Source organism: Chanos chanos, chromosome 3 (assembly GCF_902362185.1).
Source record: "Chanos chanos chromosome 3, fChaCha1.1, whole genome shotgun sequence".
NCBI lineage: Eukaryota > Metazoa > Chordata > Actinopteri > Gonorynchiformes > Chanidae > Chanos > Chanos chanos.
The window spans coordinates 44,223,224-44,294,881 of record NC_044497.1 but is presented as its reverse complement, the minus strand read 5'-3'; the positions used below and the strand labels follow the sequence as shown (position 1 = coordinate 44,294,881).

General features: G+C 40.6%; 5 protein-coding genes across 6 annotated transcripts; 3 read left to right on the top strand and 2 right to left on the bottom strand.

Annotated features, from left to right (window-relative positions):
- Positions 1-6,382: 6,382 nt before the first annotated feature.
- On the top strand, positions 6,383-16,024 carry ppp1r26 (protein phosphatase 1, regulatory subunit 26). Its single transcript, XM_030767925.1, has 4 exons — positions 6,383-6,414; positions 8,131-11,839; positions 15,797-15,929; positions 16,016-16,024. Exons 2-4 carry the CDS (start codon positions 8,199-8,201, stop codon positions 16,022-16,024), a joined length of 3,783 nt encoding a protein of 1,260 aa, XP_030623785.1. The 5' UTR covers positions 6,383-6,414; positions 8,131-8,198.
- Positions 16,025-17,143: 1,119 nt separating this feature from the next.
- Positions 17,144-19,388, top strand: mrps2 (mitochondrial ribosomal protein S2). The gene is made up of 4 exons (XM_030769419.1): positions 17,144-17,188; positions 17,461-17,574; positions 17,973-18,102; positions 18,318-19,388. The coding sequence occupies exons 1-4, from the start codon at positions 17,164-17,166 to the stop codon at positions 18,859-18,861; spliced, it is 813 nt and encodes a 270-aa protein (XP_030625279.1). The 5' UTR covers positions 17,144-17,163; the 3' UTR covers positions 18,862-19,388.
- A 5,957-nt stretch (positions 19,389-25,345) lies between these two features.
- Positions 25,346-34,052, bottom strand: dipk1b (divergent protein kinase domain 1B). The gene is made up of 5 exons (XM_030769545.1): positions 33,921-34,052; positions 32,513-32,647; positions 28,234-28,341; positions 27,859-28,035; positions 25,346-26,310 (listed from the first exon to the last, which is right to left on the bottom strand). Exons 1-5 carry the CDS (start codon positions 33,984-33,986, stop codon positions 25,498-25,500), a joined length of 1,299 nt encoding a protein of 432 aa, XP_030625405.1. The 5' UTR covers positions 33,987-34,052; the 3' UTR covers positions 25,346-25,497.
- Positions 34,053-40,205: 6,153 nt separating this feature from the next.
- Positions 40,206-57,208, top strand: agpat2 (1-acylglycerol-3-phosphate O-acyltransferase 2 (lysophosphatidic acid acyltransferase, beta)). The gene is made up of 6 exons (XM_030770140.1): positions 40,206-40,673; positions 49,015-49,148; positions 51,381-51,556; positions 51,771-51,866; positions 53,643-53,715; positions 54,023-57,208. Exons 1-6 carry the CDS (start codon positions 40,498-40,500, stop codon positions 54,181-54,183), a joined length of 816 nt encoding a protein of 271 aa, XP_030626000.1. The 5' UTR covers positions 40,206-40,497; the 3' UTR covers positions 54,184-57,208.
- Positions 57,209-57,761: 553 nt separating this feature from the next.
- On the bottom strand, positions 57,762-70,200 carry egfl7 (EGF-like-domain, multiple 7). 2 transcript variants are annotated; one of them, XM_030769824.1, is made up of 9 exons: positions 70,126-70,200; positions 66,401-66,561; positions 64,952-65,080; positions 64,111-64,223; positions 63,876-63,971; positions 63,437-63,661; positions 59,655-59,725; positions 58,883-59,057; positions 57,762-58,222 (listed from the first exon to the last, which is right to left on the bottom strand). In XM_030769824.1, the coding sequence occupies exons 2-9, from the start codon at positions 66,478-66,480 to the stop codon at positions 58,203-58,205; spliced, it is 909 nt and encodes a 302-aa protein (XP_030625684.1). In that variant the 5' UTR covers positions 66,481-66,561; positions 70,126-70,200; the 3' UTR covers positions 57,762-58,202. The 2 variants fall into 2 exon arrangements, with proteins under 2 accessions (XP_030625684.1, XP_030625685.1); XM_030769825.1 differs by having other exon boundaries at positions 63,876-63,968.
- Between the last annotated feature and the right edge of the window lie 1,458 nt (positions 70,201-71,658).

The window sequence follows — 71,658 nt, the reverse complement described above, 5'->3', positions numbered from 1 at the left end:
TCCCACCCCAGCCCCCCCTGCTCACCTCCCACACCAACAAACAGATGTTATTGAGGTGCACCATCCCAGAGGGACACACACACACACACAGTTTCTCTCTCAAACACAGCAACCCTAAGCACAAACATTCCCTCACTTTCTCTCGCTCTCTCTCTCTCTCTCTCTCTCTCTCTCACACACACACACACACAGATACACACACACACACACACACACAACCAATTACCAAGGGAAGCTGACATTTGCTTTGGGAGTTAGCATTTTTACACTTGAGATACCCTCAGGTTGGAAAAACACTGTAATACGTAACTAAGGGTTATGACCTACAGCTTATTAATAGCACTTTATCACATGCATACACATCAAACAATATTAAGAAGTCATAGAACTAAATCACCTCATATCCACAGGCTTTATGGAAAGGCTGCCTCAGAGAGCCTGATGTTTCTGTTACTCTGCTACAAAATACTGACAAATTCAACATTTCATGGTCTCACACAAAAACACATACATATACACAGGTATGCACACACGCAGGTATAAGGCAACCTCTTAATTTACAACAAAAAATCCAAACCCATGTTCATAATGTTGTATCCCAGTCTTAAAATTCAAGCCACTGTACTGGCCTTTGGATGTAATGCCAGTCACTAAATGACTTTCAGTGGTGAGTGAGGTCTGATTGGCTTTGGGCTTTAGTTTCCCATCTAAGCCACAGTTGAGTGATATCACTGGAGAATAATTTCTATAAGCTTTGTAAACAATGTCTCCAGCAGGTCTGTGGTACTGGGTGGGTGAAATACAAAGAGCAAAATTCCTCTGTAATGTTTGCAGACAATCAAGAGTGTAATAAGAGCCTACATGAGATCCAGTGCGCACATTGTCTGGTTTTACTAGTTTTTCAGATTTCCAATACTGTGTTCTTACCTTAAAATGGTTACAGATGCAGGTTTGATGGATTCCGTTGGCTGTGATATTTGAGTTTCAGCTTGATAATGTTATCTTCCTTATAGTTCAGAACAATGGGAGTATATTACATTTGAAAACACCCTCCACACCAAAACTAATCCCCCGCCCTTACAGTACTTTAATGTAAGAACAGAGCGACAGAAACTTGGTGAAGTTTTCCTGAGACCATATAAGTTTCCAACCAAGCACAGGTGCAGTTAGATTCTACTGAACTCAGCAGAACCGTGCATCTCATTGACCATGCACTAGGATGGCTGTATTAAAGTCTCTGTAATAACTTGATTATGAAGGAATAGAAACTGTACACTTATGCTCTATTAAATGATCTATTGTAATAATTATAAAGCTTATGGTAATGTTTTGCCTCTGACTTAACATCTGGCAATACTCTTTAACAGCATGAATATTTCTGCTGTCCCAATATCCTGAATAACCCTCTGAGTATAAATAGTCATTCTTCTCTTATTTGCCCTTTGAGGCCTGAAATACTAAATCAACAGGGGAGACTGCATCAACATAAGAGGACACAGGACTTACAGAGCAGTTTCTCTGACATGGCAAAGTCCTATGGTTGTTCAACTTTGGGGACAAACCATAAGTAGCATGGTCAGCTTAGATACCCAGCTGTGTGTGTGTGTGAGTCTATGGATGTGTGTAATGACCTACCAGAGGGTCAGAACACACTCACTGTACACATTTTAATTTATTCATCAAAAACATTCATTCATTAATATACCGCTGAGCTAAAGGACATTTGCCTGCGTCCTCATTAAGGGCCAAATGAGGTCTTATGGGACGGTCAGTTATTTATTTCTTTATTTAAATTAAATAACCAACACTTTCTCAGTAAGTCATATTTCAGCTACATCTGACAAATGAGGTACAGGTAATAGCATCTGCAACATCCAGTCAGTTAAACGGGCTCTGATTTTTTGCCCAGTATGTATGCTGGTATGCTGGCCTGAAGTATCAGGATGAATGGTGCAGTCAAAGTATGTAGAATTCTCAAGCAACTGTCAAAGTCAGATCTTCAATACGAACTTAAGTATTAACGATGGTTTAAATAAGTCCCTGAGATGTGATGTATCTTGATTTACGTGTGATTATATATATATATATATATATATATATATATATATATATATATATATACACACACACACACACACACATACACATATACATATATATACATATATATACATACATACATATATATATATATATCAATCGCCTCTTTAGAATTTTACAAATAAAGTGAGTTTTTCTCTCTCTCTCTCTCTCTCTCTCTCTCTCTCTCTCTCCCTCCCTCTCTCCCTCTCCCTTCGTCCCTCTCGGCTCCTTCATGAGACTCAGCTATAGATTTCAGCCTATATAAATAGATTAGTATGTGCTATAAATCTACCCTTCCAATCCATCTCTCTCTCCTGCCCCTCCTTTCTCTCACACTCTTCTTTATACTTCCATCAATATATCTCTCCATCCATCCATCCATCCATCCATCCATCTCGCTCCCATCCCCCTCTCTGTCTGCTGTAGATTTCTCTGTCTGTATAAAGAGATCAGTATGTGCTGGCAGCTGCCCCTATATCTCATTTCCTGCCCCAAAGCACCCGCAGAGCTAATGGATCCAGCTATCCCCTTATTACCATTCCATCTGTTTTTTTTTTTCTCTTTTTCTCCTAAATTCCTCTCTCTCTTTCTCTCTCTCTCTCTCTGTCCCTCCCCCTCCATTCACTAATTCTGTGACAAGCATAATCAAAACTTATGTTTCCTCTGACAAGTATGCCTCTCATCATTTAAAAAAGGGTGCCAGATCCAATTGTTGGCCAACAGATACAAAGACACAAAGACCCTGTGATGTGGGAAATAAGACACAGTTTGCTAAATAACTGAGTAAAAAACACAGCAGAAAGACTGCCCTTGACAAATATGAGGAAGAGAAAAAGTTATAATGACTACAGGCTGTGAACCCATTTCATAGCACATCTCTGAGCGCATTCAGACCTTCTCATCAAGACTAAACACAGACCATAGCAATCATCACACATGCCTCAATCTCTCTGGATTCTCCTAGATCACTGGTTTTCACACTCAGTCTTTATGACAACATTTCTAACCAACCCACCACTGTCAGACTCACAAACACACACACAGAGAGAGAGAGAGAGAGAGAGACAGAGACAGAGACAGAGAGACAAAGACAGAGAGAGAGAGATAGAGACAGAGACAGAGACAGAGACAGAGAGAGAAGTGGAATGGTGGCAGAAAGAAATGCAAAGATGTAAACATTAGTGCAAAAATGGGAGACATGCCATAAAGGAAGGTTCAAACAATGAAAAATATCACAAAATTTAGTTTAAAAAAGCAAGCTAAAAAGATAGACAATGCTCTCTGTCTAATGTAATTCAATTCCCAAATAAAGCTCCTGGATAGAGTCACATTGTAATTATGGGAGTACTGTGTCCACACTGATAGAATAACATTGTAATTATGGAAGTATTGTGTCCACACTGATAATCATCTTAAATACTCCTTCATACCAATTACGTTCCCTCTGGTTACTCTTTACAGTATTTTGCAACTCTGCCCTGAGGATCCTTAGGGCAGGTATTTTTCACGCCAGTCAATCAAATCTGATATTTTAGGTCTTCTAAAAAATACCACATTAACTTCTTAAAAGAAGACCTCTTGGACAGAGCTACATTAAATATGTAGCGTTCATTAGATTGGACAAACACTGCTCCTGAAATATAACACATATGGCCATTAAATCTCTGTCAAGATTGGTCCATGAAAGCTTTGTCAGAATCCTTTCATAATTGCATTTTATGGAACTTCAAGTGAACGTCAGATAGTGACATCACTGACTAACAATACAGAATCAGAAAATAATGTTTAAAGTGATGTTTTCCACTGGATGTCATAGCTGAGTTTCAAAAGAATTCTTTACGGTTAAAAAAAAATGGGGGTCTCATCTATAGAGTGATGAAAATGTGAAATATTCAGAATATGATACTATGCTCATTACTCTGACTATAGAGAGAAAATCGTAGTTAATATCTTGCTTCTGGTAATACTTGGTGATATTGCACTGTAATATTTGACTGGAAGCTTGCAGCATATTCAGGAACTCTGGGTACATGTTGCCATCTGGTGGTACCAAAATGGAGGGAGACACTGAAATTACCCCTCATAAACCATCAGCGTCTCTTCATTATCTGTAACTAATGTTTCATCAAATAAATTGGCCTTACATTATCAAACTTTGCCACTTTTTATACCCATTTTCTTATGTTTGTTATATTTTAGGTGCTTGGTTTATATGTTTAATTACCTGTAAATTGCTTTGTGGTGCACAATGTGCATGAAAGATCTATACATACATTCTATGCACTACAGTTATCATTATGTTTTGAGCCTGATTTTCTACTGTTTTCCACCCTTCTTTTAACCTCTGTCAGTCAACCCCCTTCTTAAGGAGACAACTGCACAACTGCATTTACAGAGTGGTTCTACACTACTGAATCACACAGCGATATTGCCTTCAACTCTCTTTAAAATACTGAACACAGAACATAACAATCTGAATCATCTGAAAAGGATGGTGCAATCAGGAACTTTTAAGACCTGTATGCATCTGTTAATGAGTGGATTACCTGTGTGTCTGGGGGAGAGGGTTACTCTGACAATGAATGTGCAAGAACTAAATAAATAAATAAAATTATTGCAGCTCACAATATAGTCATGTGCTGCAAGGAGTGTTTTAATCCAATGCCTGTACTCAAATCTGTTTTTTGTTTGTTTCTTTGTTTCTTTTTAAAATAGATGCACTCCAAAAAATAAAAATGAAAGTATAAAAGTTTTTTTTTTCAAGTTTATTCTTCCTCAGTGAGGAAGCACCGAAACACAAATACAGAAAGCAATCTGGCAGTTTTGTTCTCGGCCAGAAAATAAATTGATACAAGAGCTGAAGATCTCAGCTGAAGGGGGAGCAATCAGTTAAAGTAGATCATTCATTACTAAGCCAGAAGAGTTTGAAACAAACCAGGAAATACCAGAAAAATAATATTAGGCAAAGCAGCAATATGTCTGTGTCTGGACTTTGGTCCAAATTTACACTTGAATGGACCTCTCTTTCTCTCTGTTTTTCTCTCTGACAGTGAGATATTCCACGTAGATAACTCAGGCTAGTTAATTAGCCATTGGCTGTATGCTATGCATATTTGTGCGTAAGTGTCTGTACAAAATTTGTGCTATGTCTCTGACAATCCTGTGACATATCAGGGAATTTTAATGCCCATGAATGAGTCAGCAAACATTAAAGATTCTCCAACATGTTATATCATATTCATATCATATTCGACCCTGTGCAGGACAAAAGCAGAGCTCCAATAGCCTCAGCGCATTCAGGTCAGAAAACAAGTTAAAATTAATATCCACAATGCTTCTCTAAAAATTATAAAATGGAATTTTAGTTCATTCTCTAAACTGGCACTGGAGCCTTGCCACAGGAAAGGTTTGCCATTCTTTCATATTTTCACCGTCTTCTTGTTACGTTAAGATGACTGAGGATGGATGCATTCCATCAGCTAGAGGAGCTGAGTTTCAAGGTTAACATTTAACATTCCTACAAGTGGAAAAAATGGAATATAAGACGCAGTGATCTGCCTTGTTCAAATATCTGGTTTCTCATCCCGATTGTATACAGCTACATTCCTTGCAAAACAGAAATGAATACATACATAAGCGCACCCACACACACACACACACACACACACACAGAGCCTAGAAATCTTTGGCTATCACACACCACCACAGGTGCACTTAATAACTATTAAAATAATTACGAGATATAAGTTCATGGTTTTGACACTGGAAGCTGTTGAAAATATGAAAGTCCTATTAATAATGTATGCATTGTTTAAACTATGATAGAAATCCATTTGCACTCGCTGAAAGAGTTTCAGAAGTGTAGTTGATAAAGAAACAGTTATATTAACACCCATACTGAAAATTTCATAAAAGGAAGAACATGCTATTTCATTCTTGCGGTAATATTTTGTGTCAGTTATATGTTTGTGGACTTGCGTTACGTTATTTAATACATTTAAGTCATTGTGTACTACTTGCCCATCGCGAAAATAAATCATTAATGGAATTTTTAGTCATAAGTATGCACTTAACACCCAATCACACATGTTTGCCTTTTTGTGCGCGAATATTGTGTCTGTCAATTCACAGGTACTCAATGTTCAATTAAAATAGCGCTGTGTCTTTAAATGTGCTTTTCAAGGTAAGTAAGGCAGCAAGGGTGAACGAAACCGTGCACTCACTGCGCGCACCCGTACCCTGTGTGTGGACACTAAAATTTGTAACAATTACAAAGGAATCCGCCGAATTCGGGAGACAGCGTATCCCCACCGTCAATACCACGGCGTCCAGGTAATATTGCTTATTGCCTCGTGGAACATCTTTAGTAAGCACTGCCAGATTGTTTTGGGACGTTTCTGAGAAATGACAGTACAAAGGGTTTTTCTCTCTAGAAAAATTGCCGGTTCGAAGTAGCTTAGAGAGGCCCGTAAGTACACGGTAGCCTTATCGGAAGAGACTCATTAGGGTACGTTAAGAACTTTACATCCCGGCTTCGTTTATTTTACACATCTATCTCGTACACTTCATTAATTTTTCAGCTGCCAGTTTTCCATCATAACTTTCGCTCGTCCAATTCTTTCCTGTAGCCAGTGTAAGAACGTGGCTCGAAATGCAATGGCCGGCTCACGACGGAAGCTGGTTCCTCTGCGGTGTGTCTTAGAGCTACTCACCGCGTATCAGTGCAGCTAGAGCCGCCAGAAGGATCCAGGGACAGGCCGGTGCGGCGGAGCGACAGCTGGGGCATTGAGGTCCGGGAGTTAGCAGGCTGCAATGCGCGAAACATCTGAAAAACAGCAATTGCGTTAATCCGAAAACTAAGCGTTATCAGTTTAGTAGGAATCACATTTGAACATTTACAATATATCCTACGTAAAACTAATTTGTAACCATTTCGAACGAGTGTGTTTTTTTCACGGATGAGAGCAGCGTCAGGGACTTTGGTGTTCGGAGCCGGGGAGAGCCACGGTTACTCAGTCAGTTGTTTAGCAATCAGAGTACACTTCGAAGTAGCAGCTACTTCACGCCGTCTTATCATCTGCAACCCAAATTTAAGTGCATGTTCAAAGTCTGTCATTAAAAGTTTGCTTTTTCGGTCTACTGTAAAGTGAGTTTTTGTATCTTCTCACCCCTGGCTCCTCATTCTTTGTAGTGAGCACAGCTTGGCCATAGTAATTTGTCTAAATTGAAAACAAGCATTATGGCGCGTCTATCACGCTACATGTGACCGGTACCTTCACCTGCTATTTTAGTCAACGTTTAAAGTTGGTTTTAATTGTATGTGCCGCTCTTACTTGAAATGAATAAACGAATCATGTCTTTATCTCAAAAAGAAATGTTGGATTTCTAAAGCAGTGGCACTATGTTAACGTCACGTAATATTAATGTATATCTGAGCTTTTGAGAAGCAACTCAAGATCACACTGTATTTATTGATCAACGATGATGGTGTCAGTTTACCACCATAATGAACTCACAGCTTCAAATAATATGCAGAAAGGGTGCAGAGAAGGATGCACTTAAAAAAATACCATGTTTGCTGAACTACACTCTCAATTTGTTTTCACATAATATTCATTTTGCCAACAATTCTTCTTTTTGCTGTTGTTTGAAAGCACGATTAGTTGCTGTCCATTGACTCACCATCAGTTCAATGTTATGTGTTAACCTCAGCATCCTCATGAGACTCAACATAGTGAGGCGGATTTTTTTTTCTTTTTCTGCTGCATTTTTTGTGATCAAATTTCAGGTCTTCTGTCATGAAAATGTGGAACATGTTCAAAAATTATGTGAAATTGCCTCATTGTTTTAAAATAGTTAATGGATAAAATCTTAACTGTTTTACTTAATAATTGGACTCTTTCTTGTTTTCATGTGACATTACTTTTTCTACATTACTTGGCATTTAACTGACATTGCAACACGTTTCTCAACCCTTTGTGGTTGTAATGTACTGTCTTTGTGTTTGCCTCAGCGAAGAACTGACCAAGTGCTTTTTGCCTGTTTCAGGATGTGAACAAAGCTGGAGGTCAGTTCTCTCCCATGTCTCTTGCCTCCTCATTCTGGGATACTTTAGAATGTTCCTGAAGAATGTTCCTCCGGTCGTGGCAGTTCACACAGAATGGAGGTCCTGTACCCCCAATAAAAGCTACAGTCTGCCGCTCTACTTCAATGACAGCGCATCTGACACCGATCTTGCTTCCACCACCACTGGCACGCCCATCCGACAAAAGGTCCAGATGATCATCGAGAGCCTCAGGAGCACGCAGTCCTCCATTGAAATGAGTGACGAGGCACAGACAGACAGAACTGGGCAGTCTAGTCATGAGTTGTCCAGACAGCCAACCCACAAGGGTAAGGTACAACACCTAGACCTTGTAGGAAGGTCAAATACAGGGACTACTGACAAGAACGCTCAAGTGAAGGGTTCAGACCTTGATCTGGACAGCCAAGATTCAGATAGTGATGATTCGGTTGACAGAGGGATTGAAGAGGCAATACAGGAATATTTGAGGGAGAAGGTAGATCACAAACGCAAAGCAGAGCCATCAGCATCAAGTCCTTCACGAGCGCCCAAAATTCTGCGGAATGATCCAGGGGTTTCAGAAAATCTCAAACAGCAACAACAGTCTGATAGCAATAAGTTACTCACTGCCAGCAACCATGTCCAGAAGAGTGTAAAAGCAGGGGCACAGCCCTCTGCAACGCTGAAAAAACATGTCAAGAAAAAGAAGCTGAGCAAAGAGAACCCCTTAAAGAAGACAGACATCAGCAAACCTTTAGCTGCAAGTGCTCTTCCATCCTCTGGACTCAAAAAAGCTTCTTCTGGTTTTTCTCCTCCTAAAGACAGACCTCAGCCTCTCAGCATGTTGAAAGTGGAGGAGGAGCCTTTGGACTCAAGTAGTGATGATGGCATTGAAGAGGCAATCCAGAAGTACCAACAGGAGAAAAAAGAGAGGCATGAAAGTGAAAAGGAGGTTCCCAAACTCCCTCAACTCAAAGAGGAATCAGACTCCAGCAGTGATGATGGCATTGAAGAGGCCATTCGTCGCTTCCAACAAGAAAAGCAAAAACAAAAAAAGAAAAGTCCTCTTAAGCCCTCTCAGCACACAGCAACACAGCAGAGCAAAGCGGTTGTTCTCTCCTCAGGTCGAGCAAGCACACAACCTGTGAAAAAACTCAAATTGTCCACTAGGAAGAACAACATTAAGAAGAAGACCACAGAAAAAGATACGAAATCATGCACACCCAAACCGCATTTTCTCAGTCATACTTTTAATAGGTCCCCATTAGAGGACCTTAGAGGCACAGGAAATTCTTTGTCCACCTCAAAACCTAAAGAAACCCGCACAGAACATCAAACCTTCTCCACATTGAAGGTGAACACTACAGCAGAGTTGATGTGTGCAGAGGCCATTCTGGATATTTCCAAAACAGTCATGCCTGTTGCTTTTTCCCACAACTCTTGTCAGAGTGGTACCACTTCAGTGGAGTCCTCAACATTGAATCCAGGAGGGCACCTGACACGGCCTGATGACAAAAGTGATGAGAGCTCCATTGACAGTGAGGACGGGATTGAGCAGGAGATCCGTAAATTTCTGGAGCACAAAGCAAAAATGCACAAACAGCCACCTGTCACAGCCATACCAGAGGCAAACCCAGCAGAACTTGCTGGTGCTGCAAAGGAACCAGAGAAGACGAAAGTCTGCACACCTCAGAACAAAGCACTTAGACTGTCTCTCTCACGCAAAAGAAAACTTAAAGAGAAGGATGGCAAGGGCAAGGTTGTTAAAACAGAAATTACAGATCACAAAACTGAAGAGGAGCTTCAGATGAGACCTCTCGCCCAGTGTGGTGTTCCCAAGCCTCAGATTACAGAGGCCTCAGCTAGTCCACCTGTTAGTTCCAGCGGTAACCCCATCTCTGCAAAAAGCAGCAAGTCACAACAGATCTCTGCCTCTCAACGTGACCCAGAACTTTCTCGAGCCAACAACAGAGGTTCCAGTTCCTCCATGTCCAACTTCCAAAATGCTTCAAGAACACAGATTTTTTCAAAGGGAAAGGAACAGACTAGTGAAAAAAGTAGTTCATTGGATAGTGATGAGGATTTGGATGCAGCAATAAAAGATTTGCTGAAAACGAAGAAAAAAGTAAAAAAGAAAGTGAGAGACATGAAGCTGAAGGACAGGAAGCCTTCATATTTATCAGCTGTCGACGCTTCAAAGAAACACAAACCTTCCATAGAGCAGAAGAGTGTATCCACTTCCAAGGCTCCCAAATCTAGTCTCATTAAAAGCAGCAAAGAACCGTCGAACTTTACAAAAACTGACAGAGGGGTGAAATCCAAAGCCATGAAAGGCAGCTCAGAACATCCGCGGAGCAATAATAAGAAGGAAAAAGTCTCTGGACAGGCTGGAGAGCCAGAGAAAGCAAAAGGGAATACAGGAAAGTTTGTTTCGGACAGCCAGTCTGAAGTCTTGCAGAGGTCACCCCAAGACAGTGAAGATAGCAGTTCAGTGGACAGTGATGATAGCATTGAACAGGAAATCCGGAGATTCTTGGCAGAGAAAGCAAAATTTTCAATGACTGCAAAGAAACTTGAGCAAGAGGAGGGCGGCCTAAATAGCACTGTCAAAACTATTGCCCACATTACTGAGAAGGACATTGAATCTGAAGATCCAGGGCCAGAAATGCCCACAATGTCATGCATGGAAGTACTGCAAAACAGCACTGTACAACAGAAGTGCTTTGGCAGGAAGGAGTCATCTGAGACACCCGCAAACCTACAAAAGACTACAGACATCCCCGTGTCTACCAACAAGGGCCCATCTCTGGACAGCTCATGTCCTAGGGAAACCAGGACCATGGCAGGAGACAAGAGAACAGAGATCAAATTAGAAAGGACCCTGGAAGGAAGTGACCCTTTGATTGGCAGCTCAGAGACAGGAAAGGATCAGCCTTCCTCTCAAAGCAGCACTATATCTCCCAGCAACACCAAGGGATCCAGTCCTAACATGATACCCCCGACAGGCACAGAAGTTGCCCAATCCTCTGGTCAGCACCAAAACCTGTTTCTCATGCTATGTCCAAGTCCACCCAGTAAACCCAGTGTCTGTGAGGGCAGGGAAACCACCTCACGAGATAAGGGTGAAGTATCTACTACCCAACAAAACAAGGGTAGGATCTCTCTTACTGAGGTTCTCAGTGCTGTATGTCCCTCACCACCTCCTGTGGTGAAAGTTGCCCATAGTTTCCAAGAGACCCCAGTGGTTGACAAAGACAGCCGACTCCCTGCCATAGCCTCCACAATCAGGACAGAGGGGTTCTACACTCTTAGCAGAGGGAAACAGTGGAGATGGGACCAGCCCCCCTTACTCTCTACCCCAAACCAAAACCACCTGCCCTCCACCAACCCTCCATGTCCCTCAGGTGTTCCCCCACACCAGACAGTCCACATGCACAGGGACCAGGCTGCATATGTAGAGCTCTCCACTAACCAGGCCAACTACTTTCAGGTTAGGAGTGTTAAAGATGGAAAGGGGCAGAGAGAGCATTCTGCAGAGAAGGGGAGAGACGGAAAGGGTAATAGGAGAGAGAGGGAGGAAGATCAGAGAAAAGCAGAAAGAGAGGAGGAATGTATAGATGAGACAGATTTGGAGTCAGAGGAAGAGAGAAGTGTACAGCAGAGACCAGATAAGAGGCAGCAGCTCCCTAATCTGTAAGTAGAGACAAAGAAAAAGGTTCACTAATTTTTTTCACCTTTTTCACCATCATGTCCTTGCCTTGAAAGAGCTCGGTAGATTGGGGTTTAATGCATTCCATCGGGTTACTACACCTGAGTTTCAAGGTTGTAATGTCAGAATCCTTTTAGCTGGAAACAGTGGTTGTATATGAGATATTTAAATAAGCCATTCACACCGAAATCAAGTCACCATCCATAGACTTGCTTTAAGGTAAGAACGTAATAATGAAAAGAAGAAAAGCTGAACCTTTCCTTTAATAATTGTCTTTGATTTTTTTTTTTTATTTGTAGCCTTAGCCTCCATACATCATATCAATTTTTCTCAGTGGCTCAATCCACCAATATGTCCATTTAGGTGTTTTTGTACGTCAGGGTTCAAGGGATTTTAGTTTTAGTATTCATCTTGAGTAAATTTTTTTATATGTTTGTACATTTATAAATATATTTAAATGCACACATGGTGTCTTTACAATGATGAGATTGGACATTTATTTGGGTTTATTGTTCTTTTTTTGTTTATATTTTCTCAACTGTAATTTTTCTGAATGAGAGTGTAAAATGGTAGAAAGTGACTTTTCCTAGATACGTGGCTTTTTCATTTAGTGTAATTTGTAAATCAGTAAAATGCACTGGAACAAATAAATGTATGCAAATGGTGGATGAAAAAAAAAGGCCTACCATTCTACCATACCTGAGTTCATGAGTGACATGTCTATGATCAGATCTGCTCATTTTTTATTTTAAGAGTCTGAAGGTAAAATGGCAACAGCGGCATCCTCTTTTACTTGGTTGCCCCTTTTATGTAAAAATCCATCTGGCTGACAACACCTGAGTATCTTTTCTACCCATCATACACATGAGAAAGAAAACTGTGGCTGAGACATTGTCACTGTCTACAAGTTAGCAGAGTGACAGCTGTGTCACTGTGTGTGTTTTGTGAATGAATTCCAAGTTACTCCAGTTTGTCACAGTTCAGCACAAAAGTCTCTCTGAAAAATCCGATCATATAGACCGTTACTCATTATGAATAAATATTTGCCGGTCTCTTTTGCTCACAGTACAGTATTTCTCCAGTGTCCAGTGGTGGTAAAAGGTTTGTGAGTGTGTGTGGGTAGAAAAGGCTTCTGAACAGGGAAATACACAAAGCATTGTGAGCATTGTGTAGTTAATGAAGTTTGAAACTGAAAAATCATGTCACTTTGAGTGCAGAACAGATTTAATTTCTCTGTCACTCAAGTTTAATTGCTGGAATAAGATTATGTATGTAAATTTTGTGGGGCTTAAATAGCTACGGGGCTTATAAAATGTGTTCTTTTCTCTGTACAGACAGATCTGTGTTTACGTTTTCTGTTTTTACATTTTTTTTTTTATTTTATGTCTCCATAACATGTTGGGTACGGATTCTTCCAATGATGTTTTACAGGGTCAAAGCCATGAATCTCACAAGAGTGAATCTGTAAAACTGTGGCAAGCCGTTAGAACATTTAATCCATTTTTCATAATGCAAAATATATAAATTTGATAGCAGATTTTTGTACCTTGGTATCAGGTTTTTGAATTTTGATATCAAGCTTTCCATTTCTGATAACAGTTATGTTCATGCCTCCTGTGTATTAGCACACCCGTTAGAAGGTACTTAACTGTGTGGGGAGAGACTGAGAGGGGTGTGTAAAGGAACAATGCAACAACAACACTCTAATCAAGTCTTGTTTAAAGCCATGTTGGTTGTATTACTCTTTGAAAATGAACTCATCAACAGTAACCATCATCTTTCTGCTCTCCAAAGGAATGTAAGCTGAACTGAAATTGTTGAGTAAAACAATGGAGGTGGTTAGTAATGCTCTTTTTCAAATAGAAAAGAAGGGGGGGGGGCAATTCAGAGCGTTTGTTATCATGTGCTTGCAGGGGAATGTAAAATGGATTAATTGTTACAACAGTTTGCCAGAAAGCCTCATCCTCTGAAGAGGCAAATTCCTTTTCGACATATTCAGCCACTCTAAAACCATCATTACAACAGGTGCCATGTGCTCATCTTGAGAGGAATGACAATCTGCTTGTGTATCCATCTTTTTGCAGTAAGATAGTTAAGCCAATTATTCCTGAGATGCATTACAAATTTTACGACTTACATTACAACTTACAAACAAAAAGATGAGAGGCTCAGATATTCAGATCAAGGTTTTTGGATACCAGGTTTTTGTTCGTTTGATTGTTTTTTTTGGTGTGTTCTTTGTTTTGGTCATCACATTTTTGAAAACTGATATTATGCTTTTAAATTTTGATAAGGTTTTTTGAAATTGAATATCAGGCATTTGAAATTTAACGTTATGTTTCTTTTGCGTTAATATTGACACACATGTTGATATCTGTTTAAAACTTTATATCAAAATAAAATTGGTATTGAGTTGAAATTGATAGATTTCATAAACACATCAAATTTAAATGAAACTGAAATAATAGGACATTACATATAGCAAAACCACATCAGATCTCAGAAGCTTGATATCAGTTTTCAAAAATCTGATATCATATTTTGTATATTTTGACATCACAAATGGCTAAGATATGGCAACAAACAATGAATTGAGTGAATGAGAAACAAGGGTTGTAGAAGCTCCTTGGGTACCATATGGCTGGTACTAAAGACTTAGGACTCACTATCAGTGCTGCACTGTCATTTAGCCATTTTCATACCATAAATATCAGGAACAAGGTTCCAGTTTTCCACAGACATTTTCAAAATGAAATTGTGCACTTATACATCCAGTACTTGTGTTGAAGAACTATTTTTGTTTCTTTTCACTCATCAATTTCAGTAGTTCCTGTGTTGACATGGAAATTATATGTGTAGTCTTTTGTAACTGTGTTGTGTATAGTTTTTTTCTGTCACTCAACTCAGTTGCTATGATAGTAAGGTTTATGTTGGACTTCTGACTTAAATGTGTGAAAGACAAACACTTCTTTTTTTTTTTTTTTTGGCCTCACTGCAGTGGACATATTAGAGGGACAGTTTAGACTTGCTCATGAATTTGGCACAAAATACAACACAGGATCTTTTTCAGTCACATTTCAGTCCAAATTTTCTTTAAGTGGCTTGTGTGTGTCTCTCTCTCTCTCTCTCTCTCTCTCTCTCTTTCTTGCTCTCTCCCTCTCTCTCTTTCGCTGTCTCTCTCACATACTCAGACACATGCACACACACACACACAGACGCACATATTCTTTCTTTGTTTCTCACTGTGTCTTCAAACAGGTTCTTTATCACTATTCTCTGTGCTTCTACAGTTTTCTTTTTTTGCTTGTTGTATGTATGCATTTTCCTATGTGAAAAGAATGTTTATTTATTTTTGTTTATAGAAGAAATGAAGAAAAAACTCACTGACTATGCTGTGCATCGCCAGTTTTCATAAATATTTTGCAGAAAAAAAGTTTTTCCCCCATTTTACCTCTCAAAGGAGGAAAAAAAAAACTTTGGACTGAACCTGCCGCTGTGTAATAAAGAGTGAATTTCAAAGAATGTCTTGTCGTTACTTTGTGTGTCAGTGAGACAGAAAAGGGTGGAGCTGTATTTGAAGGGAACTAATACTTTGGTACTTTGGAAAAATAACTAATCCCTACAGCAGATTTTCATCAGAAGAGGACCTGGGTCATTGCTCTTTTCCTTTAGGCTGTAGATAGACTGGGTGGTAGACAGAATTGTTGCACAGAGATATTGTATTCATTTTTACTTCTCTGTTACGTTTCCTGATCATCATTCAGGTGCTAGAGAAATTAGGCTGTGCCACATCTCATCTCAACATGACTTTTGCATCAATGTTATTTTGTCAGAATTTGAGGTGCGGCTTCTTTCTCAGTGAAAGGCATTGTAAGGCAACACTGCCTGTCAATCAGTCGAGTAACACTTGGAGTGTGTGTGTGTGTGTGGTTCCTTCTCAGGTCTCTGTCCACTTCTATAGACCCAGGCCAATTGCCAAGCCCCTATGTTGCCATGGATACAGAACAGAGGAGCCACAAGTACCACCGGAGAATGGCCCTCATTCAACAGCAGCAGAGGCATGAACACTCTTCTGTAAAGGTGATACAAATACATCACATTGGATTCCATGCTTTGACAAATGTTGGTGATAATGCTACCTTTATATTCTGGGCTTTCAGTACACCTGAGGCGTTGACTATTTTAATCATGTAGGGCTTTATCCAAGACATTGTACAGGTTGTGCGCCGTACAGATGGTGCTCATTCATTTATTTGTATTCTGTAAAGTTCTCTTTCATTTTTGATCTCATTTCAAGGCGCAGTGCCATTTGTCTTTAGTAGGTGATACGATAAGACAGCGTGGTTTTTATCAAGTTTCAGTCGCATCTTAAATTACTGTCATCCATGATGAGGTTTGTTGAGTAAAAACAGATAAAGCCATCTAAAATAGATCATCTTGGTATGGGGCTATTAGCATAAAAATGAACACTGGACAGATACATGTTTCATGAATGTCTGTATGATATGTAAGATTTTATAGTCTTGATCATTTCCAGGGCTCACAGAGGAGCGTAAAGAGAAGGTTAACCTTTGTGGTTAGGGTGCCCACAAAGTAAACCGCTTTACTTTCATTAAGGTAGGTATGAAATAGGGTAACTTAATAAACATTATGATAGCCATAAATGTTGATCTTGTTTGATGTATTTCACATTTAATTTCAGGGAGAAAATCATTTCACCTTGTTGTCTTTTCATGGAACATGATACCACTGGGACCACACGGTTTCCATTTAATGAATAATAATAAGAAAACTTATTATTCTTTGTGATGAGTAACTTTTATAATGTTAAATGAAATATTTCCAAAATAATTTGTTTAGGGGCGTGAGGTAGTAGTTTGAATTGATATTTTTACCCAGCTTCTGCTTGTGTTTCATAAGATAAATTAGGTAACTGTTCTGCCTCAGAAGAAAAATTAAGAGCCATGTTTAATACAAAATGTAAAACTTTTATTTATGTTTTATTGGTTTAGTCGAATTTATGTGCTTATTTTTCTATTAAAGGAAGATGTTGCTTATCTGTTGAACGGTCTCTAATTGTTAAACGCACTTTGAGTATTGTCAGCTGCGATGTACATTGTATATGTTTTGGTTGACAATAAAGTTTATTGCATTTCGAAGCGTATTTGCGATTATATGGTAGTTGTAGTTCGAGTTGTGTCACATGACATCAGGGACTGCGATTATCCGAAGTTCTGCAGAAATACGTTTCCCATAAGTCTTACGACATGACCTTAGGTTTCATGGGCAGGGCTTGGAAGTCGCAAGCATGGCAGCGGGGATGCTAAGCAAAGGTGAAACCCTACATCAACATTTCTTTGCTATGGTTGTACAAACATTAACTTCTCTAAATACTGCTTTGTTCTGTTAGAAAATGGCAAGAAATTGTAATACGCCACTAGATCTATGATGCATAGTAACTGCGGTGAGTTGCTGTGGTGCTCCGTGTTCTTGAGATAATCAAGAAACATGAGCTGTCCCTCCTTCAAAGCCAGTGAGTTACCTAATTAATCTAAGATGTTACTGACTGTTTTAACGCATTCAAAACATTGTGTTCCAATTGTAGCTTTCTACGGTCTCCGTAGTTCTCGGCTCGTTGCAGCTCCTCTTTGTCACGTTCAGACTTTTGCTACGGCAGCAGCGTCAGCGACATTAGAGACAACTCAAAACGTGGAGACAGGTAAATCACACCCTGTTAGCCTTGATTTCCATTTCATCTGTGTTCACTTCCCCCTTTCTCCCCTCTGGATCCAGACCTGTCTTGACACACTTTTTCTCAGCAACCTTCTCCTAGTGCGATCTCACATTGTTCGTCATGCACATTACTTTCCGAGACGGTATTATGAGCAACATCTATTCTGACGTGTTGTTGATTCAAGCTGCTACCTTGAGAAACCTCTGACGCAATTCTAAGCGTATATTTCCTTAATCACTGAATACTTATAAAATGAATATATTTCTCTGCTATATGAATAGCATGAACAATTACGAAGACTATAGATGTTTATGTTATTACTGAATAAGTAATCTGCAGCATCACTTTTTGATATCTGATGAATTGCTCTGCTCTGTCTGCAGCCATTAATGATAAGATTCTGAACCTGCCACTGACTCAGCCAGACTTCTTCCGTCTGTCTGAACTCTTCACCATCAAAGACTTGTTTGATGCCCGAGTTCACCTCGGACACAAGAAGGGCTGCAGGCACAGGTATGTCAGCAGTGTGCAGCAGTTCACAATGTGCTCTACAGAAATGGTCTGTTTATGAAGATGAAATCCATGAAAGCCTGTTCTGTGTGGACATTATCTTTTTGTCTTTTTTTTTTTTTTTTTTAATATATTTTAATAGCAAAGTCTGCTGCCATCACTACATTGTATCACTTCTGTGTTGTTCATTAGTCTCTCTCTCTCTCTCTCTTTCCCAGGCTGATGGAGCCATATCTCTTTGGCAGTCGTCTGGGTGTCGACATTATTGATCTGGACCAGACAGCAGAGCACTTGCAGCAGGCTTTGAATTTCACGGCCCATGTGGCTTACCGAGGTGGAGTGATCCTTTTCGTCTCCCGCCGCCGGCAGTACAGCTACCTGGTGGAGACCACAGCTCAGGAGTGTGGCGAATACGCACACACGCGTTACTGGCAGGGTGGCCTGCTCACCAATGCACCCATCCAGTACGGCACTGGAGTTCGTCTGCCAGACCTCATCATCTTCCTCTGCACGCTCAACAATGTTTTCCAGCAGCATGTTGCTGTTCGGGATGCAGCCAAAATGAACATCCCCACTGTGGGTATCGTTGACACCAACTGCAATCCCAGTTTAGTAACATACCCGGTTCCTGGCAACGACGACACACCTGTTGCCGTGGAGATGTACTGCCGCCTGTTTAAAATGACCATCAACCGCGCCAAAGACAAGCGAAGACAGATGGAGCTGCTTAAAGGACTCTCACCCCCAACACCCAATGCCTGAAGTCAGACAGACAGAGTGGAATAATGGGACCTCTAATAAACTCCAGACTACCACCCTGTGACCTTTTTCACTCATCTCTCGGCCTTTTTTTCAAATGTAATGATGTAATGTTGAGGGGCTTAAACAGATTATATCTGTCATAGGTGTGTTGAAAATGAATACACAAAAAGAGAGAGTGTGAGAAAAGTTATTTATGGTAATCACCACTTTTTTTTGGAGAATGCACAATGCATTTTGTGTATGTGTATGAGGTATGCTAATAATAAAAGCTTCTCGTTGATGCTGGGTAAATCAGTCACCATTTTGTTTCATTATGACAACGTCTACTGGAGGTTTTGTTCAGGACTTTGTAGTAGGGTACACAGAAACAGACTCAGCTGTTTGTTTCATTTGTAGTCTCTTCTGCATGTTGTAGCTTTGGAGGAATGTTTGAAAGTTATTTTAAAATCTTGTGTGAGAACTTCTTCTGTCTAAAAACAGTCTTTTGCATTCATTCAAAATGTCCTTCCTTGGGTCAACATGTAATTTTTTTTTTTTTTTTATGTGTAAACCAGAGACATCAGTCCATTCACTACCATTTGTTGCTCTCAGTCGGTCATGTTTGACTGATGATGCCCGAAAATAAATCAAAATTATCTTATTTTTTTTTCTGCGCTGTGTGATTTTGTGTTATTGAATAATGTGTGTGTGTGTGTGTGAGAGAGAGGGGGAGATAAAAGTGTGCATGCTATGTTCAACTTAAATTTGACTAAGTGTCTTAGCTAGTCATTACTCAAATAGTGCACCAAATTTAAGTCTCAATATTCTTGCAGAGAATCTTGTTTAGAGAACAAATTAGGTTTTAAACTAAAATCCTAAATAAAGTGCCGTATCTTTAATTACCTTAGTTACTTTACAGATTTTTTTTACTTTTGAAAGTTATACGTGTACTTTTAAATCATATAAAATAAAAAAAAGTGTAAAGTATCACTGGAAGAACAACGTTGCTTCCGTTTGGCGAATGCACCTCCTCCTATTTTGACTTGAGAGGTTTCCGTAGATAACCTATAAGTAAACGAGCTGTTATTTTAGGCGGTACTGTACATGCAACAGGCGACAATGGTGGAGGAAACTGAAGTAATCTACACAACAGAAATTGCTGGAATATCGCTGTACGTTTGCACTTTCTTTTAAAATATTAAGTGCAGATGCCTAAACCTAAAGACTATTCTGTGTATTGTGTGTTCCTTTAAAATCGTGCTCGAGTTAGCATTACAAATCACTTCTCAAAACCTCAAATTAACAGCGAGATATTTGCATATGTTAATTTCAGTTTAATTAAAAACATTGGACGGGGAATAGACAACTGTATATCTATTAATTTATTATTAATACATGGTAATTCCGGTGACCTGTTACACATATTGTCAATAACTCACCTGTAGTTTCATTTTGTTCTGAATATTTGTTTCGCGGTAATGAATGAGGTGACATAGGTAGCACCATAATTACAGCAAGAAAGTTTAGCTCCTGAGTTTATTTGCCCAGATCTTCCATGGTGGCATAGCTCCGTTTTGCACCTTAAGGTCCAAATTAGGATCGGATCACGCGCACAGTCACGCAGCACTAAAAAGTATGTTGTGCTATTTATACGTATTTATTTATTTTTCTTCACAAATTGTCACTTGTAGTAATTATAATACTATTTTAACACTACGATTTTATACATGACATATAAATAATGTTATGTCTGATGAACCGTCGTGCCACCATATCGTCCTGTTTGTACGCGCAATGACACGCGGACCTTGGGCGCAGAGTGACCGTTATGGTACCAGCACGATAATCTGAGTAATCGGCACTGGGTTAATCTCTTGAAATAGCGTGGTTTCACGGTGAGGACTAGATAATTTTCTTATATCCGTATTGTTACGGAGTAATAATGCTGTAAAAAACAATTAGGGTTTTTTTTTAGTTGTTGTTTTGTTTTGGTTTTTGTTTTGCTTTGTTTTTTAAATTACTTTTTTAATTACCTTAGTATTTTTACGTGTCTGTACTTCGGAAGGTTTAATTACTAATTTCTTTGTCATGGATGGACAAGTCGGTAATTTATGAGACACACAAGAGTTTTTATTCTTCCTATAAAATACACCATCATTCCACCTTTTCTTCACACGTATCATAAATCTACATGCTTCATCCAGTCTGTGAAATTTTCAGTAGATATGTGAATTGAATTACCAGGTAAAAGTGTTTAAAAAGTTTTTTCAATCTCTCTGTTTAAGTCCACATTTTCAGCGTTAAGCATTAGGTGATAATGAACAGACATGCATGCGATAGGTCAAATGATATTCTTGTGCTCTGAAATTTTTGCCCTTTGAGACGCAACCCTGGTGCTGATGCCACTGTTGTGCAAGAAGAGGGCAAACAGAAAATGGCACGGGAATGACCCGCAAGCCCTGTTTAGTGGATATCACGGGTCTGGAACCGAGCAACAGAAACCCATCCACATTCCCTCTGTGTGTTTTTGTGTGTGTGTGTGTGTGTGTGTAGGGTATTAATGGAACCAAATTGTGATTTAACTGATTTAAGTGACGCTTAACGAGATACAGTTGTATTGTACCCATAACTGTCTGAGTGGACAGAATGAGTGACAGACCCCACATACAAACAAGACATGACTGTGTGAGTCAAGGATCAGTGTGTCTCTGTGTAGCGTGTGCCAGACTAATGCCCATAAAAAAACTTGGTGAGGTTCACAGAGCACAAACATGTCAAATCCTCTGTGACTAAACATAAAACATAATGGTTGGTTACGTCCTTTTTAGATCCAGTTTTAAAGTCAAGGACAAACATTTCATTTGTTTCATTTTGGGGTGTAAGTGATGAAGCCCGCAAAGCTAAACTTTTACTTAAACCTCAATATACCACCAGTTATACAGGCCTAAGAAAACCTGTTTTTATATGCGCTTGTGAATTCAATGGCCTATGTGAATTTCAGTTCAACACTATGTTGAATAGGAGTTATATTCAGTTCAGATTAGCATTAACTTCAGAAACACATTTGGTTAGGATAACATGTACATTTCACTCAGTGCTGGTCAGAGTGTGGAACTGGAATGTAATTCTGTAGAAGATGAAAATTGAATTCACACATACACATGCTCAAACACTCAAAAACCATGTCTTTCCCTACGCATAGTCCACACTATTCAGTGTCTGTTTCTGTTTATTCCAGGTGGTGAAATGTCCTGTGTGTCACACTGCTCTGGCTTTAGCATAAGTCATCTGTCAACAGACATGAGGAGAAACATGAGGTTCATCTCGATGGGTTAAGTGTGGTGCAGTACAGTAAAGTAGTTTTACAGGTTTCATATGTAGTGTAGTTAAGCATAGAGTAGTGCAGTATGGAGTAATATAGTTCAGTTTAGCTTTGTATGTAAATTAAAATCTAGTACATTATAACATATTATAGTGTAGTGGAATATTGTACTCTAATGGTGAAGAGTATTGGATAGTATACTGTAGTTTAAAATGGTATACTTCAATGTATTATACTATGTTGTAAAACTGTACAGAATTCAGTTGAACTAGACTTGTGCTATAGCCAGGACTAAAGCCCCAGCAGGACCCTGGCACGCTGTCATGTTCAAGCATATGTGGATGTTTGATGTGGAATGTTTACTGCTGTGTTTGTGATTAAATGTAAATGTCACGGGATAGAGACTGTGTTGTCTCCTGTGTTTTATTAGTCTCTCTCACATAGACACAAGAATAAACACTGACTCGTGGCTGCGGTTTTAATGAACACTGTTTACTCAGTACGGAATGGCAGAGAGACTACTACAGAGGACAGTGGGGATGGTTGGGTGCATGGGGTTCTCAGGTGCTAGAGTATTTTTGGGGGAGACTGAACCCTGTAATACTTTAATTAAAGACTGACTCTTTTAGAAGTGTCTGCATCATACAAGAAACATCATCTACTTAAATAAATGACATACAGATCTGAAAGAAGAATGTAATACATTAGAGGAGCGATGGACAGAACTTCCTTAAGTCTGCAGCACACACAGCAGCTTCACTGAGAGAAAAACCAAAATGTAGCCGTCACTGGTCACGCCAATGACTCTGAAGGCAAGATTCACCTTTTTTTACTCATCTCAACATTTTTTTATTAACTTCAAACAATTCCATAGATAGAGTTTTGATGTATTCTACTTGCTGTAAGAACTGAGTTTCAACATGCTGACATTAGCTTCCTGATGAGTGGAGACCATTGGGATCTCCGGTTTCTCCAGTCTCAGGATCATATACTGTTATTGTTTCCAGGGAAAAGAGTGCAAATTGTTATCATGTTGAAACTCCACTATCACAGCCAGTGGAATGCATGAAACCGCACCTATAACATCGTTTTAAACTAAAAACACAATGGCCTCTTTGTAAAAAAGGCAAACTCTTCCTTTACCCAGGCTACAGGCTGTAGTATATGTGGATTAAGTATATTGACCTAAAGCATACATAAAGTAGGAGTCTAAGCCCTCTGTGTGGCTTTTTTACAGCCCTGTGGTTCAGTACCTCATGTATCAGTACATCCTCATGATAAATTCCCTCATAGTCACTTCTGTGTCTCATCAAAATATCAGTAAACATCATACATCAACAAAGCCCCACCCTCTCAAAAAACAAACTTTGCCTGCCTATACATTGTGTAGTTTTCTTTTATCTATGTAAAGCATTTTGAATACATTTTTGTATGAACAGTGCAATGAACCAAACCACCATATGTGCTCAGACACTTTCTAGCAGTGCAGAGTCCTACATCTGGAATTCACAGCTCAAATTCCAGCTCTGCTAGACTTGCTGACAGTGTCTAGGAATTCACAAGAATAGAACACAATTGGCTGTGTTCCCTTGGGTTCATTTCACTGACACTCAGCTGCCCATGTTTGACCATACTATGCAGCCTGTGTTGTGGTTCAATGTGTGATAGGTTGCATGCATGACAGAGGAGAAGTGTACCAGCCTTATTCACGTCAGCTGAGGTGCCTCACATGCGAAGGGGAGGCTGAGGGTAATTAATAGTGGGTGATTAGTTAAGTGGGCATTCTAAACTCGGATACAGAGTGGAGGAAGTGTTAATTTAAATGAACTTCAGGTGGTCATAATGCTTTATGTATGCTTTACTTCATTAGGTGTAAAGTCATCATAGGTGAGAAGATTTGACAGATCACACTGAAAATGTAATTGTCTTCCCTAATACTGTACACATAGTGTTCATGCTGAACACAGCGTTGGGGGTTCAGTCTAAAAAGTGCCACAAATGTAGAGGGAGTGTGTCTCTTCCGAATGGTTTCGCAGAGTGGTTTTCTAACAGACTTGTGTTGGTGAGGTGACACCTGCTCTGGGTGTGGTCAGATGAGCTCAGGGGCAGTTAAAGTGGTCTGTTCAGATTAAAGTGGCCTGTTCAGATTAAAGTGGTTTGTTCAGATTACGGAAGCTGAAATAGTCCAGAGCAATCTTAAAACTTAAAAAAAAAACATGACCATTTACTAAACTGTGTGTGATGCAGACAATATACACTCAGAACACACACGCACACCCCTGCAGTACACACATTTCTTAACACACAGTCAGACACACAACACACACACACAGACACACACATACTATATGCAATCACAGTATCCATAGTACTAACAAACATATTTCACTATATTTCACACGCGCACTCACTTTCTTTCTGGCTGGCTGTTCCCTGAATGGGTAAATATGGTGGTTGTCTTATCTGGTCATTTAAACAATGAATTTCCGTATTCAACGCTTTCAGACCCTTCACCCTGAGAAATACTTACACGTGACCTTAAACACACCTTACACACACTTCATCATGTCCTAGACCTCCTTCATCTCTGATATGTTTACTACTTACACATTAAATCTATAAACATAACACTAAAATTAAAAAATACCCGCCTACACTCACTTAAAGGCAATCATAAATACACACACAGTCAAATCCTCAACTGAGTTTGGCACAGGATAATTAGTCCACCATGGGAAGAGTTGGTTTTGGAGGAGATTTCTCTCTCTCAGGAACAGATGCTGGTTACATGTGTCTAAGTGAATAAAAACTTTAGTAACAGAATAGCAGAGGAAAATACATAAGTGTGAAACATTCAGTGTCTTTTATGAGCATCTCTCCTTCTTTGTAGGTTATATATCTAATTCACAACTGACATTTGTGTTTCATAGACAAGGTCAGTGAGTTTAGGTGCCGTAGTAATTGAAGAGAAGTGCACTTCTCAGCATTTAGGGTGTAGCATGTTGGGTGCCATTTGGAACAGGACCCTCACAGTCTCCCAGCTTCTCTCAGTGGGTTTTTACCCACAATTCATTTTGCAAAACAAAGGTTTCAAATTATTTTTTTTTCTGTAATACTACCCCAAAAAGGTTCCATAACAAAGTGGAGGGAACCCTCACACTGTATCCCTGCATTCTCAGCAAATCAGGCATGCTGAGAATCTCATTGGTTGAGACGAGAGGGACGTGTCACTCCAGCAGGTATACCCAGTCAGTAGTGGGAGGAGAGCAAAGAAGTTCTGTGTGTCTCACGCAAGCCTTTAACCTGGAAACAACAACCTTTCCCACCCTTCTCTCTCAGGAGTACTTGGTATTAGAGATCTTTTTCCATAGCAGTGTTTTGAGGTTGTTGAGAATGAGGGAGTGGTGAACCTCCATCTGACTTGCTAGCCCACTCAGCGTCACACATGTCCGCAGTTGTTTCTCCAGATCCTCCCGGAGGTCCGACGGTGCTCCGAACAAAAGGAATTCCTGAAGGATTCCACAGACTTTTGCCAGGTTGGGCTGTACCACTTCTGTGTTGCATTGCCGGGCCAGCCGGTCACACGTCGCTGTGCAGTCACGTCCGAATGTGCAGTCTGCGTTTGTCTCACACGCTCGTCCTCTCAGGAACGCCCGGACCGAAGCCTCTGAAGCCACGCTCCGCAGGTCTGCCATTTTGCAGTCGTAATTAGCGTTGTAGCCCACGCGTTGCGGGCTGGCGTCACACATGTAGAAACTTCCATACGCCCCATGGAAAACCTCCTCCACGAATTCCAGCAGTCCTATGGTGATTCGGGCCCTGCGGGGCCAAGCTGGGGCCAGCCAACGGTTTAGAACTGTTCCAAATGCCTCTGGGACCAGAGGCTGAAGCCACGCTGGGAACTCCAAGCTGTAGAGGGCGCTGTGAGCCACGCTTTCCGTGACGTACAGGTCTCCGCAAAAGCCAAGCAAGCGTGGCGCATGCTCTTTCTCCTGAAGTGCCATCATGAGGAGGAACTCGTTAATTCGCAGCAGTGCCCAGACAGACTTGGCCTCAGACAGAGAAACTTTACCATCCCGGTTGACATCAGCAAGAGTTATCACACGATTGACAAGGGCACTAAGAGATGACTGCTCCCCAAGGTTAGCCTAGGGGGAGAGAGGGAGAGGGAGTGATGGGTCAAGTTACAGAGACACACAGTCAGTCGAAGGTAAAGAGAGACAGAGACAGAAAAAAAAGTGCTGCATCATCATATAATGTAGGTTTCTGTTTCTTTCTCAGTATACACTCCTTGAATGTCACTACAGATCACTTTCTGCAAAGGCTGCTTTGTCCATGCTGGATGGCTGCACAATCTGAACCGAACTGAACCGAGAGAAGAGGTTACAGATGGAGTCAGAGAAACCCTTCCTGATGATTAGCGCAATGTTAGCGACACATTACCTGGTGTTAAACAGGAACCTCCCCCTTTGAGCTTAGCTATGGCCTTTATCTTGCCATTTGTCAGTGCCTCAGACTGTTTAACTAAACTCCTGAATTTTTCAGTTTTTGTATTTTTCACAAAAAAAACATCCATTTCTGTCACAACCTAAATACACTCTTTTCTTCCTTTTTTTTTTTTTTTTTTTTTTTACAAAATTGCATTAATGTGCTGTGCTATTAATGCTGTTGTCACATCACTGAATTTCTGAATAAGTGATTTTTAATACGTGAACCGCCAAATGGGTGAGAAGACAAAGACATATTTATTACCAGCACTGCATTTTCTGAAAAATGCGTGATCATGTTGATACTTTTCTCTCTCATTCTCAGGGGAGCTACAATCAAGCAGCATCTTTGACTACTGGACTTAAGAAAGGACATAAAGCTATCTGCAGAATATATTAGCCATGTTACATTAACTGTAAGAGTGTTAAATGTGTATTGTGTACAAATGTTTTTTTTAAGGCCTACTATTTAAGTAATCAAGAGTCTGCAACTGAACTGCAATTGAAAACCAACATTTGCAAAATATGTTTTGCGTGTAGCTGGAAGGAAGCATAACGCTGTTTGTGGATTGAAGTGTGAGTTAATGTTAAATTTCAATGGGCTTTGTTCTGCGTCTATGTCCTCACTCTACCGAGAACGTGTGTGAAGCTTCGTACTGACATGCTGTTAGGCCCAACTGTCAGGTTATTTTTGGCACAAACCCCCCCCATCTCCTCTACTTCTCTTTCTCTCGCTCTTTCTCAGTACAGCCCTCTAACTACCCTCTCTCTGTCCCCATTTTCTTACCTCGCCCTCCCCTCACTTTCTACCTCTTTTTTTTCCTATTCCTTCACCCTATTCTTTTCCCCTCTCTCTCTCTCTCTTTCTCTCTCTCTCTCTCTCTCTCTCTCTCTTTCTCTCGCTCTCTCTCTCTCTCTCTTTCTCTCTCTCTCTCTCTCTCTCTCTCTTTCTTTCTCTCGCTCTCTCTCTCTGTTTCTCTCCACTCTCCCTCGTCCCACTTTCTCTTCCTTCCCCCTTTTCCTTTGACTGCCTCTCATTCTCATTCTCCCCTCCCCTCAACCCCCCCTTTCTGGAGTTACTGTTTTAACAGCCGTATCCTCTGAGAGGATTGAAATCTTTCACATAGACCCTTCCAGTCACATTCAGCCAATACGCTGAGAAAGCTGGATGATCCGTTATCAGAGAGAGGAGCAAAATGATGGGATTACCTTGAGGAAGGAGTGCAGCATCTCTCTGAATTCGTCCATGGACGTTCCTCGTGTGGGTTTATCAAACAGGCTCATTTCTTGTCTCAGGACGCTGTCTGGGTTTCCATCAGCCCTAGGCAACTCCTCTATGCCACATTTAACCACAACCGCCTTCTCCTTCCACAACCCATTGTACACCTGTTACCATGGAGACACACACACATCATCACCATGGACACATACAGTACTTTATCTTGAACAGCCCAGTCTACGCTCATTATCGCGGAGAAACATTAATTACTCTTGGAGGCAGACAGACACCTGTTCTGGGTATACGTGCCTAAGTCATGGCCTGCATCGTGGTGTGTGAGCATGTGTTTGTGCATTTGTGTGTACCTGTTGTGTTGGAGAGGTGGACAGGCAGCGTTGAAGGGTAAGAGTTCTCTCCTCACACAGGGACTTACACACTGAGCCTGAAATAATCCCCCTCTTGTAGTGATCACACTGCAACACACACAATTATAGCTTCGTTAGAAAAAGACAGCGTGTGTGAAAGAGTCAGAGAATGTGGTTAGGAGGGTTTCAATTGTTCATAAACACTTCCTCTTCAAACCCACTATCTGTCCTGATAAGCAGTCAATATTAGAGAGAGAGAGAGAGAGAGAAATAGAATGAGTTTGTGGGCCATGTTCTGTCCTGCTACCTGAGCTCTCACCTAAAAGAGAAGAAGGAGCACTTCTGAAATCTCTGTGACCTCTGCAGCTTTTTATGTATCCGTTTCCATGGAAACAAGCTGTTTCTGGCCACTGAGACACTGAAGCTGACCAATTACGGGTTGCCTCACTTGTGTCATCATATCATCTGACTGTGTGTGTGTGTGTTTTAGCGCACATCAGCCCAGGGGCATTCTCTACAATACCATCACTCTCACTCTCTCTTTTTCTTCTTATACTCTTTTGTCCTTGCCCCTCCCTTGTCTTCCCCCACTGGGAAATGCCCCTCTTCCTTTCCTTATAGTTCCATCTCTCTCACTCTCTCTCACTCTCGTCACTCCTGCCCTCTCTCACCACCATACACAGACACAGTAGGAGAGGATGTTTGAGCATGAAGATTCAAGCTTCTTGCTGTGTGTATCCAGATGTTTCAAGCCTCAGCCAGAAAGCTCAAAATGAACACGTACTGACTGAACAGGAGAACATTTTAAGATCCTTAAAGTATGTAGTAATGAGAACTGAAGGCAGAGGACTTTATTGATTCCAAATGCAGACGGAATATTCTTACTGTTACCTGTTTCATTTTATCCCATTGTTCCACAATATTTATGCTTCCCAGCATGCATTGGCCACTGAGATATTTACAAAAAAACCTCATTTTTGTACATACTTTTCAAAGCGATAAGCGTCCTAGGCCGTAGGTCTGTGGAATGTCAAACTTGGTCCTGGGCGTAGCCCTAGGGGTCTATTAATCAAATTGCACGGGGCTTATTGATATCTGCTATAATTTGGGAGTTATCTGGATCACAAGTTCACCTGTGCCATAAAATCGTAAATTCATATAGTTCCCACGACTATAACTCCAAAATGGTAACCGCTATCTTCACCAAATTTGGTAGGTTTGTGCCTTATGTGTAAGCAATTATGTCATAAAGTTTACAGATGTGGCGGGCAAAGTCTCCGTCAATAAAAAAAAAAATCAATATAACATGACATCAAAATATAATGGGAGACAATAGGAATACTGGTAGTACTGGAAATCTGCCACTAGAGGCATACCATACCCCCTTGTGGAGCAGACAAACTTTCATCGCCAATTAAGATACCTTATTAATGAAAGCGATAATGGGATTATGGTATCTTGTTATCTTACGCATCTTTTCAAAACTTAGTTTTATTTCAACTAATCACGTTAGTGACGTGACTATCACTATCAAAATCACCCATTACATACGCACATGTGTCATTGAAAACTGCTGTTTAAAATGACTGAACCATGAAAACGTGAAGGGATTTCATGTAGGTAGCTCGTGACCTCTAGTTCTTACTATGCTTGCACTATATATCTATGGATAAATTCTCATTTTGTTCTAAGAGAGGCCAGAGAGAAGCCTATACTTATGAATAACTATATATTCTAAATTATTGGGACATTTTCTGAGAAAGAAAGGCAAAGAAAGAAAAGTCAGGACAACATCATCAGGTCACTCTAATTCAGGTTATCACAAGTTTTGACTTTTCCCATCTGAATTATTCTCAAGGTTCTTTCTTCCTTTTCAGCTGTTTGGAACAGCATAAATGAACATCATCACAAAAACTCTGTCTCTCTTTCTTCCTTTCCCCTCTCTCTCTCTCTCTCTCTCTCTCTCTCTCACATACACACACACACACACACACACTTTGAAGACCCAATTATATTTGACAGGTTTCCTCTTTCAGCTTATAATTAGCCCACTTACACAAAACAGAGAGGAGAGGAAGGATATATTCAGATGGCTCTTGCTGGGAGTGTCACTACGTCTGTGTGTGTGTGTGTGTGTGTGTGTGTGTGTTATTCAAATCGCATAGCAACACTGCAGTAATACTCACTAATCACCTATGAACCTATGGAAAATTCCTCAAACTACTGGCAAAATGAGACTTATTTACATTTAATCAAACAGTCTGATTTACGCAATAAAAGACAATGTAAAAGTTAGTGGTTTTACAAAGCCATGAAAGTTACCTAACTCCCCCAAAAAATCCCTTACTTAAAAAAAAAAGACTTACTGATCTTTTCTTTCTAACTTGTCTGTCTAGCACTACTACTGGTAACACAACTGCCATCAGTTAAATAATTATAATAATTATAATAATAACAATAATAACGATAATAATAACAATAGTAATAATAATAATAATAATCATCATCATAATAAAAACTCTTTCCCTCCCAGCCATCTGTTTGGACAGAGAGGAGGAGACCTTTTTCTTCGGTCTCCTCTAAAGCCTCCTGGGATATTAACTGTCCTGAACAAGGAGTCAGGATATTGATTCCTTATTAAGTTTTAAGAGGCTTTATCATTCACTACCTTTAAGACTTCCTGCTGATCCTGAACAGGGAGGACATTCTCAGGTAGGCTGCAGTATTTCACATGCCTATATGCCCACTAAAGGCAGATTTTTGTTCAAGCTCTGATCTTTCATCTGCTTAATCTAGTCATTTGTGAGGGGTTGACATAAGAGAGATCATGGGTAATATTGGGTATTCTAAAGAAAGGAAAAAAATAAGGAGTAAACTGATTATGCTTATAAATTAAGATTAATCCTGATTAAACAAAGAAAAAAAACAATGAAGTTGTGGAACTCAGTATTTTCAAAGCTCTCTAAATTAACACACTCAATTAAAACTTGGTATTTTGAGTTTAGCTACATATTTTTGTTCTAGCGAATCACTTAACTGAATTTTCTATGGTTGTTTTTTTTGTTTGTTTTTCGCGTGGTCCTTATTGTCTGTCCAATATTAAATGCCTCGTATTATCATGATCCCTTTTACCCCCTCCCACCACAGATACACATACACACACAACACGCAACATACACAGGCATACACCTCCTCTGACACATGTGAAACTAGCCTCTGTATCTTGTACTTGTAGCATTGTTATGAGACAACTATTCATGCAACAGTGCCTACCACAAACTACAGGAACTTACTCTATGTAACTATCCATGAGTGGGGCAAGGAATGGGAGGGAAATGGACCCTGCGCCAGCTAGTTATACCCCTGAGAGTTACCAGCAACAGTTGGTAAGTGCAGTTATATTGAGATTGCTCAGCTTTCTTCAGCTGAACAAATTTACACTTGAGATTGAAAAACCATATGTGCTAACATGGGGTAAAGCATAAGAGAGTAAAATGGAGGTAGATAAACAATGGCTTATGTCAGCACTGTTCAGGAAAAGAATGAATGACTATTCTTTCCCTCTTCATTTGATCTTTCACTCTCTTTTTCTATGCACACTTTCACATCTCTCTATGGGTTGATGTTACTAATCCTAAGAAACCAGATAGCTGACCGCAACATGACCGTGAGTGATCCAGGGTAAAGCAGTCTCTCTCTCTCTCTCTCTCTCTCTCTACCCATCTATCTATCGGTGTTTCTGTCTGTCTGTTGTCTGAAAGAAGAAGGAGGGCAACACTTTGTCCTTAAATTTTAGCAAACGCCTTTTAATTCATTGGTTAGCCACTGATGTCCAAATGCCCCATCGTCATTCAGATCAGCTCCAGAGCAGTTTTATGTGCCATTCTTTCAGTTGACATAGTCACAGAGCGTCTTTACAGAGTAATTGGCCTGAGACCTCCAGAGAGCCTGCCTCAGGCCATGATAGCAATAGAAGAACTCCCTTAGACTATAAATAAAGAAGAAATCTTGAGGCAATGAAGGGACAAAGGAGGCTGAGGGTAGATATGAGGTCCAGGACAGACTGCTGTTTGTTCATTTATCAGTGATAGACATATGTCACTTTGACTGCATGACATTCAATAAATTCCTCTCTCTCTACAAAGACAGTGAAATGCTACTGTGTGTGTGTATGTGTGTGTGTGAGTTTTTCTTTAATCTACGTTGTATGATCGTCTTTCAATTTTACATCACTAACAGTGTTGTAAAACGTGCATGCAAGGAGATGCATTGGACTTACGATGACCATGTGGCAGATGTGTCCCCTACACAGCTCAGAGTAAGAAGAGTAGCGCACATATATCACCCAACTGGCCACCAGGATCCCCAACCAGGCCAGGAACAGGTACTTCACCTTCACGGCAGGCACCCGCGACTGAGAGAAAAGCCAAATACACAAATAAAAAATAGTAAAAAGTGCACTGATTGCATAAACCAACATTACAAACATGCATGTGTACACCTATACACATGAAAAGGTGAAACTCTATTAAACAAGCTGACTGGCAGCATTTCGTAACAACAGTGGTCTCCTTCCTCTTCTTTTCCACAGTCACCGTCTATCTGGAGCTCAGGACAACACTGTTAGTTTTACCTCATTTCTCCATGTTTTATTGCAATATATGTGAAGCCTGGAGCTGGCACTGCCTTTAGTAAATTCCTTTATTTGAGTGTGGAGTAAAAGGCATAGATGAAAACTTTTTCTCTCACCATCAAAATGAGATATGATGTGTATACACTCCACATTAAATATTATTATAGCAACTCATAGATTCACTGTTTCTGTGATGCTTACGACAAGCTGACAAGCTGGCAAGGCAGCTGTCCAAATCTCTCACTTTGAGACTGTAACACTGAATGATGCGACATTTTAAAGGTCAGACTGTTGTCGAAGCATCTTCAGGGGAGCCTTCATTTCAATGTACACATTAAACGCGTTCCTCTCTTTTCTACATTATAGACTTTTGTAAACTCTAATGGATTTCTGTTGGTCGGAGTGAGAAAGTTAAAACAGAATTCGCAATCTGTAGTCCTCTTCACTTACCGTTACACCCGGGTTATTGGTTCATGTCCCCCAAAACGGGACATTGCTAACGCGTCCCTACGCGATACACTTGGCAAAAACAAGAGAGGATTGCTGCCAAGCTGAAACTCTCTCCCTCTCCCTCTCCGTCTCTCTCTCCCTCTCTCTCCCCTGATTTTAAACGTCTGTATTAGATATATCATAGATGCATCCTGTCAATGTAAAATAATACACTACTGGTGATGCCATTGAAACTCAGGAACATTCGAGCTTCTAGTCATGTGAGAACTGCAGAAGAGCTGCATATTGTGGTGAAGTCTTTATTCCTGAAGAAAATTAGGTCAAGTGAAACGGCAAGTTCAAGGAGTTAACGATCTATTTTATTTTATGGGGTTGCCCTACACTGTACTTCATATCCCACACTCTAGGAGCTGGAATGCTTCCGCAAACAGAAAAATGTGGATAAGGATGTAGTAACGCTGCAAACGCTTAGTTATCTGTCAGAGTGGCGAAAAAAGAAGATTTGACCTTACGCACACTCTCCTGCTCTCTTTGAAATAGCTCACTACGAAAGCTTCTGACCGCTGTTACTATAAAGTGGTAATCATCTGACAGTAAACCTCACCTGCAGCCCTTTGGATAATGGACAAAACAGTACCAAGTGCACCAGTCTCCTAAAGCTCCGGGGCATCTTTCGTGCGTCCAGTAAACACAGGATGGCAGGAGAGACGGAAGAATATATATATCACTAAAACAGTTTTTCTCCTTTTCCCCAACGAGTTCATTAGAAGAAGCCCAGTTCTGTATCACCCCATTCCAGTAGCACGTATAACCCGAACGCGCCCGAGCAAGTACAACCAGCCTCGATATACATCAACACTTGTGCTAAAATCTGTTATTTTAAATCCCTTTGCCAATGCTTGGTCTTCGCTGGCTGTGGGAGAAAACAACCCTTTTCTAACCAAACAGGGACATGTGTTTCGTAACCTAATTTAATATTAGGTACGCCATCCGCTGAGCATTAAAACGCCCGATTCCACTTGTGTCCCGGGACCAAAAAGGAAAAATAAAAGAAAGAGGAGAAATATCCCATTCAATGAATTGCGGTATAAAGACGTGTCATTGTGAAAGCCATCGCCGTGCTGTAGCCTGAATGTATGCCAAATGCGCCATGGCCAGACAAATTCCGCGTGCGTATGATAAAAATAGCAGTTTCCGGGGTGGTTTTAACCTATTCTAGCCATGCAAGACGAATTTATCGGTGCCCTCTTAATAAACTGGGTTATTTGACTCTGTCCTAGCACTCCGGATAGTACACTCTCAGTTGCGGTTATGACTGCGCTGCTGCGATTCGGCAAAGGCATTTTAAAGGAGAAGGCTGAAGCAAGAGAATACTGGTGCTGATTATTTGACCCCGACAGAAAAAGAGAACAGGAATCCCTTTAATAAGAGGTAGGAGGAACATTGGGATTGCTGTGACAGTGGAACTATGGAAATATGTTTAGGTTATGTTAGATGTTTTGAGTTGCAGCACATATAAGAAGACTCAGTTTTGCTTCTGTCTATCTCCAGTTATATACAAATGAACTCCCTCCTGCCCTGCATCTCCCCTCCACCTTTCATTCAGTCCAGTTGCTGTGTGCTTGTTTGTGCAGACTGTTCCTTTTCTGGCGCTCTCTCATTTCGTGTATAATTTAAAACATCACCAATGGACCTCTTTCAATTTAGTTTATTCTCAGAGCTCATGTGTGCCTGCAATCTGTAAACACACACTCTCAAAAAACACTCCAGAAAAGAGAGAGAGACAGAGACGGAGACATGGGATGTATCCAAAAGTCATGTCCAAAGCCATTTTATCAAAAATAACTTTGGACATGCTTTTGGATATATTTTCTCTATAACAGTGTATAGTGCTATAAAGCATCATTGAATGAAATGGATTTGAACAAAGTAAAATTCAGCCAATAAAGATGAAAGAAGGGTGGGAACTCACACCATAGAGCCTGTAGAATGTCAGATAGTGGTCTACCATACACAGCATATGTGTTCCAAATCATGCTGATCTGGGTTGATTTGTAGATTTAGTGGTTAGAGTACCTCAAGAATGATCCACTCTTTTGTGCTTTTACAAATGTCTACAATTAGGAATCTACAACTGACAACATTCTTCCACCTAAAGCCGAGGTACCACCTGTCCACAATAACCTGACTTTGTTCTTAATGTAAATGTCAGATGCTGACTTAAAGCTCTCATGATTACAGTAAGATCCCATCCAACCAGATAGTCATGCGTGTATGTATGCTCACACAAATGTACAGTCTCACACAGACACACATGCATGCACACACTTATTCACTCACTCACAGAACTAGTTATTTAATGTATTGATTGGATTAATGGATTGATTATTATTGTATTTATTCCAAACTAGTAAACTATTGCTACTACAACCTGTGATGTAATGATAAAGTATGTATACCTCTCTCTCTTTTAATTCAAAAGCTTACATGGAAGCAAAGTTTAGAAAGTAGCCTAGGCTTGAAAACCTATATACAATCTATTTATTATATGTTTTCAACTTGCAACAATGTTTATTTGCATTTTTCCTGAAAAGTAAATTTTGAAATGAATAAATTCATCCATCAGGTATTACATACTACTTTCATGGAGTCTCATCCACTGACCGCTGAATGTTCTGTGACCTGATCATGCCTTACTGAGGGTTTAAGAATGTTCTAGAAAATGGCCAAAAAGTTCCATAATGTTCCATAAGCTGCAAAAACATTTTTTTAGGATATAGATTTCCTTCTCTATGACTGGTACTACCTAGCATTTAATTACGATACTTGGTACTAGACAGATTATATTATGGGGTCTTTTTCACCCACTTGTTGTTCACTCTCTTATTTTTCTTCAACACTCTTGCATGTGCATCTGGTCTGATTCTCAACTTAGTGATGGCACTTAAGCAACAGACAGCTCCTTAATGTCTATTTGTCTGGTTTGCTTTTTGCCTGTCTTGGAGGTTGCTTTGGATAAAAGCGCCTGCTAAATTAATGAATATAAATGTAAATATAAAAACCATTTAGGAATGTTCAGAAAGCTCACATTCTAGTTCTACTCACTCTTGCTCATTAATCTTTATTCTTTACTGTTATTATTCTATTTTCTATTTGTCTTACTGTAATTTTACTGTTCATGTCTATGCTGTGTTTGATGTGTGCTGGACGGTGTTGTTGCAACACTCGAATTTCCCTCGGGATTAATAAAGCATTTTGTATTCGTATTCGGATTCATTATCTAAGCTGTTTATCCTAATTAGGATTGTGTGTGTGTGTGTGTGGGGGGGGGGGGGGGGGGCTGGATCCTATCCCAGCATTCATTGGGTGAAAGGTGGGGAAACACCCTGGACAGGTTTCCTGTCCATCACAGCATTCTAGCTCTAGTTTCCACAAAATAAATGTTCACAAAGCCTAACTAGAGATATCTAAAGCTCAGTTATTAAACATTTCAGTTCTTCAGCATATAAGTAATTCCACATTTAACTACGTAAAATCATTATCATATTAGCAAACAAATAATATGGGTAAGCTGAATTATTCTTCAGAAATAGAATATCATCACAAATAACTATACAGCCATAGTGCATTTACATTCTCTCTGAATCTTAAACTTTCCTGTAAATGTGATGGGAGTACACGTGAGTGCTCCTGAAGTCAGAATAACTTCTTCAACCAGTCAGATTGCAGCATCACTGAAAATACACAGCTCACAAATATGGATATCATGAATGAGTTTATTGTGTGCCTAATACAAAGGTTCAAATAGGTAACAACAGAATCCCACATACTTTGAATTCACTATTCCATTATGGGAAATTCAATATGAATGTTGCTAAGAGAGCCCACGGTATGTGTTACATACACAGACATCTCTTATCTATAATGCAAACAGGTGAGAAGGTCAGGTAAAAACAGCCTCAAAAAACTGAGTCATCTCTCTGTCTACTGGACAGCGGAGAACGGCTTTGTCTTCATTGTGATAGGTTCAGCATGAGACAAAGGCTTGACTTAAATGAGAGATCTACACAAGGACATCTGAGATATTCAGAAATTCACTCCACTCACATGAACGATCTCTCTCTCTGTCTCTCTCTGTCTCTTTCTGTCTCTCTCTGTCTCTCTCTCTTTCTTTCTCACACACACACACACACACACATATAGACAACTGACAGTGTACATGTACATGCTGATAATCATGTGTCTTATTTGCTATAAAGCTGAGGAGTAAAATCATCTGAATGTTTGGAACAATGTTACCAACATATGTGTGATTGTGATTGTTGTGCTCGTTTTGCAAAATGCTGCCATCTGCTGGTGACAGTGGGGATGGTGGTATTATAATTCACATGCTCTACAATACTCTTGTGTGTGTGTGTGTGTGTGTGTGTGTGTGTGTGCGTGCGTGCGTGTGTGTGTTGTTGTTGTTGTTTTTATTTGCAGTTAATGAAGACATATAGTTATCTACTTTATTCAGTGACTGAGAGCAATGTGCAACCTGACATACAATATTCTATGCTGTATATTGTATTGTTATGCAACTGTAAAATTAATTACTGCAATGTTTCAGACAAACAGGTTCTGATGTTTCATTGCATTTATTTGCTTGCCTGATGAGTCTGACTGCTGACAATACTTTGGCCAATCAATTTTCAGGCTGGCTTAAACTCTGATAGATGGTTCATCATCTGCTGATGAAGAGGACAGATAAGCACAAACTGAGTGGCTTGTGTCTTGGTATGTGACTCAAAACTGCTGTTTGTGGTTTACCAGCGGAGGGAGCCAGAGATTACGCACTACACAGTGGGTGAATCTGGGCCCAGTGACTACTGTGGAGAGATCTCTATCTATCTCTCTTCCTCTTTCTCTCTTTCTCTCTCTCTCTCTCTCTCTCTCTCTCTCTCAACAACAGAGAGACACTCAACAACAGAGAGACAGACAGAAAGAAAGACAGAAAGAAAGAGAGAGAGGGAGAGAGAGAGAGGGGGGGGGGCGCAGACCATATTTGAAATTTTCCCATGAAGTTCAAGCTAAAGCACTGTCCTCCAGCCCATGCAATGCATTTAAATATAAGGTAATGTCACTCCACGTCCTCAGATCAGACTTGAATGATAAAGTCCAAGGGCTCTGCTGACACAACTGTCACTTTATCTATTGGCTCACACACAGGTCAAAGACTGCTGCTGTCTAGCCCTGGTGTCAAGGCTCAGTGTTGTCACTGATATTAAACTATTGCATCAGTTACACTTCCATGAACTTTTATTCTGCCTGTTCATCAGATAATATATTACCTCACTGAGGTTCAGATAAATAATTCTAAAGCTTTGCTTTGTGTTGCTTGGATACAATCCTACAATAGAAAAACAAACATTTGAGATACAGTTACAGTTACGAAGAATCAAGAGTGTTCATTCATGGAATTTAGTATTTTTTCATTCAAATATTCCACAGAATTGCCTTGCTACAAAAGAACTTTTCAGTATGGCTCCATCAGCACAAACAAGCGCACATACAGGATTCTCTGAATGGTAACTTAATCTTATTCTCAAACACATACACACCACACACATGCACACACACACACACCACTGATCAGGTCTCAGTTTAATACATGAATGACTAAGAGGCCACACGCCAGAGGATCTGAGCAGTATCAGATTACAATCCAGGATAACAGCATTTAATCCCGTTAACCACTCTTCCAGTTATCTGTGACTGTCCATAGCACACTGTGTATCACTTTTCACATGGGATGAGTGAGATCTGTCTGGGGCTGTGTAAGGCTATTGCAAGGCTGGGACTATTTGCTTTCCGTATTTCTTGAAGCTTCCTTTGCTTGAGGTCTTGTGTTGAATTAATGATTAAAGTAAATAACAAAAGCCCCATAATCCAATCCAATTCAATCCAGTCTAATCTCACCTAATCTAATCTAATCTTTATTCAGAGACTGTTGTGGATTTATCTTCGCAGTCTTCACAGAGGGAGAGTTTCATTTACAGACGAAAGTGTACAAAGAAAGAAAGACAACAGAAAATTGCTCCATAAAATATAAAGAATTCAAAGGAGACTTTTCATGGAGTTTAGACAAATTTATATAAGATGACATATTTAACCGCACACTCAGAATTCAGAATTTCTTCAAATTTCCATTTTCTATTTTATTTAAAACTCAGCTCTCCAGTCTCAGTGCCAGCTGGGACTTATTGAAATTTCAATGAGTACCTCTCTCTCTCTGTGTCTATGTGTGTGTGTGTGTGTGTGTGTGTGTGTATGCTTGTTTGCACTTATCCAACATTCATTCAATTTATTACCATCGTCACATTTTTTGCTGTTAATGGTGTAACACAGCCAACTCTGAAAGAAAACTAATGTCAAAATATTTTGTTAAAAATGTAAAATCACAATTAAAAACTATAACAATGTCACAGCATCATTTTCTGTATCACTAGTGCTTGAGTAATGTGGGTGTTTAGCTTGGTGTGCATTTATATGTTTTTAAGTCTCTGTGTTAAATCATAACCTCACAATGTCTTAACAATTTACATTGAAATCTGCTCCTAATAAAAACATAATTAAAATGATCCACAAATCCATGCAAACAACGTTATGACATCAGGACGAGCTACAATTCTAGAACGGTCTAAAGGTTCCACTTGGAATACATTACGGTATTGCTCATTTATATCGTACTCCACCTTTGAAACCCCGCTCCACGTTTCATTAAGCACATTGTACAAGCACAAAAAATGTAAGTGAAGGAAACATGAACAAGTGTCACCGGAAACACGCGAAACATGAGCATGTAGTGCAGTTACTATATTCCCTTCCTGGCCAAACGAACGCAGTGGACTCTGTGTACTGGTAGTGCCGTTATCAGGACGATCGGACTACTAGCACTGCTGTCTTACACATTCGTCAATCACTGGCTATATTTATTTTGCCTCGCCACCCTTCGCCACTGACATTCGTTTTCTCCTTGTCTGACGCAGTCTGAGATTGGTGCAAAAACTCACTGCTGTTGCTCAAGTGTTTGGTCTGGAAGTCGCAACCAACAGTTAGCTAATGACCTGCGGGGTGGCAGTGTAACTTCGCTTTCCAACCTCTTCTCAACCCGTCTCTGTGCGGTGGTGGACGCCAGCATAATGGATGCGCTGTGGATGCTACCGCTGTTACTGGTGCCTCTGCTATTATTGACCAGTAGCACGTTTGTATTTTATTTTAAAAAGTGTTTTTATGTGGCCTGGATGATGATGTTGGCCGTGATTGCCATTCCGATTTGTATACTGAAAAGTGGCGGCAGGGATATAGAAAACATGAGGTAAGTCTAGCTAACGCTGTGAGGTGTGCTTGCTAACAGGCTAACTATCAAAGCTTGTCCAATAGTGGGCGGCATAGTTTGTCGGCTAGGCTAAACTAGAATGGTTTTGCTAATCAGTCCTCTGCCTATACTAACAGTATGATGAACGTGATAGTCTCTTATTCTTCCCACATGTACAAGAGGCATTTCTATTACATAGTTTAAAAATGATAAAGTCTGTGTCGTCTGAAAGAACGTGTTAATTGTTCTGCAGGAACGTTTGTTTAGAGCTTTTGCACAACGTTCGCTAACGGTATGTCAAGCATCTTCCCCTGCCTGAGACAGATGTGCAGGACAGATGAAAAGCTAGCTAGCTAGCTACTTCTTCTGGCAACCAGCATTTAAGCATGGAGCCAGTTTTCTAATTGACACTCTAACATAAACTGACGGATATGGTTTAAAAAATTATCCTGCTGACCGAGTTTGTTTGTGGTTATTCGATCAAATGTCATGTAGGCGACTGAGAGACTGCTAACAGACGAACACCCCTGGAATTCGAAATAATTGACCATAGTCTTCGGTTGACACACACTGGTTTTAACAGTAGATTGAATTAAATGATTTCTTAACGTATTTAAGGTTGATCTAATGTTGAGATATTCATGTACTATGCTCAACTGGTGCATCGTTAATTCAGTCGATAACCGATTCGTCAAGTTGCAACAGACAGCTTGTCACACTATGTGTAGACAGGTGATCGATAAAATTGCGGATTCCTATCCATCAGTTAATTTCGATTTATCAGTTTGTCACTGTGTGTGTGTGTGTGTCTGTGCGTGTGTTTGTGTGAGTGTGTATGTAACCTTCTGTCATATTCTGGAACATTTGCGACACACGTTTGTAAACACCAAAATGAAGTACGCAAGAGGCCAAACCAAGGAGCTTAGGTTTATCTCACGAACAAAGTTAATAATCAAAAAAGCAGCAGACAGACTAGAACAAAATATCGGTATTTTTGCTTGTTATTTTGCTGTTAAAATAATACTTCATGTAGCCTATGTCTTGGGCATCGTACTGGTAGCAAACTAACTCTCTCCTTCCTTTACTTTTAACATAATAGCTTTGATATGCCAATATAGACTTGACACTCTTTGTTAAGGTCATTTGTGGGCATCAACAAATTTGAGCCATTTTTAGATTGTGTTATTCAGTTTAACTTTGTTATCAACTCATTATCCCTGGAATTTAGACTCACATGATATCCCTCATTGTGATTCTTTAGTCTTCTGAATCCATTTTGAATGCATACATTCATGATGCATTTTTTGTACAAACACTCACAGCCGATAGTGAACATGAATGTAGAAATAAGACATAGATGGACTTGTAACCGTGGTGTGAATGGAGAGCTGGTTTTCTAGGTCAGCTAGCAATTTTTAGTGGTTATTAGATCACTCTGGACTCCTTGCTCTTTCTCCCAGTTGTTTACAGCAGTAGAAATTTTAAACCATTTGGGTTTTAAAATAGTAAATACTTACTATTTTAAACCATTTGGGTTTCACTGGCACTGACTCACAGTCAGTGTCAGTCGGTCAGTGTCACTGAGTCAGTCAGTGAAGAGGTACATGGTGGACAAAAGTGACATTATCTGGTAATTTTGCTAGAGTATGTGTGTGTGTGTGTGTGAGAAGGAGCATGGCAGAGAGTGATGGCAGCTTGTATGTCCGGTGTCACTGTTCTGTTACTGTTGACTCCTTGTGACCAGTTAGACACACTGTTTTTTGTGTATGTTTGTGAATGTGTGCCTGCTGGAGAGAGCATAGAAGAGGATGACACCACAGTGTCTCCATCGACTGTATACACTGGTATTGTGAGTGCGTGTTTGTCTGCATAGGGAAGACAAGGACAGATTAAGATGGTTCAGTCCCTGTTAAATGTCTGTCGGTGTTATCAGAGCGTTTCTGATAGTCCGTGTGTGTGTGTGTGTGTGTGTGTGCGCTTGTGTGTGTGTGAGAGAGAGAGAGATGCTGGTATCCTTTGGCATTATCGCACCTCCCTATTAACCCAGAGGTTATCTGGATCTCTTTTTATCACTCTGAGCCAACTCTCTTCTCTCTCTCCCTCTCCCACTCTCTACCTCCTGCGCTCTCTTTCTCTCTCCCTCTCTCTCTCTGTCTGCTGCACTCACACAGAAGAATGACAGACAGAAAAAACAGACACAAGGCTAAACTGAAATGAGAACCTAGACAACTAAAGTAAAGGATCAGCGTTTTTTTTCTCTCTCTCTCTCTCTCTCTCTCTCTCTCTCTTTCTCTCTCTCTCTCTCTCTCTCTCTCTCTCTTTCTCTTTCTGACCGAGCAACAGAGGAAAAATGTTGTTGATGCTAGTGGTGCTTGCGGGCCCAATTCTCTTTAATGATGTTATTATTGTTTATGCCTTGGAAATATTGTGGCTTTGGAAGTATTGTTGTTGAATCAGTAATATCAATAAAGCTACACTGATCTGAGCTGAATCAAACTGACACAGAGGGAAGGGAAGTATGGATTGAGTTAAATGGAATTTACATTACAATACAGGAAGGGGCAGCACAGAGACAGACCGCATGTCTCGCCCTCTGTGTGAGGTCATCGCTCCCACACAGAGTGCAGGAGACGACACGGCACAGCCTGTGCGTGTCCTACAGTGTGTCCCTCCTCGGCAGCTCTGCCCCTGGCTGAGGAATCCTCAAGTTTCTCTGAGCTCTGAATGGAACAAGTGAATAAACGCAGAGGTCAGACGTGTGGATGAAATGTCTGCATTGTTTTTCTGTTCCACAATTTAGAAGACAGGTCAAATCCTCTACGTCTTATTACCCAGGGTTTCTTTCCTGCATTTCCCAGGGCTGAGGGATTACTGGTCTCAGTGGTTTTAATGGGATTGTTTTTTTGGTTTTTTTTTGTTCTGTTTTGTTTTGTTTCAAAGCCATTTAGCATTGTGTTAAAACTAAAGGAAAGGTTCACAAAGTTTGATCTCTTCATTGTCACATTCTGGGTCTAACACAAATCTAGGAATGGGGATTTGATAGTCTAATTATTTTCCAGCCATAAGGAAGCTGGTGTTAGCAGCTTGATAGCATCGCAACCAGTGGACAGTGTGTTAGATTTATCTGTACACACAAGGTGTGCTGTCCTTTAGTGACTTGTGTGTTACTATTATTGGATGCCCATTCTGACTGGAGCACAAACGGCAGTTCGGCTGGTATTTTGGACCACGGATTCGGTTCAGTATTAGTGGCTTGCGTGTGTGTGTGTATGAGTGTGTGTGTATGGGTGTGTGTGTGTAATATGTGGGTCAAGGGAGACGGGTGACGCAGCAGAAACTCTCCAGCCTTTCCAAGCATTCTGAAGGATTGACAATAGAATAAAACACTTAACTCCTGGGCAGTTTTCAGGGGCACCCCACTGCATGAGATGGTTTGTCTTTCTCTTTCTGTTCCTCATTGGTGTGATGCCATATCTGTGTTGGGAAAGGCAGCATTGTGGGTGCGCACTGCTTTAGTAAATGTTTGCTTTTTTTCATCATCATAGTTCCTGTATTTTAAGTGAGGGAGGAGTTTGACTCATGCCCCAGTTTTAGCACATCTCTCATTTAGTAGATGTTATAGGATTGTAATGCTATAATTCTAACATCACAAATAATAGGCTATGTAATTATACTATACAACATTCTAGTACTAAAACATTCGTGTAACCCAAACTGATCATTCTGTTCTGATTGTGTTTTATTGCTTCAGTGGTCTTCAGTAATACTTATGGGTAAAGGGTAAAGGGTAAAGGATTAGATGGCTGGTAATTTGAGGTCACACTCTTGCGTTTCACAGTGTTCAGTATGCATTGTTCCATGGCTGTGTATTATTGGTTTATTTGTCTGGCCTGAGAAGCTTACGCAAGTTGCCTTTTGACCCACTTGGGCCTTTGTTTTATCTCCTCTGACAAAGCACTGATAGACATCTTACTTTAATAGGGTCATGAAAGTCAGAGAATGTCAAGATTTCATAATTACGTACATACATGCTCAGCACGCGTACATACTTACATACCGAGCTCTGTTCACTTTAGAATTTTCTCTTTCTTTCTTAACTACACACAAACACACAGAGCCTGGTCTGATATACATGCTGTGCACATAGAGTTCTTTATCTCTTGAGTCATAAACAAGATCTTTCAAACCTCTTTGGCTTTCTTGCTCGCTGATTAGGGCTCGCTCAGATTCACACACCGTCAGAGTTCACTCGGGCTCAGGCGGCATGCAGATGAACTGAAGAGATGAACTGATAATATAGATGGGCGGAAAGTGTTTATAATAACAACCTCTTTTTGTTTGTTCAACTTCTTACAGGCAGAAGAGTGTGTTAGAGAAATGCTTTACATACGTAATAACCGTCTATGGTTAAGGTTTTGGGATGTTGCCCTGAGGCCGAACAGGATGTGCAGTGTGTCAGTTATGTCTGATAGAATCAAGAGAACAGAACCTCCACATTTTGCCCAATCAAAGCAAAACTGGGTGTGTGTGTGTTTGTGGGGTTGATGGCTTTCTCTGTTCTTGAGTCAATTTCAGTTGTATGTGTATATGAAGAAGCTACTTTGAAACAGATACGTCCATGTGCACAAAATCACACACACACACACACGACATGTTTTAGGCTGATTAGTAGTGTCATTAGTGACATGAACATGGTGTGCAATTAAAGAGCAGAAAGGGAAACTGTGAAAGGAAAGAGAGTGCGTTTGTTAACAGATGGTGAACATCTTTTCCTCTTCTGCCTCGTTAGTGCTGTGCGTACACTCGTGGAAAGGATTCATTATTCACTAATTAGAAAACACAAAAAAAACCCTACAGCACTCCATCCTCTTCATCTGTGAGCAGTTTGAATGCATGTGATTACATTCTCATGGCTGTTGTTTCTGTTGACTTCTCTGTGGTTTAGGTCTCTATGTGAAAACTGTATTTGGTTGTTTGGTGTATTTCAAATGGACAACACATATAGCGTTTTCCACTAGGACAGTGCTGGTGCCGGTGCCGGTGCTGGTGCTCATGCCGGTGCGGAGCCAGTGCCTCCTTGGTGCCTTTTGAGATCCGGCCCGCATTCCCACAGGTTTGGGTAACCGAACGCTATGTAGTGAAAGTTTGGGTAATTTCCGTGGGGAAGAAATAATGTTGGACAGAGCGCATCTGCTTGCTTTTTATAAATTTTACGCTAGGCTTCCACACAGTGAATTTTGCCCCCAGAGTGAAAAGTTTTAGGGCAAAATTCATGAAAATAGTAAGTCTGTCACCCAGCTCAAAAGTTTAAACAAGTGTTTAAATGAAAGTGATAGTGATCAATACATCAGTAGTTGCATCGGTGCAGAGATTTCCATACTGAAAACTTAAAAATTTTAAGTAAATTTCATCTGTTGGATATTTAATTTAGATAGTTACACATGAATGCTTGAGGTGTGCGATCAGTGGGGATAGACACAGCTATACAGTTAACCATGTGAATGAAAAAAATAATTATATGTTTAGCACAGATGATACAAAATTAAAATATAATTCAGTTATATATTTAGTGTCAAATATGTATTCATATACCAGTCATCCTGCCGAGGCAAAGCTGGTGCAGACGTATTTGTGCATTCCCGTAACTTCTTTTCCCTCCCACAAAGAGTTCTCAGGAACAGGCCTGTTGTAACAGAAACCCTGAGACTGACGGAACATGTTGACATTCTACGAATTCTTAAAAACCGAGCTGAGGTTCATGGAAGTTGAGTAAAGCCACCTGTGCAGTTTGTTACTAAAAGGACTTTTTGTTTATTTATTGGTTGTGCGTGTTTCAGCAGAGAGTCAATGACAATGCATTTATACAGGTTTATATGTGCAAATTCAGCGCTCGGCTGTATTATGTCGCAAAAGAAGCATTGTCGCTTCAGGTGCATGTTGTAGAACGACTCATGTTTCTGACCTTAAGCCAACTGTCTGTTTCACATAGAGTTTATTAACTGACCGACGAGCTGATGGTCTAAGATGGCAGCCGTGAGGCTTGCCCCGGTGCCTGCTCTGCTGCTGTGTCTTCCGCTTTTGTCTGTGGCATCTGTCAGGAACGTATCGTGTTTAAGGAAATACAGCCGTGAGGTCTTCATTTGGCAATTTGGGACTATCTGCCAGCATTCCAGAGGATATACTGTATGTAAACTACACAGGATCGCCACCCTGGGGGAGTACACCTAGCACAGGGAGATGTAGAACTGGGGTGCTCTCCAGGTTCAGGAGACAGTCCTATTGGCCCCCACTACTGAGAGGGATATTATCCGTCGTGCAATCCCTCAAAACTAAAATGGGTGAACTTTTGCTTTTGACACAAACCGGTGGTGACTACAGAGACTGCTCAGCCTTCTGCTTTACCGAGACATGGCTGGATCAGGCGGTTCCTGATCAGGCGGTAACCCCCCACTGGCTTCACTGTGTACAGTTCCACAGTGCCTCAAACTCTCTAACATCGCTCCTATGCCAAAGTCCTCTCCTGCCTCAATGACTTCAGACCAGTTCACCCTAACATCTGTGTCCATGAAAGCATTTGAGCGCATCATTCTGTCATACATGAAATCCTGCACCTCCCCACTGATGGACCCATATCAGTTTGCCTACCAAGCCAACCGGTCTGTTCTGGATGCAGTCAGCATAGCACTCTGCCGTGCCCTGCAACACCTGGAATCACCAAACACCTACACATACTCCTCCTGTTCATAGATTTTAGTTCTGCCGTTACCTCTCATCAGCTCACTCAAACTCTTTACCACTCTCTTGGACATGAACATGAAACCAGATTCAGAGCTTCCTGTGGAGCAGGCCACAGAGGGTGAAGGTTAACCTAACCTCACACCCTCTTACCCTCAGTACAAGAGCTCCTCAGGGCTGTGTTCTCTCCCCCTGGCCCTTCTCACTGTACACCACCCACTTTACACCACCCACTTCACATCTGTGAAAATAGTAAAATATGCAGACGAAATGACCATTGTAGGCCTCATCTCCAACAGTGATGAAACCCAGTACCACATTGAGGTGGACCAAGCTGTGCGCAAACATTGACCTCCTGCTTAATGCAGCCACAACCCAGGAACTCGTTATTGCGATCCGATGTATGTTGAATCCCAAAGTACCCATAGAAATAAACGGAGACCCCATCACCACCACTGACTCTTTTAAATTGCTCAGAACATACATTAGCAGTAATCTGAAGGGGAAAACTAACACTGCGCACATCATTGCAAAAGCTCAACAACGACTTTCCTTCCTTTGGCGGCTTACGTAATACCGGGTCAAGCATCAACTTCTCGTTCCGTTCTACTCAGTCCATCGTCACATCTTCTGTTACAATATGGTACGGCAACACGGGCAGTCAAACACAGAAAAAAACTACAGCGGATTGTCAACAAGGCATCCAGAATCATAGGCTGCCCACGCCCCTCAGTTGAATCTCTACATACTGACCGCACTGTAACGCGAGCAAAGAAGACCATCTCCGACCCCTCACGCCCTGCTCATCACCTCCTCCAGCTCCTTCCTTCAGGGAGGCGCTACAGGTCGCTGTCCACGAGGACGAAATGCTTCACAAACAGCTTTTTTTCCCCATAGCTTTCAGGACTCTAAACTCCTCCCTCCAGTCCCCTCCTCACACACTACACTACTGGCATCCATACCATTCACCTGATGTGTGTGGCTGTGCGTAATATGTTTCTGCTATTGTATCCCTGTGTTGTCTTGCGGTAATATGTTTAGTGTCTGCTGTTGTCCGTGTATGTATTGTGCTGCAGCGTTTAACATACTGTACCGAAAACAAATTCCACCGGCCTTGGTCGTGTGGCTAATGAACAATCTGTCTAATAAACAATCTATCTTAGTAAAACAGCAACTGTGATTGGTGTTTTTGTTGTTGTTGTAATATTCCAAATATGATAGATGGTCATTATTATGCTTCTCAGTCACTACGTTTGTCACACTTTAAATAATAAACTGGCAATGTAAGTAAGACTTAGATTTTAAAATAATTTAAAAAAAGAAAACAGTTGTTATGCTTGTCATTCCACAGGATAGCTGGTTAACTGCCCTAGCATCACAAAGTGTATACACATGCTAAAATTAGTCCAATCGTCCAGCCCTGATAATCATAAATTATACAGTACATGTGTAGTAAGCCTTGCGCATTTGACATATTTACACACAAATAGGACAAACAGTTAGACACAAATACTTGATACTTTTCAGTGTTTAACAGGCATTTATACACAAATACCGAATGTATATGTTCTGAACGTATATATATTTTTTTCTGTAATCTCTGTAGGGTGATCCGTTTCCTGGTTCGTCATGTGAAGTATCTCCTAGGTCTGCGTTTTGAGGTCAGCGGATGGGAGCATCTACAGATGGACGGACCTTACGTCATCATCTCCAACCACCAGAGCTCGCTGGACGTGCTGGGTTAGACACACACACACACACACACACTTGCTGTGGTGTTATATGTAATATATATAGCCTGAGGCATATATGGGATCAGCAAACCTCTCCACAGTTGACTGACAATCTCTGGAACACCGTTATCGATATACAACGTCATGGGCGACACATTACGCAAATATGTATGTATGAATACGTGTATTGCTACTGCAGAGAGACTTTTCAATCACTCTGTGTTTCTTTCCTGGTTATAAGAGGACGTTCAAAGACCTGTCAGTATTTGATCTCCTTTTGTGTTGCCTCCCTTTGTGAGACATGTTTTTAAGCAGCCCTTACACTGCGGTGCCGCTGTGTTTAGGAGCTGGTCTTTTTTATCCTCTTTAAAGTTGAAATATGTCCTCTTGGGCTGCAGGTCTTTTCAGTACAGGTGAATTGTGCAGTCCTGGTTACTGGTTACCTGACCAGAGAATCATGTGTTTATGTAAATGTCCCTGACTGAGGTAGTGATGACATACTGTGTCATCAGTCAAATTAGATTATGGTTACCTGACTAGTTTTTCTGTCTGCTTCCTCATGGATGATGGATGGAAATCAGCTCTGTGTGTGTTTGTGTGTTGTTTGACTGTGTGTGTGTGTGTGTGTGTGTGTGTTGTTTGACACTGTGTGTGTGTGAGAGAGAGACAGAGTGACCTGGCTCTGTGTGGTCAGTGTGCTTTGCATTTGAGACTTTGACCTGATGAAGCCCATTGTCAGCTGAGTGAGGAAACAAACAAGCCAACGTAAACAGCTAGCTGTCAGTTTGCCGCGGTCTGGGATCTTTAAAAATAGCCATTAATGAGGGAGACAAGTATGAAGTAGAGAGAGAGTTATAAATGTGCTGCTTTTGCACTTTAAAAACTAACTGGCCCCAACACTCTCATTCCACCCACGCACACACCCCAGGGAGAGGTATGAGACAGCTCCTATTACTGATTAGGTGTCTCTGTATTTGTTTGTTCGTTTTGTTTTGGTTTTTTTTGTTTTGTTAGACAAACAAACAATTAGACCTACTTAGATTCATGCCCAGCAGAACTAACACACATTACAACATGATAAACAAACAGTAAACAACATTACAGTCTGAGTGATTTGAGGATACAGTCCTATCATGTTTGTGTTCAGTAGCAGCAAAAGCAGCAGTACCTTTCTGTTGTCCTCCTTTGTCTGGTATATGACTGTGTCTGAGAGCTGATATGACTGGTATATGACTGTGTCTTAGAGCTGATATGACTGGTATATGACTGTGTCTTAGAGCTGATATGACTGGTATATGACTGTGTCTGAGAGCTGATATGTCTGGTATATGACTGTGTCTTAGAGCTGATATGACTGGTATATGACTGTGTCTTAGAGCTGATATGACTGGTATATGACTGTGTCTTAGAGCTGATATGACTGGTATATGACTGTGTCTTAGAGCTGATATGACTGGTATATGACTGTGTCTTAGAGCTGATTTGACTGGTATATGACTGTGTCTGAGAGCTGATATGTCTGGTATATGACTGTGTCTTAGAGCTGATATGACTGGTATATGACTGTGTCTGAGAGCTGATATGACTGGTATATGACTGTGTCTTAGAGCTGATTTGACTGGTATATGACTGTGTCTTAGAGCTGATATGACTGGTATATGACTGTGTCTGAGAGCTGTGGTAAGATGGCTTCGTCTGCCATGATGCGTCTCCACTTTTTCATCAGTTGGCTTAAAATATTTCCACACCTCATTTTCTTTCACCACCGTTCTCTTTTCCCCTGACTGGACTGGACTGGACTGGACTGGATGTCACTGTCAGTTGACTGAGAGCGAGGCCATGACCTTCAGCTCCAGTCAGAACTGACTGACACTGAAACCAGACTCTAACAAATTCAATTCCTATATATATACTGTATATATGTCCTTAACTGGGACCATGTCAGCATCAGTTCCACATCTCACGATATATGTACATATATGTACAATTCCAGTCAGGACAGAAATACTGAAGTGTGCTGGTAGACACTGAAAATATCTTTGTATTTTATGTCCTTTACCCTGCCCTCTAACTGCCTGAGTGAACCTAAACCATCACCAGAAAAAGGTCAGCACTTAATTAGGAAGTAAGGGAGTTCTTCTGTCACAAATCACCCCTATATATACATTAAATATATATGTGTGTGTGTGTGTGTGTGTGTATTTTAATCTGTACTCTAAATTCATTGTCCCCTCTGTAGGTCTGATGGAGGTACTGCCAGACCGCTGCACCATGATTGCTAAGAAAGAGTTAATCTATGCGGGTACAGTTGGCATCATTTGTTGGCTGGGTGGCATTGTCTTTATTAACCGTCAGAAGACCAGCGATGCTAAAAGCGTCATGGCAGACGCAGCCAAAACCATGCTGAAAGAGCAGGTAATCCCCTAATCCAGATTAACTACCATCAAATAGTTTAACACTTAATACAGATTAGCTCCAGTGTGATTAATCTGAAACTTTTCACTTCTGAAATTACGTTCTGAAGTGCCTGTGAGACTGCCTGTCTGGCTCACTACAGATGAAAGGTATGCATCTCTGTCTCTCTCCCTTTTATCTCCGTTTCACACCCTCTTTCTGTCTCCCTCTTTAGATTCGTCTGTGGGTGTTCCCTGAAGGCACCAGGAATCAGAAGGGAGATCTGTTGCCCTTTAAGAAAGGAGCTTTTCACTTGGCTGTGCAGGCACAGGTCAGACACACACACACACACCCACACACCCTTCCTCTCTGTCCTTTAATCTGATTCTTACTTACTCTCACGCACGCGCACACACACACACACTCGTACACATTGTTTATATCTTGGAGATGTGATGAGAATGTTCTTGCCCATAGTGGACAGCAGGGGGAGCTGTTTGACCTTGTACTAGAATATCTCTCCTGGGATTTAAACTGAAAATTTTAAAAATTCAGCCACACTTACATACCGCTTATTCCATCCAGAGTTTTGCCTGCTCTACATAGTTGTAATTTAAACTTGTGACTTGGATCACACACAGGCAAATTCTGAAATTGAACTGGCCTGTTGGTAATTATTGCATATTCATGGGTCAGTGCTTAATATTAACAGATGTTCCGTCAGCTGAACTAAAGCAGATGTAAAGTAGTTCAGCTGTTTTTTAATTTGATACGGTTTAGCCTTCATTAGCTAGAAACTAGGATTTAAATTGTGGAAATCTAAATATGACATGTTAAAACTACCCTTGTTAAAGATCACTATAAGTCAAATGTTTTTGAAGCTTTATGTAATCGTAACTAGATGGTGTGAATGTGTAGGAAAGCACGGCTCTGTCTTTCCCGGTTTGGATTTCGGCACAGATTTAACCGTAGGAGTTTTGACTCAGGGGAAAAGCTGCACCCAGCATGAGTAATTATGATTCTATTATTGCTGTAATCTGTTTAACAGAGCTCATTAATCACAGAGGCTTCTGGCATCACATAAATGACCTTACAACTTCAAACACTCACTGAGTCTTAGCCAAATAAACTCATTCATTGTTCCAGGTAGAGAGCTTGGGGGGGGGGTGCAGGAAGGAAGAGGCTAGGGAATAGATTGTGGCAGCCTCCTGGGAGTTGTAGTACAGTGTAGAGTAGACTACATTTCTATCTAGGCAGTGGGAGGTCCTGGTGGTGCTGGATTCTTAAAAGCATAAACCATTAAAAAGTGTTTATGGGCTGTCCAGCAGGATGAGGGAGTTACAGAGAAGCTTAGCTGTGTCAAACAGGACCTGGAAGGTACGGTGCAATGTAGAGCAGAATCTGGGAGTTGTAGTACATCATAGAGAAGGATCTTGGAGTTGTAGTACAGTGTAAAGAAGGACACAAACACACATTCATGCAAGTTCATACCAGGCTGCAGGACCATAAAAAACATACACACCACTCCTCATAAAAACAATGCTATATCTGGCAAGCTTTCACAGCATTAGGAAATATCTGTTGACAGATGTATGCGCCCGTGTGAGTGTGTGTTATGGCTGATATGTAGACTGGTTGTATTAATATATGATAGAATAGACATCAAAACTCCAATTGAATGTGACACACACAGAGAGCAGAGAAAGCATGACATAATCCAGGGTAGTGTAATTTAATCCTCATGTTCTTGACAAGGGTCAGATATTCTGAGAGTTTTCACTGTGTGTGCAGATACAGCTTTGATTGTGTTTACAGGTACACAAGACTAGTTTGCATAGGCTATAAATGTACGTTTAAATTAGGAGACGTGTGAATTTAACATTTTAAATGTGTTCTTAGGAGTTCGGTTCATGTGTATGTGAGATGTGTGTTTTCAAAAGCAGAAAAAATTCTCTTTAAGTGCTAATTGCTTCCACACAAACTCACAAAAAAGGCTCAAGTGATTTCTCTCTCTCTCTCTCTCTCTCTCTCTCTCTCTCTCTCTCTCTCTCTCTCTCTCTCTTTCTGTCTCTCTCTCTCTCTCTCTCTCTCTCTCTGTCTTTCTCAGGTTCCCATCATACCTATTGTCTTCTCCTCCTACAGCAACTTCTACCTACGGAAAGAGAGAGAGTTTAAATCAGGTAGAGACACAGCAGGGAGGGCTTTTTCACACGCCACACACACTGAGGGAAGAGGGGACACGTATGTGACACTGTTAAATGTCAAAGGCAGCTGCTGATACTTTGTCTCACATCAAATCCCTCTGACAAGACTGACATTGTAGAGTTTTGATAACTAGGCTGCGACTGTGACCCTTCCTACTGCTGCTGCGACTGCTGACGTAACCTTTAATTGTGTCAAATACAGTGAATACTGCCAATGCAGTAATACTACCGATATTTTGAATAATGGTAACAGTGACAATGATAACATGACTGTTTCTCGTAGGGACGATTTCTCTGAAGGTTCTGCCGAAGATCGAGACAAAGGGCCTGACTTCAGACGACGTGTCATCACTCTCCGACCAATCATATGCCATCATGCGCTCCACTTTCCTGGAGATCTCTGGCCGCACCCCCCAGAGCAACGGGCCATCCTCTGCCCACTGAACATTCCACTGACCCCCAGTTTCCTCTCTTCCCATCTATCCTGACAGCTCCCAGAATGCACTGCAGTGGCTCAAAACTTCTGTAGTCTTGGCGATGGTGAAGACAAAACAACAAGGCGCTTTTGGCATTTACTCGCTCAGCAGTACTCATGAAGTAGGAACACACACACACACACACACACATACATACAGGCTGCAGTTACACATGCACTGCTCAAAACACACACACACACTTCATTAGTCCTCATTTTAAGACTGTCTGTTTAATTTCTTGTTGGAGTCCAGTGATGTTGTTAATGGGGGTTAGGTGTGGAGGTGCTTTGAGATGTTGATCATGCGTCGTCATCCTCTGGCCCGTTTTTGCTGTCATTGTTGTGGAAACACTCTCGGAACATTTGGATCTCCACATGGATTTGACACCATTATGCATGCCTTCAGAACTCTCTGTTAAACAGTCTGTTTTTCTCTCTCTCTCTCTCTCTCCTGCTGTTTGCAGATCTCTCTTTCATTTTTTTTTTTTTGTCCATTTTATTCATGTGCGTGCTTTTGTTCTTTCTCAGACCTGGTCCGTCAGGTTTATGCAAATCAAATTTCTGTTTGTTTTTTTTTTTGTTTTGTTTTGTTTTGTGTGTTGGTTTGAAACCAGATGTGAGTGAATACTTTTTTTTTTTCCTTCAATGTACGCCTTACCTTTTCAGTCAGTGGTATCACTCACCAAACACACAGCCTTGTCTCTCATAGCCAACCCACCACCAGACCTCCTGCACGCTCCCAGAGTGGCCAGGAATGAGCTTTGTGGGAAGCTCAGACTCTATAGAGTTTGCAGAGTTAATGACTGTCCAATAGACAACCTTGTAGTCACTGTGCCCCGGCCATCTCCCCTAGGATCATGCCACAAGACCGTGACAGAATACCACTTTTTTCTTTTTTTTCTTTCCCTGAACACACTGAATTGTCAGCAACAGTTGAATTCTGGTGTATTTCTCCCCGTTTCTCTTCAGGTGCTTCACAAAAATTTGGTCCCTTTGTGAGCTTTTCCTCAGCTGTATTTGTTTGTGTGTGTGTGTGGTTTTTTTTCTTTTTTAATTTTGTTCGCTTGTTTGATTATGCCTTCCCCCCCCCCCACATTTAAGACGAAGAAAGTGTCAAAACATTTTCTCATGAAGTGCAATGTCTGACTGAACTAACACTGCTGTTCCAAAGTGCTTCCTGTCGTGCCATTTGTGTGGAAGTGTGCGAGAGAGACAAAGAGACTTTTCGGGTTCTCCGAGCTGCACATGCGTTCCCCAGCCATGCTAATAACCAGGTGACTGATGTACAAACAATACTGTCAACAATCTCATTGGTAAGGCATCACTACCGCACAATGTTTCTGAAATGTTTTTTTTGTTTGTTTGCTTGTTTTATCCACCAAAATTTCATTTTGCTTGTTTACAGACCCTGTTTTGTCCTATGTTTGTTGTTTGTTTGTTTTTCTCTGAATAGTTTTCAGTTATCCCAAGCATCCCTCACCGTGTCTGTTCAACTCGACTGAAAATGACTGCATGAAATATTTTTTACACGAGGGGTGGAAAAAAAAACAAAAACAAAGATGTTACCTTTTTTTCAAAAAAGGGTGATCAGTGAAATGACATGACCTCTCTGACAGAATTGTTCAGTTTAATAACTAATTATTACTTACAAATGAATTATAATAAGGTTTGATCAAATGTTTTATTTAACAAAATATTATAACTCATTAATATTCACTTTTAATGTAAACTGATGTACATTTTTGTTAAAGTGCTCTTTGATGCAAGTTAAATTCAAGTGCTCCCCATAAACACCCTAAAACACATACATACAAGTTCTTTTACACACTCAAGGCCTGCTATTATTATCATTATCATTATTATTAGTGATAAATATGCACAGAGCTGTATGTGAATATGTTTTTATTAAAAGATTCGTGATCAAGAATGTCAGAATTATACTCATGCTCCCTATATGCTGTGAGACTGGGAAGGTTTGTTGATATTTTGAAATATTAAAATGTTAATATATTTAAATATATTGATACTGAAAGATGCAGAGGCGTGAGCAGACGGTATAACCACACACTCTAGTAACTGTCAGTGTATAAATCTGAAGCTAGGCTTTTACTGGACTTTTTGCCTGCAGACATCAGATTTGCCTGTGAAATACATGATACAGGAATCAGCTTTTCCCTCTTTATTCGATGGACTCAAAATGAAAAACACCTTGCAAACTGCACATGCTGTAGTGTTAAAATCATTCTCGAGTAAGACGTTCACTCCTCTGTTTATCTGTCGCATCAGTTGTCCAACTGACACGTACAAAATGAATGTCAAAATCCACCCGTCAGGTACCGCAGGCCAGAAAGACACTACCAGTCAACCGGAACAGTAAATCACAGCAAAGAAGAAAAAAAAAACCCAACAATCACTCTCTAGTGCATTTTATATCTGTTTGATCTACTTTGATTCGTATTAAAGATTAAATTAAAGACCTTTGTTGGTAAGGGATGGATTATATGATTTGAGTGTATATTACGGTTTGGTATTAAATGAGAGAAGTTATAAATGTTTATTAGAGGCTTATAACACTTTTAGGAGCCAACATGTTAAGCGTGCGTGTGAGGGACCTGCCCTGGAGGCTGGTCGTCACATTCACGCATCTACTGTCAGTCTTATTGAAATACATTCAGAGACTACTGTACTTCAGATTAGATTCAATTTCAATATGGGTTAAGATTTGAACATGGTGAGTATATCTATCTAAAGCACTTTTCATGTCGATGATTTGGATCTAAATTTGAAGATTTTGCTCTCTCTCTTTTTTTTTTTTTTTTTGTTTCTTGCTTGTCTCTTCATTTATTTGTTTTTGCCAAGTGGCTAAAACAATAATGTGGCAAAACTCTTGTTTGGAAAAATGTTATAATTTTCACCAAAGCTATTAAAAGTGTAAAAATAAAAAAAGAAGTGTTGGTAGCTTTAGAATAATTAAAACAACATGAGTCTATCCAGCATCTACAGAGCTCTGTGTGTGTATGTGTGTTCCAGGGCATGTGTGTGTGTGTGTGTATGTGTATGCGCGCGCACACACACATATGATCTAGAAGCTCATTGTAGTACCTGGATATATGTAATAAGATATAGTGGTGTGTACAAGTCTCAGAGTCTGGACTTCAAACTTGGCTACAGAATGCCTTGGAAATGAATAAATAAATTTCATTCTTTTTTTCCTATGGGAATGTTAACTGTCTCTTCTTGTTATACTTGTAGACCTGCTCTCTCTCTCTCTCTCTCTCTCTGTTTTCTCTGTTAGTAGTGTTAGAGTAGAGTTTAGCAGAGTCTGTATATTTAAGGTATATGTGAGATTCTGATTTAGCGCTCTCTTTCCCTCCCTCTGTGACACGTTTTACACGATCACACGAGTGTTCATGTTTCTAATTAGTTTTGGCATACATTCAGGATGTCTTTATTTGAAAAATCAGCTGGAAACTATTAGCCAAATGATGCAACAATGTAGATACAAACACAAAGAAAATCTTTTTTTCCCCATTTTATTAAAAAAAAAAGTTCAAAATGGCCCTTAAAAACCCTTACATGGATGCAGTTGTTCTCTGTCCAAACTGTTTTAGAAAGGCAGCATAGGAAATAATGCAAATTATAAATACATAAATACAAGAATTCTCCCAAACTTCAGGGACAGGAATCAGCTGGATGCACTTACTCAGCTAAAAGGTAAACAATACAAAGACAAAAACAGAGGAAGACAGGCTGAGGTCTTGCTAATACACACTGAATACACCTTGTTTGATTATAGTCAATGTTTGGTGTTTTTGAATGTATTTATTGTGCTTTCACCTGTCCTCTTGAATGTATGTGATGTGCTCGCACCATTGAGTTGTAGGTTCTTTGGGGGAAACTGCAACCAAATCTGATTTCTGGTTTAGTAGCAGTTGATTAGTTTGGTCTGTGCAGGGAAGGACACTCAAGAAGATATGACTGTGATGACCTAGTTCTCTTGGCAGGAACCTAAAAAGATGACAGAGAAGAATGGATCATTACGACAGTGCTGGGCATAGTCGGACAGATTGGTAATTACGCAAATGAAGAAAACACTTGTGTAAATGAGGGATACAGTATAAACTGAAAGCAGGTGCTTCCATTCTAGGTGTGGTTCTGGAGTTATTGAAGCAGTAACTCATCATGGTTAGGAGGATTGTGTGTAAAATGCTGGGCAGGCATTATGACTGGAGGAGTAGATTTCAGTGACTATCTGATGTTTCAGGAGGAGCAAGGGAAAAGGTCCAAATGTCTTGGAGGTCAAAGGGAAAGACATCAACTAAGTTTAATTAAATGGTGTGGCATTCCTCCAGTTTGGTCTACTCCTTGTGACCTGACCCCCCTTTTTAAGACCCTTTCTGCTGGTCTTTCCTTTATCAGCGCTGCAGTTATTTTGTACCGTTACAGTGGATGCGTAGTGACTTGGTCACCAGACTTTAAGCGCTCGCTGACAAAAAATGAGAAATCTGGATGAGAGGCACGACACTGATAAAGAATTTGCGAGATCAAATTTCAGAAGAAGAATGAGATCAGACTTTCCGATGAATTGAGGGACAAAAAAAAAAAAAAAGCGGTGCGTGACAGAGGTGAGGCGAGCTGTCAGGAAGGCGTGCATGCATTCACACTCACAGGTGCCAAGACGTTCCTCCAGGAATCCGACCTGTTCGCTCAGAGAGTCAATACGATCCAGCTGCCGCAGCGAGTGAGACAGGAAACTGGTCTTCTCGGACAAGAAGTTGCTCCTGTCCTCATCCAGGGACAGAGGGAAAAGACTGGAGATGGGAGCCAAGACCATCTCCAGCTTCTGCAGAAGGAGAGGAGAACAGAGAAGTCACTAAAGAACAGTGTAAACAACTTTAAAAGATCTCTGTATATCTGGTCTATTTACTCTGTAAAAACATGAAGGAGAAGGAGGGGTTAATGTATGTAAACGGAGCACAAAAACTGATCATGACTCAAAACCCCCACAGGCTGTCCTCCTTTACATTCACTATCACTGTGTGTGTGTGTGTCTGTGTGTGTGTGTGTGTTTATCGGGTTTGATGTTGGGTATACCAATAACCTCTCCACTATGCAAAAAAACAAAAGCTTAAAATGTTTTTAAAAGGTCACTTGTATGCGTGTGTTCCTTCCATTTCAAAGCCAATATGTAGGCATCTGCTCATTTAAACTAGGAGAAGCATGACTGGTGTTGATTAAGTCATCAGTGAAAACCTTTGAAATAGAACCCATCCTTTCTCTCTTTTTCATGTGCCTGTTTTTTTGGCAAGGGATGCGAAATCTCCCTCCTGTCTTTGAAGTGTTTCTGGCTCATTGTGTGTGCTGAGCTGTAGGGAGCTGTGCATATGAAGGTAGGTGTGTGTGTGTGTGTGTGTGTGTGTGTGTAGTTGTATACACTGACCTGTTCCAGTAGCTCCACTCTGTTCCTCAGAATCTGAACTTCCTCTGTCACATTCTCCACCAACCCCAAACCTTAAAGGAACACATAAAACATTTAAACCAGACAAACACCAAACCCAAACCTCAGACACACAGACCTCTTAACTCTTAACAGCACCCAAAACACACACACACACACACACACACACACTTGTGGTACACCAACACCAAAGCTTTAACATACACACTTACAAAACACCAACACTACTACAATAAGCAACACCAAACACAAACCTTAAACACACACTGTTACACTAGATCCACAACTATTGAACATATGCTTTCATACCACATCTGTGCTAAATTTGTGTCCATCGCAAATCCCAAATCCCAAATCGCAACTAAACTTCTACATGGCTTCAACTAATTCCCAAACCTCCACCTTTGATAAAACATTAAGTTCAGGACACTTCCACACACCAAGGTAATGTGCTACATGACAACCTGTGGTAAAGGAACAGTGTTTTGGATCAGTGCCTTACATGCACTGTATGCTTGTGTGTGTTTCTGTGCACAATCCAGACAGTGCACATGTGTGTAAATATTCTTGTGTGTGTGCCACTTCAGTTCCTGTCTAATGGTGATTAATATCCAATGGGGACTCAGAGTTTTAAAAAGAAGGAAAAGAGAGAGAGGAGGAGACTGGAGAGAGAAAGAAAAGATTTGGGGTAAATGCCATGACATATCCATAACTTAGCCAAAAGACAGGCCAAAGGATATGAGATGTGGACACACACAAAATGAAAGCCCATCCAATATGCACACACGTGTGTGTGTGTGTGTGTGTGTGTGTGTGTATGACAAGTTAGACAAACACACCAGGATTTGAAATGAAAGAAATGGGAACCAATCAGAATTTAGCAGACCTCTGCAGGTTCTGCGCCTTGTCTCTGGGAGAAAATTGGATAAGGACCAAACAGACTGTTCATGTCTCTCTGAAAGCCAGTCAATGACCTGACTTAACACACACACACACAAAGTCAATGATATGACTTAATACCCCACAACAAATATGCAGGGACAGCCAGTAATCCAGTCTAAATTAGGTTTGACATTGCAACACATACACAAACATACGTAAAACCAATGGTGAGCCAGTCAATCTGTCCCAGATGTGAGTTGTTATGGAGACATGCAGGAGTGCGTTTGAGTGTGTTAGCAGGGGGTGTTTGAAATTGAACGCTGACCCCCAGCAGACGAGGTTCATAGAACTGGAATGAAAATGGGAGAGTTATGCCAGAAAGAAAAGAAAGACAGGAAAGAAAAAGAGAAGAGTTTTAAATTCCTTCTGTGAACTGCCCTCTGTTTCCACCATTTCCTTGACGAAAATCTTCATCATCATTACCATTGTCTCAGCTATAAACTGCTATAAACCAAACTTTAATATGAGTCTGGTTTTTACCAAGATGAAAGGCCCCCCCCTCCCCCCTCCACCTGCCTCCATACAACTTATCTTTCTCTCAAGAGAATATAAAATACAGTCTTTCTTTCTCTGACTCCCTTACCTTACTTATCATAGTCTTCCAAGGTTACATACGTTTAACTGGATGCTACATAAAAAAAAGAACTGGGTATACCATTTTTACATTTATGTTAGCAGAGATAAAGAAAATATTCAAAGGCACGAACCAAACTTTTTAATGTTGACTTTTTCTGGTGTGAATTATGGAAGAATAAAAAAGCTTTGATTCTAAATGTACTCATATAATGTGGATTAGTCATGTGTGAAAGCTTCATAATTATTCCCACAGGGCTAGTTTTCCAGATGCTAGCCTGCTAGGTTAGCATAGCAAGATTATAGTCCTGTCTAACCACGAGCACAGATGTTTGAGGTGGTTACGGGTCAGATTTCTAACCTGGGCGTATTAGTCTTTTGTGGGAAAAAGAAGACCCGTCCTTTGCGTTTCAGCTAAAATTCCCCTGAGACCACAAGGACAGATAGCTAATGTTGGCATAATACTGCTAACATGTAACTAACATGAAAAATCTCTCTCTTTCTCTCTTTCTCTCTCTCTCTCTTTCTCTGTCATAGTGTGAGTGTACTTCATAAATTTTATAAAGGAGGATTGCGGGCTGCAATACTGTTATTACACATGTAATAATTAAAAATAACTGCTCACTCTATTTCATGTCAGTTAAGGGCAAATTTCAGTTTAAAACAGTGGAGTGAATTTTAGCTGAGTTAAGGAGGAACATTAGAGAAGGAAACAATTTTTATCGTGTAAAACACTGGACACACAATCTCTCTTAATTCCACAGAAACTGGTAGGTTCCAGTTCAACCCACTTAACGGCATTAACCACACTCTACTCTCCAGGGTCGTTTGCTTTGAATACCCAAAGAAACATTTAGGTCATGTAGCTAATCAGTATGGACACCAGTATATACGAGCATGGACAGTACAAATGAACTCCTAATTGCCAGCATCATTGCATTTATGGAATGTGTTTGTGTTTAGTCCAATGAAAGACAGACTGGCCAAGAGCTATTTTTGTGTGTGGGGCTCAGAAACACTAAACACTGCTATGTAAGGGCAACAGGGTCCAACTCTCACTGTTATTTTTATCACAAAGACAAATATGAGGTAATTTATGTTGGAGTTGAAATTGCTGAAATACTGTCAACAATATGCAGAGAAAAGAGAGAGAGAGAGAGAGAGAGAGCGAGAACTATGCCAAACCAGGAAAGCAAGTCATTAAAATTGAAATGCATTAAACAAAAGACTCCTCCCAAAGCAAACTGTGTTCACTCTGACAGATACTTCACAGATACTTCATATTAGAGATCTTGATTGTCTCGATGCTGTGTGTGTGTGTGTGTGTGTGCGTGTGTGCGTGTGTGTGTGTGTGTGCGTGTGCGTGTGCGTGCGTGTGTGTCCTTGGTCTTATGCAGCAGTTGCCAGTCACAGTGCACTATTACTCACGGTACGAGTTGATAGTGGCATAGCGCGTACCAAAAGTAATAATGAACCGTGAGGCTGGTCATAGTCACTTCATCTTCTCACCTACAGGCTGTGCTGCTGTTAAAGACAAACAGAAACCCACAAACTCAGACAGAAGCATGTAAGCTCTGGGCAGGGTGGCAAAAAATTCATCTTGTGGTATAATTTGAATTTTTTGGGTGGTAACTAAATATGTCATGATTTTCTGTTTAAGGTCAGACTTTGAAACCCAGACCACACCCACATGATGTGGGAGGCATTTCTTTTTGGAACTAGCTGTTCATTCTCCATCCTTACTGAAGATGGAAGGGTTGAAGATGTAATGTAAAGGTTCATTACTATTTCATGCAAATGAATGAGCAGTTGCTCCAAACAGTCAAGCAAATTCCTTAATGTAGTAGGAGTCACTCCTATAGCAACTGCACCATTCTACCACACATGCACACGCACACACACACACACAGTCATCTTCCCATGCTGCCTGTCTTCTGACACCCAGAGAGTAGGTCAATACACACTTAAAAACCCACTTACACACTGTCTTTTTAGTGTCTTTAGGGTAGTGAATTAGTTCATGAAAAAACACCAAAGAACATGAGCCATAAAAGTCATAGGTCTCTGAGAGTCAAAGGTCAAAAGGTCACTGGGACATCTGCTTAGCCTGCTGTGTGTGCGATCACATATCTGATCAAAGCTTTTGATTAATGACAGGATGTTTTTTCCCTGATATGGTCGTTAGCTCTAGCAACTCTTTCCTTTCAGCGAAAACTTTTTTTTCCCATGAGCTATTGGATCAAGACTACCTGTGTCAGTCTTAGAGGGGAAGGTCTTGTCTTCTTTGGGCTGGTTTTTCACGGCAGGAGGAGGGGAAGGAGGAGGAGGAGAATGAGGAGAAGGTGCAGGAAGACTCCGACAAGTTCGACCGTCCTCGGCCAAACCGAATCCATCCCCACACACACACCGATAACTCCCTGCTGTGTTAACACACACGTGAGAGCAGTGATGCTGCTCACTGCACTCATCCACATCTGAGAGAGAGAGAGAGAGAGAGAGAAAGAGAGAGAGAGAGAGAAACTCCTCACTGACTGACTGATTGACTACATAAACTTACTGCTGAAATATGGAATATGGTGATCCATAATGGCCACAGATCATGGGAAATACAATATGTTATAACGAAATGTGTGTGTGTGTGTGTTTGTGTGTGTGTATGTGTGTGGCTACACAAGTGTGTGTGCTTACCTGTTTGGCAAAGGTGGCCCATCCAGCCCATGGGGCAAGCACAGTGATTGGGTTTCAGACACGTTCCCCCATTTAGACATGCCTGCATACACACTGCTACAGAGAAACGGAGAGAGACAGTCAGACACACACACACTCATACACCAGTACAGAGAGGGCAAGAGCTGCCCACACATACACTCATATCATATACACACATGCAATCCAAAACACCAGTGTGAGGACTTTCTGTTACCTTGGTTACAGTTGTGGGAGTGGAATCGTCGCCATCCTGGACAACATTGTGGGTAATAATGAGAGAGAGAGTGAGCCCTGCTCACCTGCCTGTAAGAAACCTTATACACCGTCCTACACACACGCACATGCACACACGCACACACCGTGAGATGTGTGACACATACATGCACATACACACACACACAGTTGGTTTTGTTATGTACATTGTATGCATATATATATATATATATATATATATATATATATATATATATATGTGTGTGTGTGTGTGTGTGTGTGTGTGTGTGTGTGTGTATGTATATAACAAAATGGAAAAAACACACTTCATCACAACTTTAAACACTCTGTTTTGTCTAAAATCAGTAACAAATATTATACTACACTATACATAATATAGCACTATTACAAGCATGATTACATTTAAACACAAGAATATTTCATACAGAGAGAGACTAAGAACTAAAACTACTACCACTTTCCATATTCTGCTCCATTATCACACAAACATGAGAGACTTTAAACCTAACTTTAAACCCCATTTCACATTCTTTTCCATGAACACACACACTGACACACACACACACACACACATACGCACACACATACGCACACAAAGTGCTATAAGTCCACACATACGTAAGCACACAGGGTCTCTGTTCCAAAATAAACATGACAGTGGTTTCTTTGGATAACCTCTCTATTTCCCTTCTCTCTCTCACCAACCCAAACAAGCACAGACCCAATTACTGAAATCACTCTGTGTGTGTGTATGTATGTGTGTGTGCGTGTGTGTGTGTGTGTGTGTGTGTGTGTGGGTGTGGGTGTGTGTGTGTTCTCACCTGTATGTGCTGCAGAGTCGGTGGTCTTGGCACAGTGTGATGTAAGGTTTGTGAACAGGCTGCACGTATGATTCTGTACTGAAGGACACACCATTACTACTGCTCACATCCCTCAGACACACTCTCCTCCTGTAACACACACACACACACACACACACACAGGAATACAAACATTCAAATCTCAAACAGTTATAAGTGATAAGGTCACACTGGACTGATTTGCTGTTGTCTGCTTTCCCAGTACGATTCATCAGATTTAATTCTTAATTGCAATTTTTACTACAATAATAAAATGCTTTAATATACCCACTAATACACTGATGCTGTTTTTTCCATGCAGTGTAATTTTATGATCGTTCAAACACAAAGCAGTGAATACAAAGCTTTAAAAAAATGGTCAGCTGGTATCTGGTAAAATGAAACCTTTGCCAATTTAAAATTTGCCAGCCACACACACAAACACACAGACAACAGTATAAACAGTATAAAACACAGGAAACTGGATATTTGGTTTCATTGAACCATGTTATTCACAGCCTGCTCTCACTGTTTCATGCTTAGTAGTAAAGTTACTAAAGTAGTAAATTATACCATTTATTCCTTATTATCCCCTGAACACACACACACACACACACATACACACACACACACACACACACACAGGGGCATGACCATACGCCCTCTGATGTTGAAAATATGTATTTCAACATTACAAGTTATAAGGTTTTGTGTGTGTGTGTGTGTGTGTGTGTGTGTGTGTGTGTGTGTGTGTGTGTGTGTGTGAAAATCTAACTAGCCTCGATGTGATTTGTGGCTGTGACACATGTCTGACTAAACAACAACAACCTCTGAACTGCATTTAACCTCTCACTCAACTTGCGAAGGAACAAGTGTTTCTGTGTTTATGTAACATATCACACATTTAAACAGACGTCTTTTCTTATTATGATCATGTGGGTAAAAACAATCCACACCACAGCTCTAATGTAAGAAAACTACACAGAGAGAGGTTATGACCATGTTCCCTCTGACTCACAATCCATTATATTTATGTGTCATTTCAGCGTAATCCAAGATTTAAACTTGTTTTAATGTGAGATTTAGATTTAGACATTACTGAAATGGCTCATTAACTGGAGACTCCAAGCTTTGATTAAAGTTCCCTAACCACAGCTATCCAAGTACTTTTAATTGACAATCACTCCAGAGACGTGTGTGTGTGTGTGTGTGTGTGTGTGTGTGTGTGTGTGTGTGTGTGTGTGTCTGTGTCTATAAATCCATCATCTTAAGGCTTTTTGTTGTTGGTCATGTTTTGTTGTGGCGTTGGGATCTGAACTCTAAGTTTAGTCTATAGTAATCATTTATGCTTATAGTGTAACATCAGCCAACTGATAACCACATATCTACACAGGCTATGAGATACAGAGAATAGGATGAGGCAGCAGTTACCCATGGTGACCGTGGAAATGTGGGGTACAGGCCACATAGAAGATGAACAGAGATAAGGAGAGAAGCAGGGTGGAGCACATCTCTCTTTCTCTCTCCGACAACAGCAGGAGGAAATGATCTCACTCTCCACTATTCTCCACTGGTCAGACAACCTCAGATACCTATGAGAGAGAGAGAGAGAGAGAGAGAGAGAGGGAGAGAGAAGTAGTGGTTAGTTAAGTAATATGATATACATTTCTACTCTCTGTTTATCTTTCAGTCACTTTTATTCATTGCGAAACTCTGAACGCAGAGCTCAGATATAAACAATACACAAACACACACAAAACAAATCCCCCCTACCCCACACACACACCCTCTCTCTCTCTTACACACACACACACACATCCTCTCTCTCTCTCTTACACACACACACACACACACACACACAGGATAATATGCAGTGATGGTCTCCTCTCTGTTATGCTGTCATTGTAGCAACAAGAGAGGAACACAAAGAAAGACTCAGCACTTTACTGATTCACAGACTTCAGATCTCTTTCAAAATGTCTTATCTCTTACTGTGTACGTGTGTGTGTGTGTGTGTGTGTGTATGCATGTGTGTATTTGTGTGTGTGTGTTCATCTACTCATCCAAAAGACATTAAAAGCCTGGGTTCAGGCCAGGTTCTGCAAAAGTTGGATCAGTTTTCACACGCTGATGATGGATAGAAACCAAGTGTTCGTGTGTGTGTGTGTGTGTGTGTGTGTGTGTGTGTATATGTGTGCGTGATTTAAAATGTGAAAACAATTACTGAGACACTACACACAAACTCTCTACTTTATTACACAGAACACCTTTACGCCTCTGTTACTCATATACACTCTGAAGCCTGTGTGTGGTGTGTGTGTGTGTGTGTGTGTGTGTTATGTTTTAAGTTCTAGAGGAGTAATTCCAACTCATTTCCATTGTAATGGTGAGTGAAAAGTCTTGTGTTAAAGTGTGTACAGAAATCAGTGCCTCACTAATGCTCAGTTAATGAGCGGCTATTAAAGGAGTCAGATTTGAGATTAAAATAGATTACAGTCGCTCTCCCTGCTGAGATATGAGGGGGGTGTGTGTGTGTGCATTGTTGCATTGTGAACCCCCTCATTAAACAAGTGTTTCATGTTTTAGTACATAAGGCATAAGTGCTTTCAGGTAAAGAACATGGTGGGAGGCTTCGAGTATGTTTATGTGAAGGTGTGTGTTCATGTGTGTCTGTGTGTGCGTGCATGTGTGTGCGTGCAGGCATCTGCATTAACATTCTGTTGTGTTATCTCATATTGTGTTGGTATGTGGACCAAATACAGGTGCTGACAGGTAATATGACCCTCTAGTCTATCCCATAGTCTATATCCCACATAGAGAGAGAGAGAGTGAGAGAGAGAGAGCAATAGAGGCTGAGAGAGAATCCTCCTTTATTTATGGTATGATGTATATAGTATATTCTCACTCTTCAATATCACACAGTGCTCATGAATGTTCCTGAGGATCATTAGTGTATACGTTATGAATGATCTCTGTGTGTTTTCTACAACCAAACATACTGTGTAATGTTTTCTACAGCCAAACATAATGTGTAGTGTTTTCTACAGCCAAACATACTGTGTAATGTTTTCTACAGCCAAACATACTGTGTAATGTTTTCTACAGCCAAACATACTGTGTAGTGTTTTCTACAGCCAAACATACTGTGTAGTGTTTTCTACAGCCAAACATACTGTGTAGTGTTTTCTACAGCCAAACATACTGTGTAGTGTTTTGTTGTAGATGTATTCTAACATTTGTGTTCTATGACTGCCTTAAAACATTATTTAAACACATTGACAGGGCTGGTCTGTCGTAAGGCCCAGATGCCTTGGTTCTTCATTCTACCCTTCACTGATGAACACTCCCACTACAGTCAGTCAAACACGGCCTTCTCTGCAGAGGAGCAGCCACATCCATGTATATGTTTGCGTCTCTGTTATGCATTATATGCATTAATCTTTATGGATCTATAGCACCAGAATCTCTGTGATGTCTACATGTTCCACCTTCCCAGCTCCATTCACAACCTCCAAATTATCCCGATACACATTAACATTCACTGTGTCTGTACTTGCACAACTAATGTAAGATGTATCTAACTTCTTCTAGATCTTACTGTCTACTTATCCACTAAAATATACTAACTATTCTAATAACCAGTTGGCATCCAGAAAAGGTTTCCTTTTGAGTCTCTCTCTAAATTTCACCCCAACCACAGCAAAAGGAGTTTGTTTCTTTTACCTGCAACTTCAACTTGCTTACTCACAGGGAGTCTCTACTGCTCTGTGAAAGGTCCATTGTAAAACATTACTATTAAAGAGTAATATCAGTTATTAAACTCGTTTTAAAAACTTCACACAGCCTAGTGTATTAGATCATTACATGGGTCATGTAAGTGTGTGGAGGAGTGCGGTGCTTTGTGAATGTTTGTGTGGGTGCAGGTGTGGATGCACTTCTGTTTGTGTGTCTGGGTGTCATTTGTGAGGGTGAATGTGACCAGCAGAGAAAGAGAAAAAGCCTGACGAACTCTTAGAATTAGATGTCATTTGATCACTGCGGACAATGGAGAGAAAGAGAGTGAAGGAGAGGCAGAGACTGAAAAGAGGAAAGTGGTGAAAACCCAAAACCAGACCCATCAGCCTAAGGTGGACTTCAATACAGAGACACCAAACATTACATTAAATAGAAATAACTATTATTATTATCATCATCATTATGTTTATTATAATCCAACACAAACTCTGACCAATACACAAAACAACTAGAATCAGATCAACGAGAGGGAATGAGACTGACTTTCCATCAGATCTGACGACAACAATGCATGTAATGATAAACACATCAATTGTTTGTTTTTTTTTTTGGGGGGGGGGGGGGGGGGGGTGTTGTTCTAAATCACAAAATACTTCTCTCCTATCCCACATTAAAACATGTATTTTAACTTAACTGTGACACTGCGCAGACTGATCCAAAATGGATGCAATTTTTGTAAATATGAGACTATTCATTCCAACAAAAACCGCAATTTTACCACAAGAGCTGGAGACAAACTCAACTCACAACCTCAACCAGTGAAGACTAACATGAAACACTAACATTAAAATGTAATAAGTTTTGTTCAACGGCAGATGAAGCACAGACACTTTCAGGTTTTGTCGCATTTACAAAACTAAAACAACTCACTTTTTACATATCTATAAAATGCCAACACAGATATTATTTATGTTTAAGTTCAGCAAGACTTTGTTACTCCAAGGATGCTACTCTCCGTTGCTTCTCAAACTGGCGCCTGTCTGTATGTTACTGGCAGGAACCTACTGGAGATGTTGTGGTCAACAGGCGGCGCTATATCCATTACGACATTGTCTCTACTCTTTGCACCCTGTGTTGCCTGTGTGAATGAATCCAGTTTCTGAATGTTGTAAACTATGCCAGTTACAGACAAAGACGCACAAACCGAGAAAGAATGAATGAGTACGTCCGATAACATTTTCGCTGTACACGCAGAGGACCACGTCTCGCCGACAGATGCGTGAGCACTCATTCACTGTCTCTTAATCATACCGCAGACATCCACACACTTTCAAGTTTCAAGGCAGGAGAATGAAACATTTATGGATTAAACAGATAAAGTCTCCGTACATTCGGCGGCGGAAATATTAAGGAACACTTACGGGGCTGTTTTAGAGTTTTCTTCAAAAATCCGTTCTGCTTGAGTCTGGGTCGGTGTGACTGCGGACAGAGCTCTGTCCCATGTACAGCGGTACAAATTGCAGTCCCACGGCACGACCCAAAAGCGAAGTTCCCACACACCAAATGGAATGAATGATTATTTCAAGACGAGAGAAAATGCGTGTCCCCCCCAAAATAGTGGCACTGGCACAAACTCCCTTTTCACATTCCAAAGGAAACTGTTACGCGCATCTCTGGTAACGTTTGCTGAGTTCAGGTTATTTTGGGGAGTTTCTTAAGTTGATGTAAGTCCGACTCGAGCCAAAAGAAACTGTCAAAGCGCTCAGGGGGGTCACCTCTCCTCTGCACGGCACCTCCCCCTCACGAGCCTACAATCGGGGGCGGGGGGGGGGGGGTCTCGAGAGAAACACGGAGACTGCACTTACTGGGGAAACACGGTGTGACGTAACCGCAGCGGGGGTTCACCTGCAATATTTGTTTGTTTGTTGAATCAAATTTTAAATATTTCTTACAGTATGGCTTGGGAGAGGAGACTGTTAGTGCACACGGAAAAAGAAATACGGCCCTACACGAAGACTAAGGCCGCCGTATTGTCTATCCGTTTTTACGCGTTTATAAGAGAGGGCCATAGAGCAGATGAACTTCTTGATGTGCATCAGAGGCAGTGAAGTCAGTCAAACGGATTTTGAGGGGATTTCCGAAAAGACATAGGCCTACTGATTCGGTAACTGTTTCAGAGAGTTTAATGGAGTTTTTGTTGTTGTTGTTGTTGTTTTGGGGTTTTTTTGCAAATGCTTTTGAAATAAACAAACATCTTGGTAACGGTTTCAGTAAACTGGCAAGATCGAGCACTTCACAAACCAAAAAATGAACCTTAAAAACGGAAATAAAGAATATAATAACTGTAATATCCACTTGAAATGAGACACCCGTCTAATTGGCCGCGCCTTGTACCACACCCAATCTATATTTATATCAAATGGACCAATCAGTGAAAACGCTCATCAAGCATTTTCAAGTTCAGTATTGTCGTGTATCAGACGGACTGAGCTGCTCTGCGTCAGCTCTTCATATAAATCTTCTTTCTCTTTTCCCAGCTCTCTGCTGGACTCCACGGACTGGCCTATAAATAGATGTATTCCCGTTCTCCCATTTTCATCCATAATTCATCTTTCCATATGCATTCTATAGGCCTGTTCTCTCTCTCTCTCTCTCTCTCTCTGTCTGTCTGCGATTATTATTTTTTTTTTTTTTTTTTTGGAATGTCCAAAATGACATAACTGTACGGTAATCCGCAGAGAGTAGTTAGATGGGTCAGACACAAGTGACAGGTTGCCTAGGAAACTGTATTTAAGTGTAAACTCAACCAATGAAATAATACTAAATACAAAAAAAAAAACAAAAAACAAAACTGAGATCGATGATTAAAAAGAGGGTTGAATGAAAGTTTAATCTGTTTTACCGTCTTATGATGAAATCACGTGGCACTCCCTTTGATCTGACACGCTGAAGGA

Coding starts and splice junctions, on each gene's coding strand:
- mrps2 (XM_030769419.1), top strand. CDS start 17,164: ATGGCAGCGGGGATGCTAAGCAAAG. Junction 17,189..17,460: donor AGCGGGGATGCTAAGCAAAG/GTGAAACCCTAC, acceptor TTCCAATTGTAG/CTTTCTACGGTCTCCGTAGT. Junction 17,575..17,972: donor AACTCAAAACGTGGAGACAG/GTAAATCACACC, acceptor CTCTGTCTGCAG/CCATTAATGATAAGATTCTG.
- ppp1r26 (XM_030767925.1), top strand. CDS start 8,199: ATGTTCCTGAAGAATGTTCCTCCGGTCGTGGCAGTTCACACAGAATGG. Junction 11,840..15,796: donor AGGCAGCAGCTCCCTAATCT/GTAAGTAGAGAC, acceptor GTTCCTTCTCAG/GTCTCTGTCCACTTCTATAG.
- egfl7 (XM_030769824.1), bottom strand. CDS start 66,480: ATGTGCTCCACCCTGCTTCTCTCCTTATCTCTGTTCATCTTCTATGTG. Junction 59,726..63,436: donor CCCCTCTAAGACTGACACAG/GTAGTCTTGATC, acceptor TGTTCCTTTAAG/GTTTGGGGTTGGTGGAGAAT. Junction 59,058..59,654: donor GAGTGGAGCTACTGGAACAG/GTCAGTGTATAC, acceptor CTCCTTCTGCAG/AAGCTGGAGATGGTCTTGGC.
- agpat2 (XM_030770140.1), top strand. CDS start 40,498: ATGGATGCGCTGTGGATGCTACCGCTGTTACTGGTGCCTCTGCTATTA. Junction 51,867..53,642: donor ACTTGGCTGTGCAGGCACAG/GTCAGACACACA, acceptor TGTCTTTCTCAG/GTTCCCATCATACCTATTGT. Junction 53,716..54,022: donor AGAGAGAGAGTTTAAATCAG/GTAGAGACACAG, acceptor TGTTTCTCGTAG/GGACGATTTCTCTGAAGGTT.
- dipk1b (XM_030769545.1), bottom strand. CDS start 33,986: ATGCCCCGGAGCTTTAGGAGACTGGTGCACTTGGTACTGTTTTGTCCA. Junction 32,648..33,920: donor CATTATCCAAAGGGCTGCAG/GTGAGGTTTACT, acceptor CTTTTCTCTCAG/TCGCGGGTGCCTGCCGTGAA. Junction 28,036..28,233: donor CCACCTCTCCAACACAACAG/GTACACACAAAT, acceptor CCATGGTAACAG/GTGTACAATGGGTTGTGGAA.